At 41.5% G+C, this 72,089-nt stretch overlaps 1 protein-coding gene and 1 pseudogene across 6 annotated transcripts in view; one reads left to right on the top strand and one right to left on the bottom strand.

Annotated features, from left to right (window-relative positions):
- Positions 1-1,955: 1,955 nt before the first annotated feature.
- LOC112254226 lies at positions 1,956-48,069 on the bottom strand (annotated as a pseudogene).
- A 14,851-nt stretch (positions 48,070-62,920) lies between these two features.
- The window catches only part of LOC112254230 (RNA-binding protein 5-B-like), an 11,097-nt gene continuing 1,928 nt past the window's right edge, over positions 62,921-72,089 (top strand). Inside the window, exons 1-21 of one of the 6 annotated variants that reach the window (XM_024426583.2) lie at positions 62,921-63,079; positions 63,332-63,365; positions 66,048-66,219; positions 66,335-66,493; positions 66,666-66,735; positions 67,164-67,237; positions 68,088-68,171; positions 68,499-68,559; positions 69,044-69,106; positions 69,208-69,368; positions 69,581-69,678; positions 69,835-69,922; positions 70,007-70,078; positions 70,177-70,240; positions 70,340-70,422; positions 70,539-70,659; positions 70,820-70,911; positions 71,037-71,216; positions 71,403-71,543; positions 71,838-71,915; positions 72,038-72,089. The exon at positions 72,038-72,089 is cut by the window's right edge and continues 143 nt beyond it. In XM_024426583.2, coding sequence (XP_024282351.1) covers positions 63,349-63,365; positions 66,048-66,219; positions 66,335-66,493; positions 66,666-66,735; positions 67,164-67,237; positions 68,088-68,171; positions 68,499-68,559; positions 69,044-69,106; positions 69,208-69,368; positions 69,581-69,678; positions 69,835-69,922; positions 70,007-70,078; positions 70,177-70,240; positions 70,340-70,422; positions 70,539-70,659; positions 70,820-70,911; positions 71,037-71,216; positions 71,403-71,543; positions 71,838-71,915; positions 72,038-72,089 — 1,930 coding nt within the window. In that variant the 5' untranslated portion in view covers positions 62,921-63,079; positions 63,332-63,348. The remainder of the gene's footprint in view (positions 63,080-63,331; positions 63,366-66,047; positions 66,220-66,334; positions 66,494-66,665; positions 66,736-67,163; positions 67,238-68,087; positions 68,172-68,498; positions 68,560-69,043; positions 69,107-69,207; positions 69,369-69,580; positions 69,679-69,834; positions 69,923-70,006; positions 70,079-70,176; positions 70,241-70,339; positions 70,423-70,538; positions 70,660-70,819; positions 70,912-71,036; positions 71,217-71,402; positions 71,544-71,837; positions 71,916-72,037) is intronic. The other 5 variants (XM_024426585.2, XM_024426587.2, XM_024426586.2 and 2 more) reach the window with 5 other exon arrangements.

The following is a 72,089-nucleotide window of genomic DNA, read 5'->3' on the forward strand; positions in this document are numbered from 1 at the left end:
GAGGAATAGGCCAAAATACCAGCAACAGTGTGTGAAAACCTTGTGAAGACTTACAGAAAACGTTTGACCTCTGTCATTGCTAACAAAGAGTATATAAAAGTATTGAGATACATTTTATTGACCAAATACTTATTTTCCACCATAATTTGCAAATAAATTCATTAAAAATCCTACAATGTGATTTTCTGGATTGTTTCCCTCATTTTGTCTGTCATAGTTGAAGTGTACCTATGATGAAAATTACAGGCCTCTCTCATCTTTTTAAGTGGGAGAACTTGCACAATTGGTGGCTGACTAAATACTTTTTTGCCCCACTGTGTGTGTGTGTGTGTGTGTGTGTGTGTGTGTGTGTGTGTGTGTATATATATATATATATATATATACATACACAGTACCAGTCAAAAACTACTCATTCAAGGGTTTTGCTTTATTTTTACTATTTGGACTATGGAATCATGTAGCAACCAAAAAACTGTTAATCAAATCAAAATATTTTATATATGAGATTCTTCAAAGTAGCCACCCTTTGCGTTGATGACAGCTTTGCACACTTTTGGCATTCTCTCAACCAGCTTCATGAGGTAGTCACCTGGAAAGCATTTCAATTAACAGGTGTGCCATGTTAAAAGTTAATTTGTGGAATTTCTTTCCTTCCTAATGCATTTGAGCCAATCAGTTGTGTTGTAACAAGATCGGGGAGGTATACAGAATATAGCCATGTTTGGTAAAAGACCAAGTCCATATTATGGCAAGAACAGCTCAAATAAGCGAAGAGAAATGACAGTCCATCATTACTTTAAGACATGATTATCAGTCAATACAGAACATTTCAAGAACTTTGAACATTTCTTTAAGTGCAGTCGCAAAACCACCAAGCTCTATGATGAAACTGGCTCTCATGAGGACCGCCACAGGAAAGGAAGCCCCAGAGTTACCTCTGCTGCAGAGGATAAGTTAATTTGATTTAACTGCACCTCAGATTGCAGCCCAAATAAATGCTTCAGAGAGTTCAAGTAAAGACACATCACAACATCAACTGTTCTGAGGAGCCTGTGTGAATCAGGCGTTCATAGTGGAATTGCTGCAAAGAAACCACTACTAAAGGACACCAATAAGAATAGACTTGCTTGGGCCAAGAAACATGAGCAATGGACATTAGACCAGTGGAAATCTGTCCTTTGGTCTGATGAGTCCAAATGAGAGATTTTTGGTTCCAAACATCGCATCTTTGTGAGACACAGAATAGGTGAATGGATGATCTCTGCATGTGTGGTTCCCACCGTGAAGCATGGAGGAGGTGTGATGGTGCTTTGCTGGTGACACTGATTTATTTAGAATTCAAGTCACACTTAACCAGCATGGCTACCACAGCATTCTGCAGCGATACACCATCCCATCTGGTTTGCGCTTAGTGGAACTATCATTTGTTTTTCAACAGGACAATGACCCAAAAACACATCTTCAGACTGTGTATGGGCTATTTGACCAAGAAGGAGAGTGATGGAGTGCTGCATCAGATGACCTGGCCTCCACAGTCACCTGACCTCAACGCAATTGAGATGGTTTGAGATGAGTTGGACCGCAGAGTGAAGAAAAAGAAGCCAACAAGTGCTCAGCATATGTGAGAACTCCTTCAAGACTGTTGGAAGGTGAAGCTGGTTGAGAGAATGCTAAGAGTGTGCAAAGCTATCATCAAGGCAAAGTGTGGCTACTTTGAAGAATCTCAAATATAAAATATATTTTGATTTGTTTAACACTTTTTTGGTTACTACATGATTCCAGATGTGTTATTTCATAGTTGTGATGTCTTCACTATTATTCTACCCTTAAAGCCTTGAATGAGCAGGTGTATCCAAATGTTTGACTTGTACACACATATACATATATATATATATATATATATATGTATATATATACATGTATATATATATACAGAAATATCTATCTATATATATAGAAATATCTATATATATATATATATTTTTTAGCTTGGATTTTTTTGCACTGCATCAAGTTCACTGTTTGCATGAATTAATGCATTGTATGTTTTTGCCTTTCCTCCTCATTGATTCCAGAAGTAAAAGTCACGTGACAGTCTTGTGTCCAAGTCACACTCATGTTTCCATCCAGCCCCAGGCAGAGTATGCTCACAACCTGCCTCTTCATTCGTTACTTTCCTCCATCCTTTCAATTTGTCCATCGTTTCCTTCCCAGGGTCCTGCTTCGGCACGTATGCATATACTGGATCTCTCGAGAACTGTGACGTCGCCAGAGTAACTCACGCACGGCACTTTAGCTTTTCAAGGCTGAAAACAGTGGGACAAGGTGAAAGCGTGTGTCTGTGTGTGTTCTTGTCTCCGTGTGTGCCGGGGATATTTCCAAGTAGAAGAACAAATGGGAGACACTAAAAATTTGAGAGGGTTTCCGCACGTGTGTGTGTGAGCGCACGTGGTGTGTATGTTTGAGAGAGATCGAGAACGGGCCACGGATTGCAGTCCTGAGCACAGGTTCAAAGTGCAGTGAAGAGTTCCGCAGTTCTGGTTTGTTACTGGTATGGCACTGTGTTTAGGAGTCTGTTGTCACTTTCTTTATTTGAAACACAGTGTCCCAAGGAGAAGGTGTTTGTTTGTCAGAATGGAAGGAGAGGGTTGGTTGAGTGACGAGGGGACTAACTGGACAAGGATAGGCAGAACACCGGCAGTACACCGGGAGTCTCTCCTCCCACTCCCATCACAAGAGCTCGTATTGTCGTAAGTGCATCCTCTGAATGATGTCTCGGCAGTCGTTGAAGACGCGCCGGATGTTTTCAGTGTCCACTGCGCAGGTGAAATGGGGATAACAATAGTGCCTTCCGTCTCCACTGGCTGTGCTGATCCTCTGAAAAGGCCACAAAGAAGAGAAGGGATTCATAACCACATAGGGCTGTGTGCATATTGGTACACACAGTCTCAGACAAAAAAAGGTCAACAAAAAGGTGAATGGACATTAAAGGCATGTACCAGAAACTCATCACGTATGAAGTACTTTGCCCTTGTGACACGAGGATCCTCCCCTGGCTCTGGTGTTGCTGGTTGAGAAGGACAAATAGACCAAATCATTGATATAATTGATATAATAATATAATGTCTGATCACTGCATACTAGACATTTTCATTTCGATCAGTAACATAATCCATGCCAACAAGATTCATTCTTCACCAGAGAAGTGTTGTGCCCATCACGTCGCAAAACAAGTTCCAAAGGGTTCCAAGCAATATTATTACAATTGTTACGTTTACAGACTAACAAAAACAAAAAAAACTTGATCTTGACAGCCTTTAATAGTTCCAGTAGAGAGTTGATCAAGAACATTACTGTATTTGCCTTACCATCATCTGGCGTAGTGTAGCGTGCAAACTCTGGGAAATACTCTTCAATTTTAGATTTCCCTGCCAACACCTTCTCTGCTAGCAGGTCCTGTTTGTTCAGGAAGAGGATGACAGAAATGGTCCGTAGCCACCTGAGGAGAGAAACAACAACAAAGTGAGTTCAGGTAGACGTATTCAAGTCAATGACTCATCCATTTACACAAGCCCACCATGGTTCTACAAATCATAGACCTAGGCCAGAAATGACATTTAATTGTAGCGCATTGCATGTTAGATGAGCACAAAAGGGGAGGGGAAAAAAGTATATATCGGCAACTGCTGTGACTGGGATTAACACAACGATACAGTATGTCAAGAGCAGGAATGGGTTTGTGATGGGGAAGAGAGGGGGAGAGGCCTAAAAGGGGGGGGGAGGCCTGAAAGGGGTAGAGAGCCTGTCTTGCCTGTTGTTCCAGATGTTCTTGAAGAGGTTGAGGGCCTCCTGCAATCGGTTGGTCTGATTGTCTTCCCGGATCACCATGTTGTAGCTGCTGCTGGCCACCACGAATATAATGGCCGTCACGTCTGGAGGGACAGACAAAGAGAGAGAATCACCACTGGGTTAGACATGATACAGGAGATGTTCATGGATGTGAAGGTGGCTGCAACCCCATGCCATTTGCTACACACTTATTGGTGGGAAGAAATACAACAGTATTGGGTAGTACGGAGGCCTTACCATTAAAACACTGAATCCACTTTCGGCGTTCGTCCCTCTGACCTCCAACATCAAACATACTGGGAGAGGAGAAAAGACAGAGTTACTTACTGCCCGATAGATCAACTGATAACAAGTAACACACAGGGATCAACAGTTTACTGACGTTAATCTTGCATTTAAAATAAAAATGGCCAACACATCAAACTCACTGAAAATTGACTTTGTCCACTTGGAATCTTGTCTCGAAGATCCCTGAAGTCAGTACTCTGCATCTCAACAAGTCCTGATCAGTGGGAGTGTAGTCACTCTGCTTCACAATTTCAATCTTGTCTAAAAAGCTGTAAAAGGCGGAAGCAGGATAGATTACACACTTGACAGCTAAGGACAGAGTATAATGTGCAGAAAAATGAGCAGAAATTACTCATTTGCACGACATAACAATATAGCTCTTTCCTGAGCTACAGATGACCAAACTCCACACAGTACCCCAAATGACCAAGCATCAAAAATGGTCAAACCAGAACTGTTGTATAATACAAAAACACGTGTTATGGCTGTATTTGAGACATTACATTCCTGTTATCTGTCTGTGAACTCAGGGCTGAGTTCAGCCAGCTGCAGGGGAGACATGGAGGGGCAACAACAACCACACAATGTTTCACCATACATTTTTTTCTTTCCACCTTTATTGAACCAGGTCGGCCAGTTGAGAACAAGTTCTCATTTACAACTGCGACCTGGCCAATATTTTTTTTAAAGCAGTGCGACAAAAACAACAACAGAGTTGCACGTGGGATAAACAAACGTACAGTCAATAACACAATAGAAAAATCGATGTACAGTGTGTGCAAATGTAGAAGAGTAAGGAGTTAAGGCAATAAAAAGGCCTGTCAAACTGACCAGACCATACACATTCTCAAGATGACATTGGTGGGCATTCCACCTCTGGTAAATTCCATACCAGACAGACTAAGACTAGGCGAGGGAGGTCACAGTCCCCAACTAGTAAAGCAAAAAGATGGAGAACACTTCCACAAACGACCAGCAGAGGGAGTGTCAATTTTTCCTCCACATCAAGATCACAGAGGCTTGCAGTGTGAGTCACCAGCCGTTTGCTCTGTCAGACACTGTAGTCAATGGAGCTGCTGTAGTAGTAATAGTGAGGGGGAGGGGAAGACTTCAAATGTTAGATGCACACAGTTCAACCATGAAACATGTTTATGCTGAATTTAGAGAGCTAATGGTCTATAGACGACTGACTGATGTGACTTGTCGTTAGCCAGCAAAGGCCAATCGGATCCACCCCTCCATCCTAAGAGGAAGAGGCCCTCCCTTTTTTCTACATGTGGACCCTTGGTGTGGACTGTCATCATTGGTCCAGTCAATTGGGCAGAGGGTCTTGCTAGAATGGTGTGACAAGCCTAACCTCACACCATGGACATATGCTATACATCAGAGCGGCATTGTGTGTTGTGTCATCCCAATCAAACGCAATGAATGCTGTGTGAAATAAATGGAAAACAGCTCATTTCCACAGTGAAGTGCAGTGATTCAGGGCATTATTGAATATCTCCAGGGAGACTTGCTTTTTGGAATAGGGAGGCCTGGTAACCCGCCTCACATCCAGTACCCCACCATGGAGAATCAGTGTTCTGCCTGCCTGCCTCTCAGGCCAGAGGTACGTAACCCCCTCCCCCTGAGATATCCAAGAATGTGACACACTAGGGTGAAATATGACAAGAGGGTTGCAGGTCACACACAGAGAGAGAGAGAGGAAGGAGGAGGTTGTGCAGACAGACAGACAGACAGGCACACACACACACACACACACACACGCTCACACAGACACACACATCCCCACACGCATGCAGAACCAGCAAGCTACCACCTCCCTCTTGGGACTGAGTGGTGAGGCTGGTCTCATACCACAACTGCTCTGATGTGTCCACAGATCCAGTCCAAATACACATCTCAATTATAGAATTTCTCCGTATTAATAGAGCTAGTCCAATAATAACCCTCCCCAGTAGTCAGACTGAATAATAGCATTGCCCCAGTAACAGTTCAGCCCACACTGCTACATGTAGATACACTAACCTGGTGTAGTTATATTGGTGGCAGACGGACGTTTGTCTTGAATATTATTTGTATATTTTCTATAACTAGTTTGGTGATCGCAAAAGTATTTCAAAGATATCGTCTTTATACAGTGCATTCGGAAAGTATTCAGACCCCTCAACGTTTTCCACAGTTTGTTAGGTTACAGCCTTATTCTAAAAATGATGAAATAGTTATTTTTTTACTCAATCAAGCTACACACAACACCCCATAATGAGAAAGCAAACTCAACAATTTTTTCCCAAATGTATTTAAAAAAACTTATATCACATCTACATAAGTATTTGGACCATTTTCTCAGTACTTTGTTGAAGCACTTTTGGCAGCGATTACAGCATTGCGTCTTCTTGGGTATGACGCTACAAGCTTGGCACACCTGTATTTGGGGAGTTTATCCTATGCTTCTCTGCAGATCATCTCAAGCTCTGTCAGGTTGGATGGGGAACATCCCTGCACAGCTATTTTCAGGTCTCTCCAGAGATGTTCGATCGGGTTCAAGTCCAGGCTCTGGCTGGGCCACTCAAGAACATTCAGAGACTTGTCCCAAAGCCACTCCTGCATTATCTTGGCTGTGTGCTTTGTTGTCCTGTTGGAAGATGAACCTTTGCCCGAGTCTGAGGTCCTGAGTGCTCTGCAGCAGGTTATCATCAAGGATCTCTCTGTACTTTGCTCCATTCATCTTTGTCGTCTCGATCCTGACTAGTCTCCCAGTCCCTGCCGCTGAAAAACATCCCCACAGCATGATGCTGCCACCACCATGCTTCACCGTAGGGATGGTGCCAGGTTTCCTCCAGACGTGATGCTTGGCATTCAGGACAAAGATTTCAATCACCAGACCAGAGAATCTTGTTTCTCATGGTCTGAGAGTCTTTAGGTGCCTTTTGGCAAATTCCAAGTGGGCTGTCATGTACATTTTACTGAAGAGTGGCTGCCTCCTGGCCACTCTACAATAACAGGCCTGATTGGTAGAGTACTGCAGAGATGGTTGCCCTTCTGGAAGGCTCTCCCATCTCCACAGAGGAAGTCGGGAGCTCTGTCAGAGTGACCATTGGGTTCTTGGTCACCTCCCTGACCAAGGCCCTTCTCCCCCCGATTGCTCAGTTCCGGCTGGGCGGCAAGCTCTAGGAAGTCTTGGTGGTTCCAAACTTCTTCCATTTAAGAATGATGTAGGCCACTGTGTTCTTGGGGACCTTCAAATCTGCAGACATTTTTTGGTACCTTCCCCAGATTTGTGCCTTTGACACAATCCTGTCTCGGAGCTCTATGGGCAATTCCTTCGACATCATGGCTTGGTTTTTGCTCTGATATGCACTGTCAACTGTGGGACCTTTATATAGACAAGTGTGTGCCTTTCCAAATCATGTTCAATCAATTGAATTTACCACAGGTGGACTCTAATCAAGTTGAAGAAACATCAAGGATGATCAATGGAAACAGGATGCACCTTAGTTCAATTTTGAATCTCATAGCAAATTTTAAAACACTTATGTCAACCTCTTTTTTCACTTTGTCATTATGGAGTATTGTGTGTATATTGCAATGAAAAAATGGATATTTAGTCAATTTTAGAATAAGGCTGTAACCTAAGAACATTTGGGAATAGTCAATGGATAGTCTGAAGATAGATAGATAGATAGATAGATAGATAGATAGATAGATAGATAGATAGATAGATAGATAGATAGATAGATAGATAGATAGATAGATAGATAGATAGATAGATAGATAGATAGATAGATAGATAGATAGATAGATAGATAGATAGATAGATAGAATCAAAAGTTTGATAGATAGATAGATAGATAGATAGATAGATAGATAGATAGATAGATAGATCGATCGATCGATCGATCGATCGATCACACCTACTCATTCAAAGGTTTTTCATATAAAGGACAATATCCAAATGTAAAAGTGTATTATTATTATTATTAATATCATGAATTTGGTATCCTACTTATAGGGCTAATGGTAACTACTTCTAAACTTCAAAAGACCCAATCAACCATGGACGAATGATGGTATACCTATCTTCACATTGAAATGACGGTGTCCTTTGGGGCAAATCAGATGTCAATGTTATTTAGGTAGTCTACATAAATGAGTACGGAAGCTGATCAATGTCTAAATGTATTGACATGATAGCTCAGCTGAATCGAACGCAGCTTGTTTCCAAAGCTAAGCAGGGTACATTAGCAACAGTCACAGAAATTGTTAAAATCTTTTAAAAACAATTCTTATAAATGCAACAGTTGGTCAATGGATGAAGATTCTCCAAACTTTTATAATTTTTATAATACAACAGATATTGACTGAATTATAGCCCATAAAACAGTTTACTGGCACAGACAAAACATTTGGGGGATTTTGGTGGGAATTCAGGTATTCAATTTATTGTAAAATGTCACTTTTTTCTTTCTTAGATTGCACTCAAATATATATATTTTCTTACTATATCAGGTATTCACTTTAATAATTCGCATAAATACAATGGGTGTATTTGCATATGAATAGATTAACATAAAGGGGAGGACCAGAGCTGCAGCCACCAAACACCTGCTCTGTCTATCCTACCAGCAGTCATGTGCTCTGTCTACCCTACCAGCACAGCACTCACCTGCTCTGTCTACCCTACCAGCACTCACCTGCTCTGTCTACCCTACCAGCACTCACCTGCTCCGTCTACCCTACCAGAACTCACCTGCTCCGTCTACCCTACCAGCACTCACCTGCTCCGTCTACCCTACCAGCACTCACCTGCTCTGTCTACCCTACCAGCACTCACCTGCTCTGTCTACCCTACCAGCACTCACCTGCGCTGTCTAGACTGTCTCATTAATCACAGTTTTTGTCATGTTCTCTTGCATAAGTGTGTCAATAGCAGGATACAAAATTCAACACACTTATCTAAACATACTGTACATTGTTTGCGAGATCAGACATAATACCACTATAATTCAAGTGTTCATTTTCGTAAGTTGCTTTCATTTCAATGCATCTCATTTGTAAACATTTCAACTGTATTAAATTATTACTTTTTCAATTCACCCCCCAAAAACAAAACACCAAAATAAAGTTATTTTTCTTCTCTTTTTTTGTGAAGCAAGTGCCAAGACGGTGTGTTAAAACCCAGACTAAGCTTAAGCGTTCTTATAGATTCAACAGAAATCCAATGTCTCCCATTGAGCCCATTTCAGCCATTACCGGGGTGTGTTTGACAGGTCATTACAAACATGTTTGCAGTCTTAACGCTAAAGGGAAAAAACAACAGGCACAAGCAAGAGTATGAAAGAGTCGCAGGAGTAAAAAGAAAGCAATCAATCCAGTGATATTGAAGTGACAGGTGGATTTTGCACGACTCAAACGCAAGAAATAGATGGATGGAAAAGACAGATCCTCAGGTGGGCGGGGCATGCGTGTTGCTAGGGTACATAGAGGTAGGCATCTAGATGGTAGACTTGTTCTCACTGAAGTACATACCCCTCATTAACCAGTAGGAGTCACCGTTCAGGCAGGAATTGTTGGACTGCGGCGTCACATTATATTTCAACGTACCTCTCAAGATGGCATGACGTTGAAACAAAGACGTGGATTCAAAACAACCATTTTACGATCAACAATGAAACAATGTCAAATCAAATATGAAATTCTACTGAACTTCAATCACCCAATAGATGAATATAGGATGAAAACTATTTGCTAGGTTTCTACGTGGAATTTCATGTTGAAATTATATTGGATGTAACAACCTGTTAGTCAGGTTAAGTTGAAGTTTTTCCCTACAGATGTTAGATATTAACTACACCTAAACTGTAGCCTATCAAAACTAATTGCACATAATAGGCCTATAATATCAGATGTCAAAACAAGACGAAATTGAGAGTAGTGAGGTTGCTTACGGAATGGAACGCAATGGCATGTGAAAGCCCATGATTTTTAGATCTACAGTATATATTATCAAAAAAAGAGGACATCTGATGGTTTCTGGCAAACCTATGGTTACAAATGAACTGTCAATTGAGTTCAATTATGGACTGTGGTGGTCAAATGGTTAGGGCCATTGCCTTCAGCGCGCACATATAGGCCTTCAGTATCGGCCTGGGTTCGATTCCATCCCATTTGATTTCATCACACATTACAAATATGGACAATCCAGGGATATTTTACCCCCCAATATTTATAAGGAATGATCATACCAGACACTATGTACTTCTACCCCTTTTTTCTCCCCAATTTCGTAATATCCAACTGGTCTTGTCCCATCGCTGCAACTCCCCGACGGACTCGGGAGAGGCGAAGGTCGAGAACCATGCGTCCTCTGAAACACAACCCTGCCAAGCCGCACTGCTTCTTGACACACTGCTCGCTTAACCAGGAAGCCAGTTGCACCAATGTGTCGGAGGAAATACCGTCCGGCTGGCGACAGAAGTCAGCTTGCAGGCGCCCGGCCCACCACGAGGAGTCACTAGAGTGCGGTGGGACAAGGAAATCCCGACCAGGCAAACCCTCCTCTAACCCAGACGACGCTGGGCCAATTGTGCGCCGCCTTACGGGTCTCCCAGTCACGACCAGCTGTGACACAGTCTGGGATCGAACCCGGGTCTGTAGTGATGATGCAGTGCCTTTGACCGCTGCGCCACTCGGGAGGCCCAGACACTTGTCTTTTAAATACAGTTGTAATTAATGGATAACAAAATAGGAAACAAATCAAATAATAACAACAGTAGGCTACACCAATATTAGTTTCCATTCATACAAAGTGTTGAGTAAATTGCCACAGTAGATTTTTTTTTTAAACGGCCTAAGTCTGTTCAAAAAGGACTAAGTTGTTCCGATGATAATATCAACAAGAGGGCAAACATATCTTGAAAGACTTTGGTTGCAAGCAGGACTAAGGTAACACCGACATCATCTTTTAGGGAGTGGCAATGAGGTGACCAATAATGGTTGCAATTGAGATAAGCTGTGTGGGTGAATTTAGCGCGTATTGATGGTTTAACAAGACATCAGCTGGTGATAATCTAGCGCCATAGATGGAGGCCCCTTGTTATTGGATTACATTCCAATAGGCTACCCGTTAGCCTACACTAAAAGATGCGAAAACCAATAATAGGCTACTGTTTGTGTTTCCCTGGCTGAGTTGATGAGCTGATTTCAGCCATCAGTTAATTGACAGCTGATTGAACAGCTGATTTCACCACCCCCTCTCCTGCAATTTGCGCCAACCCTGTCTCTTTAATCATGCGACAATGATTTAGTCATTATCATTCAAGAATCTGGCACTTTTCTGCACCCATGTGTTAATGTTAAAAATCCTCCCACTGCTAAATGGCATATTATTAAGCATAGATCATTATACTGTATTATCATTATATTATACAAGCCCATTATTATTTCTTAAAGGTACTTTAAGGAGTGAGGCAGTCCCAATTTTGGAGCTTTTATTGAAGAGATCGAACAGTGGGGGGGGGGGGTCAAAGGGCAGTGGGCCGGATTTGATCCCATGTCGACTCTGGCATATTTGTGCCGGGTCAGCAGCTATAACCGCACAGGCACTGACACCACCAATAATGTATTCTGCCTATTGCTTGTTTTGAACATATGATAAAAACAATTGATAAATATATCTACCCCTTACAGATGTGTCACTTTATTATAATCCACATAAGAATTCACACGAGTGGACTCCCGAGTGGGCAGTGGTCTAAGGCACTGCATCGCAGTGCTAGCTGTGCCACTAGAGATTTTGGGTTCGAGTCCAGCTGGCCATGACCGGGAAGCCCAATGGGCAGCGCAAAATTGTCCCAGCGTGGTCTGGGTTAGGAGAGGGTTTGGCCAGCAGGGATGTCCTTGTCTCATCGCGCACTAGCGACTCCTGTGGCTGGCCAGGCGCAGTGCATGCTGACACTGTTACCAGGTGTACGGTGTTTCCTCCGACACATTGGTGTGGCTGGCTTCCGGGTTAAGTGTGCATTGTGTCAAGAAGCAATGCGGCTTGGTTGGGTTGCGTTTCAGAGGACACACGGCTCTCAACCTTCGCCTCTCCCGAGTCCGTACGGGAGTTGCAGCGAAGAGACAAGACTGTAACTACCAATTGGATACATAGAAAAAAGGGGGTAAAAAAAGGAATTCCCAAGAGACGTGATGTCACGATGCACGTAGTCTACATGAACTGACGCCCTGTGGACATGAGGGGTGTCCTATGATTGAAGAGTTAGCAAGGTAAATTTGGTCAACTCAGAGTTCAACTCGGGATAACCGGTACCACGAAAGTGTCTCACCTTTTAGCCAGGTTAATTTCTATGGCAAAGAATCCTTCAGAACTAACCTGCTCCTGGGAAGGCTAACTCGCGCCTACATCCACTATCCCTGAACGAAATGACTGAGCTTCAAGTTGAGGATCAATGAAATGAGATTCCCTCCCTCTTGAAAAGATTGCCTTATTTGAGGAAGAGGCTGATTAAATATATGATTAATCACATTTTCTTGTGTTAAAAATAGGTTACAATATATCACTTTACACATTTATTAATGAGCGAATGCATTTTAAACTTCACACACAGTAACACTTCTGTATGACTTCTGTATGAATTATTTTATTGATAGGAGTGGGGGAAAAAAGGTGCTTGTGGTTGTGCTTGTCGATAAGCACACAAAGACGACATTAACGGTAAGTAACAAAATAAAGAGGGCACTTCCAAAAGCCTATTTCACACCATAGCCTGTTGAATTTGCAAGATAACTTTTCTTTCATTTGGACCGTCTCAGTGATGGACGAGCAATATCCACCGTCCTATTACATACGAAGCCTGAGCTGGAATGTGACGCTAACTGAAGCTGGTTAGATCTAGCTTGCGTCGTAGGATAACACCCCCCCTGCAGTCCAAAAATAGCCCGCAAACACAACGAGACCGATGGAACAGATCAGAACGTTTAGCTTTTTTAAAATGTTGATCAACTACTATTTCTTCACATTATAAGCGCAGCAATGCGCAAATGGTAATACACGCAAAAATTCCAAAATGGAAGTAGAGGGAAAACACTGGTCTAACGCACCCAACACATGCCAGCAGTTTCATATGACAGATGGAAATACACATCTGTTAAAAATTCAGATGTAATGTTTGCGTTTTGTGTGTGTGTGTGTGTGTGTGTGTGTGTGTGTGTGTGTGTGTGTGTGTGTGTGTGTGTGTGTGTGTGTGTGTAGAGACGGTGAAAAAGACAGAGCTAAACATTTCTGAAAGTAAAAAATATATATATATGTTTTATTGTCACACATTGGATAGGTGCAGTGAAGTGTGTTGTTTTACTCTGTCAGCCTTTATAGTTCTGAGTAGCTGATAGCGGGACATGTCTCGCATCTGCTATGAGCACTGCTCACACTTGGCGATAATGTCCGGGAGCGAGCAACCGTAAATCGAGTATGTGTTTGCGCTTTACGGGCTGCGGCGTTACGTTTTGCTCCAGGTTGGCTCAGATTTCCTACGAATGCACCGGAAGCCTTTAGATCGGGCTAAAAACACGTAGTGTTCAACAGGCTTCAAAGTTTGGCTGTGATTGGTTACACTGCCTACTATGCCAATTTCTCTGTATATAATGGGTCTTCACTTTTAAACTAGCAGAGATCCCACTCTGGAACTTTGATATGCTCTCTGCGCATGACACGTTTCAATCTGGCTCTTGGAATTATTTGGGTTGTCAATTCATTTTGGCCTGCATCCAAACCGCCCACGACGTGCTGCACTACAAGTCACAGCAAGCACTTCCAACATGCTGCATGCCACTAAACGCCGAATTGAATATGTTATCAAATCCTTTGAAAATATTTGTTTGGTTTGTTAGACCTACAGAAGTCCTACAAATTCTAAATCAAATAGCTAAAAGATCCATGACCATCTTAAAAACATGGCCACATGTTAGTTTACTAGATATCGCAAACCAAGGGCTTTAGAGACTTGGTTTATAGTTTAGACTAGGTTTGTGATCGTCTGTTACAAATCAGTCTGACAGTACTTCAGGTACTTGTGGTTTGAAGTGACTGAAATGCATCAGAAAGGTATTGAGAGGTCTAGAAGATCATCAGACAATCATGTTGGATGATATGTGCAGACAAAAACCATCATCATTGATGGTGTTCAATTTCAATTTGTAGGAATTAAACAGATACCGCTCTGTTTATTACAACCAGATCTAGCGGCAACCAGAGCAACACCTAGTTTGGGAAACGCTGGCTTAGATTTACAGGGGTTTGAGGCTGGCAAAATTATTATTGTGATTATAATGATTCATTGAGAATGTACCGTTAAACCCCCCCAAAAAAAGATATGTATTTTCCACATCCGGAAAATGCGCATTTTCAACGTCTGAAAAATATGTATTTTCGATGTCCGGAAAATACGTATTTTTAGCTTTCATTCAGCACCTAAAATGCACCTGACGTCAACGTCTGGAAAAGTCTTTTCAACATAATTTAGCTTACTGGGTACGCTACAGTACACATCCAGAAGTCGCTCTAACACAGAATAGAGAGGGGGAGAAAAGAGAGAGAAGGCTGTGTCTGACATTACAGAGCTGCTCCAAAAATAGCTCCCTGGCGCCCTGGCCTCCAGCTTGGTTGTCATGGTGATAGAACCACCAGCGCTATAAATAGACTATCAGCTCCAAATCTTCTGTGACTGGAGTGGGGCCAGAGAGAGGGAGAGACAGACATAGAAAGAAAAGAGGAGGAGGAGGAGAGAGAGAGAGAGAGAGAGAGAGAGAGAGAGAGAAAGAAATGCAGGGAGAGAAGAGGGGGAGGGAAAGGTGGAGAGAGGCCAGCAAAGGGAGGGGGCGAGCCCTCCCCAAAAAGGGCTGTGAAGAACAGAATGCTGGAAGGAAAGGGGCAACACAGGCTCTAAACAGGAGAGCATTCCAGAAATCACAACAGACTGAGATCTCAACAATTTAGCTACCTACGCAGACTAGGAAAGTTGTGAGACGAACTACAGTGTTACAGCCATACAGCTGGAACCAACAACTGTTTACCTATTCTCATGCTGGAAATGCAGTCAGCTTGATAAATAACTTAAGGATGATTTGATATATGCTTTGTGCAGTGTGTGAACCCACATGAACACACAAAATCAGGGCTTTCAGTTTGAAAAGCGTTCCTACACTCTCCTCAAACCCTGTTTCCAGTGAAACCTTTCTCCCCCTCCCTGCCTCCCTGCCTCTCTCTCTCTCTCTCTCTCTCTCTCTCTCTCTCTCTCTCTCTCTCTCTCTCTCTCTCTCTCTCTCTCTCTCTCTCTCTCTCTCTCTCTCTCTCTCTCTCTCTCTCTCTCTCTCTCTCTCTCTCTCTCTCTCTCTCTCTCTCCCACCCCATGTGATGACTCAGTGACTCAGTCACAGCCATTTTCTGTCCCTGCAAAGACACTACTACAAACTGGAGATGGAGAGAATGGGAGAGAAGAGTTTACCAAGAGAAGTGTTTAGAGGAGTAAAGATAGTGTGGCTTTGAGGGAAAGCTACGCCACATTATAGTAGCGTCAAAAGTGGAGAGCATTGACAGACCAGACTTGAATGGTCTATAGCTCAGCTGATACATACGACAGCGGCTAGGCTGCTCCACACAGCTCCATTTCCTCAGCATTTCCACAGAAAGCTCTCCACAGCAGCCTGAGGGGAACAGCTCAACAACCTCTCTCTGCGGCATTGCAACTTCACCTCCCAGTCTCGTTCACCCAATTATCTAGCGAGTTTAGGTGCAAACCGTATCAGGAAAGCTGAGCTACAAGATGAGGCCTAGTTTATCAAGTTTGGTATGGAATACAGAATTAGGCCAAAGCGAACAATTGAAAATGCATTTTGAGAGATTAATTATCAGACAAGACTGCAAAACTCCTAATGGATAGAGACATTTTTTTTTATATTGACATTTATTTCAAACACCCTTTTTTTGTGACATTCATGTAGGACTGAGATTTATGCAGGTTTACCATGCTCTCAGTAGATCTAAACCACAGAGCAAAATTGCTTGACATTTTACTTTGGGTCTCTGTTTGGTTTCCTATCTGTATTACCATATCGTCTTCATGTTCATGTTGGAACTTTTCAAGGCACGCCCCAAATTGACCCACAATTCATAACGGGATCCGGTAAAAGTTCCCCTCTCAAGAATCTGCGACGTAGCATGTTTTATCACTATTGTTGATGGAATTAAAATGTGGTGCTCAGTTACAGGAATACACTATGACCCCATTTTGACAACACAAATAAGGAACACTTGTAACAGCCATTTCAATACTTCTAGACATGTGACTGACATAAGAGGAGGGTGATCATATATGTGGTATGAAATGATGCAGATACATGTGGCACGCGATGCAATCCCATGGGTGTTGTGAAATAAATACTGAGCGGAGTATATTTCAGAATATTTCAGTGTTTTCGGACAATCAAAATGTTGCACTGTAAACTAAGAATAATTCACTTTCTGGCATTGCTAAAATGATTAAGATACAAAACATCCAGAATTAAAAACAACACAGACAACCACATATATATGACAGAAAGAGCCAAGAAGACATCAAAACCTAGCAATCTGACGATAACAGAAAATAAGGTATTCCATGCGCCTGCCTCCATCTGACTGAGGCCGCATTGCCATTTCAACATCCTCAGCCGAGTTCTTATCACACCCACAGAGAGCGGGGAACACTACAGAGGGAGGGCCTTGACATTCCCTCACCAACTCGGACAGAGATTTTAATTTCATGCCAACACCTTCATCAATGATGCTAAAGTTGTCTCTCTTTCCCCAACACACGCTCATTCTTTCTCCTTCTGCAGCTAGCTTGAGTTAAAAATAGCTCTCCCTCTCTCGGCTGCTCCGTTTACATAAGCATACAGCGGGGGGAGGGGAGCACTTCCGGTCTGGCCACCCAGCCCAGCATCTGATCCACAACACAGGCCAGGCTGCTAAGCTTCTGGGTGTGGGAGACTGGAGGATAGGGCTGACATACCTACCCCGCAATTCAGGAAAGACCTCTCTCTGTACGTCTCCATTTAGCCTGCACGAAACTGTCTGTCTGCCAGCCTGTCTTTGACGGTCCAGGAGCGGGTCCCATCCCGGTGCACAGAATAACAAACCAGAATTAGGGCTGGGCGATATGACCTAAAAATCATATCTCAATTTTTTTAAACTTACGGGTGATTCACGATATACGGTGCATTTGGAAAGTATTCAGACCCTTGACGTTTTCTACATTTTGTTACGTTACAGCCTTATTCTAAAATTTATTAAATAAAACTATTTCCTCATCAATCTACACACAATACCCCATAATGACAAAGCGAAAATAGGTTAAGAAAAATGGCTTAAATTAAAAACAGAAATACCTTATTTACATAACTGATCAGACCCTTTGCTATGAGACTCGAAATTTAGCTCAGGCACACACCTGTCTGTATAAGATCCCACAGTTGACAGTGTATGTCAGAGCAAAAACCAAGCCATGAGGTCAAAGGAATTGTCTGTAGAGCTCCGAGACAGGATTGTGTCGAGGCACAGATCTGGCGAAGGGTACCAAAAATGAGCAATAGGGGGAGAAGGACCTTGGTCAGGTAGGTGACCAAAAACCTGATGGTCACAGAGCTCTAGAGTTCCTCTGTGGAGAAGGGAGAACCTTCCAGAAGGACAACCATCTCTGCAGCCCTCCACAATTTAGGCCTTTATGGTAGAGTGGCCAAACGGAAGCCCTCCTCGGTAAAAAGCACATAACAGCCCGCTTGGAGTTTGCCAAAAGGCACCTAAAGACTCTCAGGCCATGAGAAACAAGAATATGTGGTCTGATGAAACCAAGATTGAACTCTCGGGCCTGAATGCCAAGTGTCACGTCTGGAGGAAACCTGGCATCATCCATACAGTGAAGCATGCTGGTGGCAGTATCATGCTGTGGGGATGTTTTTCAGCGGCAGGGACTGGGAGACTAGTCAGGATCAAGGCAAAGATGAGTGGAGCAAAGTACAGATAGATCCTTTATGAAAACCTGATCCAGAGTGCTCAGAACCTCAGACAGGGACGAAGGTTCGCCTTCCAACAGGACAACGACCCTACGCACACAGCCAAAACAACGCAACAATTTCTACAAACCGGTTTTTGCTTCATCATTATGGGGTATTGTGTGTAGATTGATGATTGAAAAAAACCTATTTCATAACATTTTAGAATACGGCTGTAACCTAACAAAATTTAGAAAAAGTCAAGGGGTCTGAATACTTCCCGAAGGCACTGTATATCCCTAATTACATTATTTTATAAAAAATTGTTTAACCTGCTTTTTTTTGCAATAATCAATGATCTGGCTTTCAAGACCGTCTAAGAAAATAAAAAATGGTGTTACAAATGTAACCAGAACTGTGCCACAACGCACATCCACTAATAATGACTAACTTCTGGCAGCAGACATTATAGAACATTAACACAGGTCTCATAAACAATCTCTCAAGCACGAGCCCAAGGCTAGTGTGTAGGCAGGCTAATCTTTTCTATTGAAAGTCTAGTCAACTTGGAGCTAGTTGCTGGTTGACGAGGTAGAACAGTCGAAACGTTAATTAAGAATGCCCCCTCTCGACTGTCTCCAACTGATGGAACAACACGGCCTGTTCACTTTGTTTCGATGTTGAAATCAAGTGGCCTACCTGGACAAGATGATGCTTATTTCTCAGAATGAGAACGAGTTGCCAACTCCTGATATAAATACCTATTTTTATGCTATTTGCGCATTTATAAAACACAGACTCGACAGGTAGCACATAACAGTATGTGGCTACAACGCTGCTAGCAGTACCTGGTACTGCAATGCTGCGCGCGGCAGTAACTGCGCTGTTCCACATTTTGGGAGTTGAGACATAAAACGGGTATCGTTACAAAAGGTTAAGTTCTCCTCCATTAATGAAATAATGTCTCAGTGTGTTTCGTGTCGATATGACCGATTTAAGTTGGACCAAACCTCAAATGCAAGTCGCGAGTTGAAACGGCTTGCTGTCAGAGAGGAAGAAGTGATATTCTGTCTCTTTGTTGTTGTGAGTGGCAGGGTGGAGGGGCTTGGGGTCTGTGTGCGAGTGGGAAGTTGCACAAGTGCACATAGCACAGAAGAAGCGAAGGAGACGAGACCAAAAAAGACAAAACACTAATCAAATTTGGGGAAAAGTAAAAGCTTGATCCTTGCGATACAAGCATTTGGAACATTGTACTGAAACATACATTAGAAAGACTCAAATGAATTCGATATATTACCCGGCCCGAACCAGCATCACATCTTGCTGCAAAGCACCAAGAGCATCTGCCTTCCAAGAACTCTGGGTTCATGTGACCAGTGCATGACTTACAACAGAGGAAGGCCCGACGGAGATCAAAGGACGGATAAGAAAGAATTCCAGAAATGACAAGCTAGGAGCCGAGGAGGAAGGAAAGGGGAAACTCTACTGTAAAAAGCTCTCCCAACACAGCAGCAATGAACCTGTACTGTAAGTGCGCAAATCAACAGCTACACCTATAAATTCCATACTGTAAGACACAATCTCAACAACAGCCATACTGTGCATTGGGGTTGCCATTGTCAGCTGGACAAATACAATAAGTTTGCAAATGGGAAAAAAAACATGAAAAAAAAAAACGTGCATACTAAAACAGTACTCGAGTTCGAGTCTTGAATTGATGATATGAATTCCGAGTAAGCGTCGAAGAATGTGTTACACAGCACGTTACGCAGAGGGACAACGGCTGGGTACTTACTACTGTGCACAGTCGATCAGCTGGTACTCATTGGATCTCTCGAAGCAGGCCTTCACCCCCTCGTCTTGCCATAGGTTCTTTGCATGCTCATAGAACTCCTGTAGAACAACACAACACAGAGAACTGGATCAGGACAGTCCATGGCTAGAGAAGAGAACCGGTTGCTCAGATTAGAGAAGTCCTTTTTTAGCTCCCATATTCATTGCATTCAGGCATTCAATAGCCAAAATGTACACCTAGGCCCTGCCCCCTAGGCACTCATCGAGATCTGAAATTGTTATTGTTGAGCAATACGGTGAACATTTCACCTAGCCTATCAGAAGAAAATATTTGTCAATGATTTCTTAAATCTAACCTATCCAGGCTTTTGCTCTAGTCCTATTATAGCACGCCTCGCCAGCTAATCCTGAGGACGAGATCATTAGTGTGAACATATGTGTTTAACTTAGACTGAAACAAAATCATACAGGAGCTGCCCAGGAGGGTTGGCCATCCCTGGGCTAGCATGGAGGCTAGGAGTCGATTTGGAATTCAACTTTATTTCAACCAATCAGAACGCTTTTTTTTTTAGTCTGTAAAATAACATATTTGGGCCAGGCATTGCATGTGTATTCCTTTTAGTGGTCTCATTGAACCTACAGCTGTACCCATCCCTTCGGGAAGATGCTGCCATGTTGACATTGGTGAGTGGAGGACAGAGTGGGCGCAGGACACGAGACCAAACATTCTTCAAATCAAGAAGCCTACACAGGAACAATGAGGGACAGCAACACGATAACAAAACATAACTTTTCCTTCTCAACTGATAAGGATTCTCAACTAGGCTTCCTCATAAGGTTCTACAGCTGCACCATCAAGAGCATCCTGACAGGTTGCATCACTGCCTGGTATGGCAACTGCTCGGCCTCCGACTGCAAGGCACTACAGAGGGTAGTGCGAACACCCAGTAAATCACTGGGGCCAAGCTTCCTGCCTTCTAGGACCTCTATACCAGGCGGTGTCAGAGGAAGGCCCTAAAAATTGTCAAGGACTCCAGCCACCCTAGTCATAGACTGTTTTCTCTGCTACCGCACGGCAAGCGGTGCCGGAGCACCAAGTCTTCTAAACAGCTTCTACCCCCAAGCCATAAGACTCCTGAACACCTAATCAAATGGCTACTCAGACTATTTGCATTTGCCCCCCCCCCCTTTACACCGCTTCTACTCTCTGTTGTTATCACCTATGCATAGTCACTTTAATAACTCTACCTACATGTACATATTACCTCAACTAACCGGTGCCCTGCACATTGACTCTGTACCGGTACCCCCATGTATATAGTCTCGCTATTGTTATTTTACTGCTGCCATTTATTTCTTATTCTTATCCATATTTTTTTTAAACTGCATTGTTGGTTAAGGGCTCGTAAGTAAGCATGTCACTGTAAGCTCTACACCTGTTGTATTCGGCACATGTGACAAATACAATTTGATTTGACAATAGTAAGACAAAGGCCTACATGACAATTGATATAACTACCAACATGCAAACAAAACAGAAATGTTACTATCTGTCAGTCTCACTCTGAACACACTGCAATCCTGACATTCAGTTTTGTAGTAAATCAACGAGCATTTGAATGCTAGTGATTCAGTAGCAGGGCCAGGTGTTTCACCTAACCACATTGCCTAACCAGGTAGGCTAAAACTCCTGTCCCTATTCACAAGGTATCCCATCAGCTACACAGCTGAGGACAGACAGCGAGGAGAGGAGACATCTGAGGAAAATTAACATAGAGTTTCAGCAAATTCACTGAGACACGGACAGAATTTTACTGAGACGCAAGGCCGTTACATAGAATAAGCCAAACTCTTTAAGGGTTGGTGGCTGTACAATGGTAAGGAAAACACCAGATAAAGTATATTCAGGACATCAGCGAAGCTCAGCAGCCCTCTCCTTCTCTACAGGGTTTCCTCCCCCCGTCAGTCTCCCTGTTCCCTGTCAGAAGCCCAAGCAGAGCGGAGCGGCAGGCAGAGCGAACCAGTCAGACTGGTTCCTGGTAGGCCCTAGCCTAGGGCCAGGAGATGGGAGGGAGGGGGAGAGGGAGAGGGAGGGAGGAGGCAGAGGCCTATCAGATAGTCCTTCTCTGCCCAAAACACACACAAACCCACATTAATGTAATGCATTAGACGCTTCAGAGTAGTCAATAGCCACAGACATTCCAATCCCCCATATTGACATAGATTCCCTTGGCACAGCAACAGACCATATAAAATATCTCCAAATCTATAGAAAGCATCAGGGCAAACTCTAACCTAATGTTGTAACTAGGGCTGTGATGGTCATGGAATTCTGGATGATGGTAATTGGCCAACCGAATGACCGTGGTCTCTGTCATAACCCTTCTCCTTTCCTCCACTCCTGACTATGTGCTGCCGTAGAAATCAATGATGGCATTCAAGTCGATGATGGCCTAATGGGGTGGATTGGCGGCCATTGCGAATGTAGGCTAACCGTAGGAGCAAAGCAGGAAGTAAAAGCAGGAAGTAAAAGCAGGAAGTAAAAGCAGGAAGTAAAAGCAGGAAGTAAAAGCAGGAAGTAAAAGCAGGAAGTAAAAGCAGGAAGTAAAAGCAGGAAGTAAAAGCAGGAAGTAAAAGCAGGAAGTAAAAGCAGGAAGTAAAAGCAGGAAGTAAAAGCAGGAAGTAAAAGCAGGAAGTAAAAGCAGGAAGTAAAAGCAGGAAGTAAAAGCAGGAAGTAAAAGCAGGAATGGCACGCACCAATATCTGCTGTGATTTGTTGATTCAACTCAGCGGACATTACAAAAACTACATTGCGTGGCATGAGCCACATCAGTCGACATCATTTGAATGAACATTCTATATTACCGTGGGAAATGATTGCATCACCGTACCAGGCAGCCATTGCGAGTGTACCCATAGATGCGTTAAAGGAGTCAATGGAACGCAGACGTTCCATTGACCAGATTGGCGCACCTTCAACAAATCTGATCCAACAAAGTGGATATTCGTCAAATCCGTCAAGATTTTGTTTTATTGTAACAGGCCAACAATATCCTTACTTAAGTCCGATTTGGATATATTTGGCCGTTTTCGCTGCATAACATGTAGTAGTCGTCCCTTTTCAGGTGTAGAAGAAGTGACTGCTAAACGCTAACTCTCGTTCGTATACGCTGGCTGGCATAGGTAGAGTACAGAAATTGGTGATGACAGTCAGTCTTTTTAAAAAATTTTTACTGTAAAGCAGTTGATTGGTAACGATGACATGAACATCTGCTTGTGTTGGGGTTGACATCCGTACAAGCATTATACACATATAAACAACAGCCTAAATGTAGACTTATTATTGCTGGGGGGACAATGAGGAGACTCATTATCTTTCCCCCACGGCCGTACCCCACGTGTTTCCATTGCAATTTCATTGTTTTGGTCGAGTTCGATTGACCTCTTTACCGCTTCTATGAGTTTAACATTTTTTTTTTAAAGTTGACCTTTCAAATTGCCAGGGTTAGAGGTTCTAAGCCCATTCTATTCATTGTTTGCTTTAACACCTTGCTTATTTCAGCAAGAGGCAACAAAGTTTATTCACGTTGTTAAGAGTCCATGTTATCGCGGAAACTGCCTCAACCCCATGAATGCCCGGCCATCCCATCTTCAGTCAGCTGTTGTCTCCCCCAAAAATAATATATATATCATCGGGGCATGGACTCTCCTGCGTTCCACGCGGATATTGGCCCATGTTGACTCAAATGCTTCCCATAGTTGTGTCAAGTTGGCTGGATGTCCTTTGGGTGGTGAACCATTCTTGATACACACGGGACAAAGTTGAGCGTTAACAACCCAGCAGCGTTGCAGTTCTTGACACACTCAAACCGCTGTGTCTGGCACCTATTAACATACCACATTCAAAGGCACTTAAATATTTTATCTTGCCCATTCACCCTCTGAATGGCACACATACACATTCCATTTCTCAATTGGCTCAAGGCTTAAAAATCCTTCTTTAACCTGTTTCCTCCCCTTCATCTACACTGATTGAAGTGGATTTAACAAGTGACATCCATAAGGAATCATAGCTTTCACTTGGTCAGTCTATGTCATGGAAAGAGCAGCTGTTCCTAATGTTTTGTACACTGAGTATATATATATTTTTAAACAGTTATGACAGTTATTTTACTTCATCCATAACCATTTGTGCCTGCCCTAGTTATATCTTCTGATTCATAATCAGAAAACGTTATTACATATTGGTCATACATCACTTTAGAAATTACATTTCATCTGGATTGGAATTTCTGGCTTACTTGCATTGAACATCTTTACATGCCTTGCTTGCTTACCTGGCTGCCTGCCTGCCTGCATGCCTACCCTGCCTGTCTGCCTGCCTACCCTGCCGGTCTGCACGCATGTCTACCCTGGGAACATACAGTTTGGAGTGAATCCCTGAGGGTCCTGGTGTTTCAGAGGGGAACTCCCATCAGACCCATTTAGTGTTGTTAAACACAATCAGTGTTAACAGGCACCGGCCATGCATCTCTCAGGTGAGAGCCTCATTCAATTGTGAGCATCCCAAGGGGAGGACACCTGCTAATTACTGAACCACAAAACAGACAGACAGACAGACACCATACTGTCGTAGCTACCATGACTGATGTCATGTTCCACTAGGAAGTTATTGGCCCAAGTTTCAAGTTTTATAAATAACATGTACGGAATATGCATGGCATACATCGTCCAACGACATGCTTACTTGCAGGTTCCTTCTCAACAATGCAACAACAATAAGAAATATAAGAATAGGAACATGAAGCAAATGGCTCAGTAGAATATAATAAACATTTTAGTGTAAGTATAACACAGGAAGACACAATTTATAATCCAGTATTTTCACATATTTACCCATTCCTCCATTCACTGACTGGGCCTAATCCATCCTGCCTCATCTTAAGAGTTCTTCCTTTTGAAATTCAAAAACGTAGACCTATATCAACTTAGCAGCCAGTTTGACTAATATTCATAGTTTCAACAGTTTGAAAACTTTGAGATGGAGATGATCCTTTGGGACATGAACTCTGATTAAGACAACAGTATCCAATTAGTTCAAACCAGACTGTTTTAGCCCACTGAGCTAAAGACACAAATCTACAGGTTCCAGTCAAAGCTACTCATCAAGTGAGTGTGGTCCATTGGACCACCTCTTTTACTGCAGCCTCCAGAAGGTGGCTACCTGACGTGCACCGTCAGAGAAAAACCCTGAAACATGCCCACATGACAGGGATAGTGTGCGATTTTCTTTTATTCGAAAAGTACTTACCAATGTAAACTCAAAATCCTTCTGATTTACTAGGTTCAGGATGTATTCGATTCGGAACTGGTGTGCTGGGTTGGCTAACCGGACTGGGGGTGTGAGTGTATTCATGGCTGTCACTATAGTCTGAAATGAAGGAAAAATAGAAAGACATAGCTTTTTAAAAAAAACAATACTGAGAAAAACTTAAATATTATTTTCAAAATTGATACATCAAAACATTTGAAAAATGTCCTCTATTGGGCTACTAGTACTGACTACTCATATAAGAGGGAGGAAAACAGCAGAAAACAGTACCAATTACTTACCTCAATAGCTTCCTTTATATTATTTTTTATGTCTTGAATTTTCTGTTTTTTCTCCCTGAGAAGCATGAAAATTAGGAAGTCAGTAACCAAATATAATCAAAATCAACATAAAGGCGTAGTAACACCCTGAAAAGTAGAATGGCAGATTGGCAATCTTTACTCATGGCTGAAGTCAGCAACCCCCCCAAAAAGGGCCCAACCACACAAATTTCATATCCATCAAAAATTGAGCCAATGGTTTTGCTATGGGGCTCATGTGTTGATGGATGACGGAGAGACAACGTAATTTGGATAGACGGACAGATACATAGTGCATTCTTCATGCATTTCATCAGTCTCTGTGTAGCTGGGTTGAAGGAATTTAGGAGTTGCCGTGAGCAAGTAAGAGCAGTGTACTGTATGACTGAGAAGAGACTCCACCACATTCCTCATGCGAAGACCCCGAAAACAATCGTTAAAAAATAAATAATAACTGCCATACCAATCTCTTCTCACCTCTGCCATATCACTCTTCTCCTCTATCTGCTCCTCCATTCTTATCCCCTCTCCCTATTATTCTGTCACGCCCTACCGCCATCTCCTTCCGTCCTCCTCATCCTGCTCTCCAGGACCTAGCACTGACTGGCACTACCCGTCCCCCTTTCAGTAGGTAGGAAAAACATTCTGGTCTGAAGGGCAAAGCAGAGGCAACAACCCTGAACCGAAGCAAGTATTTATCAATCGGCTACACCGGGGTGTACGGCTGTGGAACACTAAACACACAACATCTGTCCTGAATTGACCATCAAGACAATCTGTATAAAGGTCCCTGCTATAGACTGACTGATCTGTGTGTGCACAAGTGATTGTCTGCAAGTGTGTCGGTGTGTAATGTTTACCTACTAAGGTATATGTTTTGAAATTGTGCTTTGTATTAGGTGATCTGTATTATATGGCATGCATTTAACGTGTGAGCAGTGGTGTGTGTACGTACATACACGAGACAAATTTCTCCTTAGGACAATGAAGTTGATCTGATCTTATTTAGCCATATGTGGAAGCCAATAGGGCTGTGAATTCCCAGGGACCTCACGATACGATGTTAATCACTATTCTTAGGTGCCGATGCGATGTATCGCGGTTCTATATGTGTTGCGATTAGACACTGTGATTGTATTGCGATTCGATCTTCCAAACATATTGCTTATCATATGCCTGCTGCAGCGGGACAAGAGAGAGCCATGAGAACAAGTTTTGATCTGTCATGGAAATAAAAGTGCTGGGGGAAAAATATGTCTACCTATTTAAAAAGAAGATGAGAACAAGCTATGAAGGACAAATACTGGAGTTTTGGTGCAGGTACAGGTAACTTGCAAAAATAATACTGCGATAGTCAAAACAATACGACATATTGTCAAAAATATTAATACTTTTTTCCATCATCAGTAAGAGCCAAGGCCTTTTGACTTATGTGTTTCCTCTGGAGAAGAAAATTGTAACAGTAGGGGAAGAAATAGAAAATGTAGTAGAAAGGACTGAGAAACTCACTTCTGGTGACTTTTTAAAAAAGGACATTCTACTCCAAAATTAATTCAAATAAAATGATGCTGACGCCATCTAAAATATAATTTCCACCTCCAGAAATGAGCCCAATAACATACGGGTAAAATGACTTGTTTAAATGATTCTAACATATTGGACCATGCATATTGACTATGTATGGTCCATATTATCAGGTATGCTATTAGCAATAAGCATTATCAACTAGGGTTGGGCAATATTAGGATAGTATTGGATATCGAAGATGATTGACAGCCATCGTCGATGGTGACGACATTGTGATGTGACAGACGATGTACAGCCTACAGTGCCTTCAGAAAGTATTCATATACCTTGACTTATTCCACATTTTGCTGTATTATTGTCTGAATTCAAAATTGATTAAATCGATACACCAATACCCCATAAGGACAAAGTGAAAACATGTTTTTAGAAAATGACATACAGAAATATTATTTACATAAGTATTCACACCCCTGTGTCAATACATGTTAGAATCACCTTTGGAAGTGATTACGGCCCTGAGTCTTTCTGGGTAGGTCTCTAAGAGCTTTGTACACCTGGATTGAACAATATTTGCACATTATAATTTTTTTAATTCTTCAAGCTCTGTCAAGTTGGTTGTTGACCATTGCTACACAGCCATTTTCAACTCTTGCCATTTCAAGTCTTGCCATAGATTTTCAAGACAATTTAAGTCAAAATTATAACCAGGCCACTTAGGAACATTCAATGTCGTCTTGGTAAGCACATATTTGGTTATTTTCCTGCTGAAAGGTGAACTTGTCTCCCAGTGTCTGTTGCACACTGCTTTTCCTCTAAGATTATGCTTAGCTCTATTCGATTTATTTTTATCCTAAAAAAAATCCCTAGTCCTTGCCAATGACAACATACCCATAACATGATGCAGCCACCACCATGCTTGAAAATATGAAGACTGGTACACAGTGATGTATTATGTTGGATTTTCCCAAAACATACAGTTAATTTCTTTGCCATATTTATTGCAGTATTACTAAAGTGCCTTGTTGCAATAAGGATGCATGTTTTGGAATATTTGTATTCTGTACAGGCTTCCTTCTTTTCACTGTCATTTAGGTTATTATTGTGGAGTAATTACAATGTTGATCCATCCTCAGTTTTCTCCTATCACAGCCATTAAACTCTGTAACTGTTTTAAATTCACCATTGGCCTTATGGTGAAATCCCTGAGTGGTTTTCTTCCTCTCTGGCAACTGAGTTAGGAAGGCCCCCTGTATCTTTGTAGTGACTGGGTGTATTGATACACCATCCAAAGTGTAATTAATAACTTTACCATGCTCAAAGGGATATTCAGTGTCTGTTTTTTTTAAACTTTTCTTTTAACTACCAATAGGTGCCCTTCTTTGCAAGGCATTAGAACACCTCCCTGGTCTTTGTGGTTGAATCTGTGTCTGTAATTCACTGCTCGACTGAGGGACCTTACAGATACAGTAATTGTATGGGTGTTGTACAGAGATGAGGTAGTCATTCAAAATCCATGCAACTTATTATGTGACGTGTTAAGCACATTTTTACTCCTGCACCTATTAATAAGGCTTGGATAACAACGCGGTTGAATATTTATTGACTCAAGACATTTCAAGTTGACATTTTTTATTAAATTTGCAAAAATGTCTAAAAACATCATTCCATTTAGACATGATGGGGTATTGTATGTAGGCCAGTGACATTAAAATCGCAATTTAATCCATTTTCAATTCAGGTTGTAACACAACAAAATAGTGGAAAAAGTCAAGTGGTGTTAATACTTTCTGAAGGCACTGTTTTTCAACTTGACTGGCACCACACGCATTAAACCGCTGACCAGGCAGCCCACAGCAGGGCCTATTCCTTTGCTATAGCCTGCATAACCTAGTTAAATAAATATGTTATAAACAATAAACAGAATGCAAGAGAACAATGTGGACAGAGCTAAGATATTCACCAAAGTGGCGCAAAAATGTCCTGTCAGATAATATTGGTTTTCCCTCTCTCTCAATGCCGGACGATCTGGGCCATATAGCCGAAGCCTATTTCATTTTTTATTTTACAGCGGTCACTCCGGTGTGTAATTATTTGAAAAGACTAATTTTGTATTTTCTCTCCATTTGATAAGAATATGACTTAAGTTTTTAAACATTCTGGCTTTCTCCCACCGCCTCTCGCTGTGCTACTTCATGATCAAACAATGGATTCATCTAACGGAGTTCTCCGAAAGTTAAGTTGTTTTTGAATAACCTAAAAACATGATAGGCCAAAGGTAATAAATGAGAGAAGTAGAACAAAGAATAGCAAGATAGAAAAATCAAACGAGTCGTTTGAACAAGCCTTACAGTTGAGCAAAGCTTAAGTCTATTATAAAAGGAAGGATGCATGTGTCCCTCCTCCTTGCTGTTGAGAACCAAACGGACAAAAGCCAAATCCTACTCATTAAAATAGCCTATCAAAAGCATTAAGACAAGTTAAAGTTATGAATAGTATTTTCCAAATAGGCTACTCTAATAAAGTGTGTAATTGGAACAATTTTGAAAGTCAGAGTCTATAGTCAAGTCTCTATCACAGCAAAGCTTATGAGAAAAACGATGTGTAGAGTAGCCCTATTTCCATAGCCTATTATTAGCAATGTATAGAAGCCTAGGCTTAATAAGAATCATTGAATAATTATCCAGTTCTGGGGACAGCAGAGTAGCCTGCTCTGCAGCCGGGTCCTGAGTGATTTACAACCCATCACACGACGCACAGCCCAATGAGGCCGTCTTTCGCGTAGGCACACACAGAGATACATCTCCAATCGGCTACTAAAAGAAAGGAAAGCAAAAGGGGGATACCTACTCAGTTGTACAACTGAATGCATTCAACTGAAATGTGTCTTTCGCATTTAACCCAACCCCTCTGAATCAGAGAAGTGCTGAGGGCTGCCTTAATCGACATCAGGAATAGGCTACTAAAAAAGATTTGGCTCCAAAATAGAATGATTCCTCTCGTCCTTCCCATAAGCATGTGAGCTCATGCTAGTGGTCCTTTTTAGCTGTCTTTATTTTAATTGTATTTTTTTTTTGGGGGGGGCAGGGTGCGATACCATTGTATATCACAATGTTTTATAGGTACTTAATCACGATAGGACAAAGGTTGACATCGCCCAACCCTAAGCCCAACTGATAGCAGTATAGTGGCTATAAATAAATAGGCTGGAACATTGGGTTGCTTATCTGCATTTACCTTATTGAGCTAATCATTAGCTAGATACCAAATGTGATCTTTTAACTAGTTAGCATTATATTGATGAATTTTATGTCCTAAAAAACCTGCATAAACACAGTGAATATAATATTAGGGTAACTTGGGAAAAAACACCACCCGGGGTTACACTACATGTCTCCTGCCTGTATTTCTCACCAAAACCACCTTATGTCACCATTTTTTCCTTTTTTCACGGTCCATATTTTTGGGAGTGGCGGCAATGATTTTGCTGTGGCCCAGCGCCACAGATAAATGACTGCAGCAGAAACACTGTTGATTATTGTAGTGAGAATCCACAGAAATTAAGCCTGCATGAACTCATATTGTTGGGGGAAACAAAAGCCTGAGGCAAATGACAGTTTTTCTTAGTTTTTCAGTGCCTAAAGTTCAGTTTTTCTGAAGGTTCTACAGTATTGATGTTGGCGTACTATAGCACATGCTATAGTGACTATGAAAAGAAATGAGAGAAACCAAAAACTTCAGAATTTGCTATAAAAGACACAATAGCACGAACAGAGGAGGAGTAAGCTGTGCATGTGATTTTAAACTACTCAAAAACAACTTCAAGGACCTGTTGTCCTTTTGGAGCTTACCAACCACTTGCTGTTTAAAAACGGTTTATAAAATATGCCATTCTTAGACCCATAAACGTTGTAAATATGATCAATTAACTCGAGCAGAGTTTCACCTACAGGCATAACTAACACCTAATCTCTCTGGCGACAAACATTCATATAGTTCCTGGGATGGGACGCAATTGTGGGTTTGGGTTATCTTTGTATGTATTTCTTTGATTGCTTTTGTACCTGTAAACCCAAAAATAAAAAGTAAGTCAAAAAACGAAATGCATTTGTAGCCCGGAGCGAATAGTCAACCTGAGAATCCTAGGACATTGGTTACCAGTTTAGAGTTCAAACCTGTGTAATATAAATGGAGTAAGACCCCTATGGCTTTCAAGTGGCTCCGACTAAATAATATGTGCTTGACACGGTTCTGCAAAGATTTATGGAATTGGGAAAAACAATACTTACTCTGCATTGAAGCCATTCACATGCAATATTCGCATCTGTTTGACTATCGTGCTCTTCCCAGATTCACCAGCACCTGCAAACAGAGAAAAGAGGAAGATGTAGGTTTAAAAAACACCTCACTTGACAGTGGTCTCTTTAGAGCAATATCAATTCTATTGAGGTCAATTCTAGGCATGTAAATCACACATCACTTCAGTCTCCAACCATGTTACAACCTACAACTAAGGGTCCAGAGTTGTTCCTGGCCAGACCACATGGTCAGGAGAAACTCCTGGCCCTAGTGATGACTGTCCACTAACCACGGGGCATGGAATGCTGGGAATATTCGGGAACAGTCATACAGTCGCCACCCATAATGGAACAGAGAGAACAAACGCTGCTCCTTTGTGCTAACAACATGCTACTTGCTAAATGAAAGGAAAACAGACCACATCCTAACTTGGGCCTGAGCCCCTTTTTACAGATTTTTTTGGTCTTATTTTTTTGGTCCCTATTACTGTGCAGCAAAGAAAAGTGTATTTGAATAAGTATGCTGCTTTGAAATTGTATTTTTGTTTCATACGGTGAACAATGTTTTGTTGAGTTCATGTGTCCAAAAGTTAATTATTGCAGTGCATGAATAATGTTGTTTTTGATTGGTTAAAAAAAAATGTTGTTCCTAGTCATTGTCACTTCAGACAGGAATCAAGGTTTACATTGTTATTAGGCCTAATAAGGTCGTAGAACACGATTCCATTTTTTTCTGTATGCCAATGATGATGAGGGCTCTGCCAAATCAACCCAATTAAAGAAAAACTGTTCGTTTGGAGGTCATATTTTGGTATTACATGATTGATCAAGTTTTCTAGAGTTATAAGTCAAGAAAACACTCATCATCTGTCTATGTGAAATAACACAGCATTGTAGCTGTCACTTCCAGACATTATAACCCACACAATACAGTTATACTGAACTTGTGTAATAAGAACAAACTCCATTACTATACAATTATAAAGCAATTACTATGCACTGTAACATGATAATACAATGTGTTACTTGAGTTATTACAGTGTTTTTACATTTTACATGTTTTTACATGGGTAGGAGCAACTTGATGCAATGCGCCACCCTAGGCCTTGTCAACTAAGTCAGTGCTGGTATTCGCAACAATTACGATTAAAAGCAATTCAAGGAGAACATAGTGTATGATGATGAAAACGGCACACTCCTGAGGCCTATTATTTGTAGGTTAATCTCTTCAGAAATCAGTCCTAGAGACACACATTGCTAGGCCTCCACCACAAGCAATAATTCCCCTAGTCGGGTAGAATCGTATGCAACAATTTTGCTCTGGAAAAATAAACACTGTTGCAAATAGGGGTGCAATGGTGTTGTTGGCTTTTCGTGTCCAGCTGTGCAGAGTGCTTAAAATGACACAAGTGTTGACAGTGGTAGGCCTTTTACAAGAACAAACTCCTATCGAAAATGTCAGCACAACCAAAGGTAAAACCCACTCCAATAAAACAAATGTAATGGTCTTTGTGCAATGGCCTACCTAGGAGGAATATAGGCCTACATAATATAAAATAAAATGTAAATGGTCATTTACAATGTTAGACGTTTGCCACCCTCAAATGCCACAATAACAAAGGATGGAAACAATTTATCAATAACTTGAACATGTCAGAAACATACCTAATAGTAGTAGCCGGTGAGTTGCTCGGTATATCTGTTTGTCTTTTTGAAGCTGTTTCTCTATCTTTTTGTTTGCTTCCCTCTGTGCTTTCTCCTCATTATGTTGGTCTTCGGTCTTACTATTGCCCAAACAACCCATCTTCCCAAAAACCCAGCAAAAAGGTTGGGGGAAGGGGGAGGGAGGGGGAATTAATATAATAGAACAATTCTAGATTCCTAAATTGGCCCAGGAGAAGAGCACCTTGCTCAAAATGGGTGACATTTATATTGCCAGTTGCAGAATAAAACCACTGTAACCTGTAGACGATCAAGGCCTCCACAGACGTAGCCTATATCACATATTATTGTTCATTATCTATCGGCTACAATAGATCATTCAGGGAGAACGGAGTAGTGGTGCTAATGAAGATACCCGGACCGCCCTCTCAGACGGTTGATTCCTATAAGGTTTTCACTGTCAATCCACAATGAAGACATCAATATTAATTCCAATGTGAATATGATTCTTCAGCGCTACAATGTACATAAATGGTCTCTCGAGTCGGGATTCCCACGACGTCTTGCAGTGGAGCTGAAATCCACACTGAATCCTAGCAAATGTCTCCTCTTGAACCCATCATCGGTTTCACTGGTAGAATTCTGACTACTGACATTCAAAACATTTGCTGTTCCATCAAAGCGTATTTCCCTTTTTATTTTGCAATCCGTCCTCAACACCAGCGACACGGGCCGAGCAGATAGGGGGATAAAAAAAAGACTAAATTAATATTTCCACTAAAATGACGGCATGTGGATCACTACGCCGACCCTTCCTTCTTCATCCAAATGTCTTTTAAATCCAGGACAAAACGTAACCGTGTCAACTATATCCTGTTTTAGTCAATGATATTAATGTATTTTCCCTCCTCGTCACAGATGTTGGTTGCTTTTGGGGTTTGTCCAGATCAAAAGGGCCTTTCTCTCGGTCTTTTTCTTTGCCGCTGTAAATTGTATTTCTCCTCACATCGGTAAGCTTTTCTGGGCAAACAATGACTCCAACAGGGCTTCTTTTATGCAATAAATACAATTTTCCAGAGTCAGGTATATTTATGAAAATCCTCCGTTATGTTCCAGTTTCTCGCGGGTAGAGCATGCTGTCAGTCTAAGCTTTATATCCCTTTTGAATTCGTATGGTAGATGGGCTGGCTGGCCATATGTGTATAATATGAACATACTGCAATATATAGCCTAATCATTTATAGAACGGTGACAGTTCTTTCTTTTTTTTTAATGTAAAGACCAGATCTGCTCTTGAATAAATGTGAATAGATTCGTTTCTTTTAAGTATTTTGTAGTATTATTATTTTAATTTTTTTACATTTTCTCTGAGAATTGTACATTGAGATATATCGCGTTGAGGAGATGGGGTGGGGCAAGCAGCTCTCACTGAACCCTGGGAACGACCAGAGTGTAATCACATGATTGCCCAAAACGTCATGAAGTTGCGATTCCCGAAGAGAAAAAGGCGCCCTCTGAAGAAATGATCATCCATACCCTGGTTCTGATGTCTATGGACCATACGGAGTAAGTTAGAATACTGTAGCACAACAGATACATTGTAATCGTTGTAAAAATTGATACAATGTATAAATACTTCCTGGATCTTTCTATTCACTCTAGACTTATTTATTCCCTCTCTAAAAATCGGAATATTTTGGTGGCTATGGAATTATGATAGATCTATCATAAAAATAATTAGAAAAACTAACTCTTTACAAATCCTTTTTGTATTAACTATTCACTTAAATAGTGGTTTAAACATCTGTAATAAACAGTTATAAAACTGGTTGAAACGTCTCACTACTCTGCAAGCACCAAATACATGCACAATCTCAACCAATGTGTTACAAATGTTTATTCAATTATTATAAACCATCTTTAAATTAATAATAACCTACTTATAAACCCCTTTATAAATAATGAATGTATATCTTGATATAAATTAATTTATGGATTAATATGTAGATGAGTGATAAACACAAATTAAACACATTTGCATTTCTAGACAGATTTAGGCTTACTAATTTATTGCTTCACTGGGTTTTGCAATTTTCCCAATATGTGAAATATTATCAGCCCGGCCATCATACATACCAGTCTTCCATAATGTGCTTGCAAAAATGTGGATTTCCTACTGCATTTAACAACAGATGTATCTACACTTGACCACAGCACAGACTGTATGAGTAGGCCTACGTGGTGTAAAGATGGGGTCTGTTTCTGAATCACAATATAAAGTCTATGCAAGTCCTCTAACATGAAGGCCTAACCTAACAATTACTTGGTCTTTGGTGAATTGATTTATGCCCAATTATCATTTGTGTAACGTATTGTCATGTGTGTTGTCAAAAATGATGACAGACTAATATTAGAGCTCAAATTATTCCGGAAGTGTTTTTGACATACTTCTTTTTTTAAACTGGGCACTCCTTCTGCTAATATGGTCAGATGACTATCCCACTGTTTTGAGAGTAAATTAAAACATATAGGCCGATATATTTCCTTTAAAACCTCTCAAGGATCCAACCCTTTTTTAAATTTGCGCCTAAAATGACATCCTCAAATCTAACTGCCTATAGCTCAGGACCTGAAAGGAAACACTTTGAAGTTGGTGGACATGTGAAATTAATGTCGGAGAATATAACACATTAGATCTGGTAAAAATAATACCATCATCTTTGAAATGCAAGAGAAAGGCTATAATGTATTTTTCCAGCCCAGGCGCAATTTAGATTTTGGCCACTAGATGGGAGCAGTGTATGTGCAAAGTTTTAAACTGATCCATTGCATATCTGTTCAAAATGTTGTATCTTGACTGCCCAAATGTGCCTAATTGGTGTGTTAATACATTTTTAAGTTCATAATTGTGCACTCTCCTCAAACAATAGCATGGTATTCTTTCACTGTAATAGCTACTGTAAATTGGACAGTGCAGTTAGATTGACAACAATCTAAGCTTTCTGCCCATATCAAATATGTGGGGCAACAATCCCGTAGAGGTTAGCCGTGTCATCATTATAGACTGGTATATTTCCTTCAACCATCCCATCCTCATCTCTATTTCACAGGGCTGGCCCTAGCTTTTTAGGGGCCCTTAAGCAAGATTTGGTTTGGGGCCAACCCCACCTCGCGGGTAAAACATTTTAGTGGTCGCTCTCTTGACAGTGGAAAAATAAAAAATGCCGTTTCAAAGTTAATTTACTGGAATTTGATGCATTTTGCCATGGGGCAAAGAGAAGATGTGCTGGTTTTAAAGCACATTTTCTACAATTCTACACATTTTGCGGCCGGGGGCCCTAAGCGACTGCTTATGTCGCTTATGCCCTGCTATTTCACGAAGGTGAAATTTGGGAAATATTGTTACACAAGCTAGGTTTCCATCCAATTGGTGACAAATTTTCATGCAAATTTTTTCAAATCAACATAAAGAAAATATGCAAATGACTGCACCCAAAATGTACTTCTTTGCTTAAGTTTTCATCTACTGAATAAAAAATTGAGAGTTCAAACTGTTTCCATCACATTTTCAACTCTACCAATAGTTTTGTCACAAAAACTGTTTTGTTAAATAGCAAATGTGCCTACTCTGGTCTTGGAACATGCACTCTAGCCAACAGCTCACAGATACAGTGCAGGTAGGCTAGTCTACATGATGAGATTATTATACATAGGAGCGAGAATATTTTTATTTGTCAAACGGCAGTCAAGCATCGATCATCATGTCACCAGAATAAGAACCTTAATATTTATTGGAAAGGAGAATCAAGCACATCACTGTGCACTTTCATCACCCTGTGAAGTTTATCGTAACTTATTTAATCTTTACACTAACAAATTGCTGTAAATTCACAGCAATACTTTTACAGTAAGCTATTGTAACTCTATGCATCATGGGGTCTCAATGGCAAATTACAGCATTTGTACAGCTGTATATTTACAACAGTATACTGTGAATTATGGTGCATTGTGGGGAAATGTGGGCAGAGAAAGAATCTCTGTCTCATTAACATATTTAGAGGTATGCCTTGTAAGAGGCTATATTCGTTGCACACATCAGTGAGAATTCCCGTGCTGTTTGTAATTCCTGTGTGCCTTCCTTGTTCCCCCTGTTCCTCTAATGGAATTTCCCTTATAATAAGGAGCAATTTGTGTATTGTGTACAAATGATTTGTGTTCAGGGTGATAGTTTGGTGCCAGATACCTGCCAAAAGGGCGTTTTAGAGGGGTTTTCTATATTTTACTATTTTCTACATTGCATAATAATAGTGAAGGTATCAAAAGATGAAATAACACATAGGGAATAATGTAGTAACCAAAAAAGTAACCACCCTTTGCCTTGATGAGAGCTTTGCACACTCTTGGCATTCTCTCAACCAGCTTTACCTGGAATGCTTTTCCAACAGTCTTGAGATCAGTAAAGCAGTATGTAAACATTATTAAAGTGGCCAGTGATTCCATGTCTATGTATATAGGGCAGCAGCCTCTAAGGTGATGGGTTGAGTCACTGGGTGGTAGCCGGCTAGTGATGGCTATTTAACAGTCTGATGGCCTTAAGATAGAAGCTGTTTTTCAGTCTCTCTGTCCCAGCTATGATGCACCTGTACTGACCTCCCCTTCAAATCAAATCAAATTTTATTTGTCACATACACATGGTTAGCAGATGTTAATGCGAGTGTAGCGAAATGCTTGTTCTTCTAGTTCCAACAATGCAGTAATAACCAACAAGTAATCTAGCTAACAATTCCAAAACTACTACCTTATAGACACAAGTGTAAGGGGATAAAGAATATGTACATAAAGATATATGAATGAGTGATGGTACAGAGCGGCATAGGCAAGATACAGTAGATGGTATTGAGTACAGTATATACATATGAGATGAGTATGTAAACAAAGTGGCATAGTTAAAGTGGCTAGTGATACATGTATTACATAAAGATGCAGTAGATGATATAGAGTACAGTATATACGTATACATATGAGATGAATAATGTAGGGTATGTAAACATTATATTAGGTAGCATTGTTTAAAGTGGCTAGTGATATATTTTATATCATTTCCCATCAATTCCCATTATTAAAGTGGCTGGAGTTGAGTCAGTGTGTTGGCAGCAGCCACTCAATGTTAGTGGTGGCTGTTTAACAGTCTGATGGCCTTGAGATAGAAGCTGTTTTTCAGTCTCTCGGTCCCAGCTTTGATGCACCTGTACTGACCTCGCCTTCTGGATGATAGCGGGGTGAACAGGCCGTGGCTCGGGTGGTTGATGTCCTTGATGATCTTTTTGGCTGTCCTGTGACATCAGGTGCTGTAGGTGCCCTGGAGGGCAGGCAGTGTGCCCCCGGTAATGCGTTGGGCAGACCTTACCACCCTCTGGAGAGCCCTGCGGTTGCGGGTGGTGCAGTTGCAGTACCAGCCTGTGATAACGCCCATTAGAATGCTCTCAATTGTGCATCTGTAAAAGTTTCTGAGGGTATTAGGGGCCAAGCCAAATTTCTTCAGTCTTCTGAGGTGGAAGAGGCGTTGTTGCTCCTTCTTCACCACACTGTCTGTGTGGGTGGACCAATTCAGATTGTCAGTGATGTGTACGCCGAGGAACTTGAAGCTTTCCACCTCCTCCACTGTGGTCCTGTCAATGTGGATAGGGGCGTGCTCCCTCTGCTGTTTCCTGAAGTTCACAATCATCTCCTTTGTTTTGTTGACATTGAGAGAGAGGTTATTTTCCTGGCACCACTCCACCAGGGCCCTCACCTCCTCCCTGTAGGCTGTCTCGTCATTGTTGGTAATCAGGCCTACTACAGGTGCTTCTACACCTGCATTGCTTGCTGTTTGGGGTTTTAGGCTGGGTTTCTGTACAGCACTTTGAGATATCAGCTGATGCACGAAGGGCTATATAAATTAATTTGATTTGATACTACTGTTGTGTCATCTGCAAACATAATGATTGAGTTGGAGGAGGGCGTGGCCACGCAGTCATGGGTAAACAGTGAGTACAGGAGGGGGCTGAGCATGCACCCTTGTGGGCCCTCTGTGTTGAGGATCAGTGAAGTGGTGTTGTTTCCTACCTTCACCACCTGGGGGCTAGCCCATCAGGAAGTCCAGGACCCAGTTGCATGGGCAAGGTTCAGACCCAGGGCCCCGAGCTTAATAATGAGCTTGGAGGCTACTATGGTGTTGAAGGCTGAGCTATAGTCAATGAACAGCAATCTGACGAAGGTATTCCTCGAGGTGATTTGATCCTTAACTAGCCTCAAAGCACTTCATGATGACAGAAGTGAGTGCTACGGGGCGATAGTCATTTAGTTCAGTTAACTTTGTTTCTTGGGTAAAGGAACAATGGTGGACTGCAGAATGGGATAGGGAGAGATTTAGTATGTCCGTAAACACTCCAGCCAGCTGGTCTGCGAATGTTCGGAGGACGCGGCTAGGGATGCCGTCTGGGCCGTCAGCCTTGTGTCAGCCACGGAGAACGAGAGCCCACAGTCCTTGAGAGTGGGCCACATTGGTGGCACTGTGTTATCCTCAAAGCGGGCAAAGAAGGTGTTTAGCTTGTCTGGGAGCAAGACATCGGTGTCTGCGATGTGGCTGGTTTTCCCTTTGTAATCTGATTGTCTGTAGACCCTGCCACATACATCTCACATCTGAGCTGTTGAATTGTGACTCCACTTTGTCTCTGTACTGACGTTTTGCCTATTTGTATGGTTAAATGTGGTGGTTCACGCATTCAGTTTTACACAAATGCTGCCATCTATCCACGGTTCATGGTTTGGGTAGGTTTTAAAAGTCACTGTGGGAACATCATCCCCAAAACACTTCCTGATGAACTCAGTCACTGTTTTTCTGTGTAAGCGTCAATGTTATTCTCAGAGGCTACCTGGATCATATCCCAGTTCGCGTGATTAAAAACAATCTTCAAGCATGGATCCCGATTGGTCAGAGCAGCGTTGAATAGACCTTAGCACGGGTACCTCCTGTTGGAGTCTTCTGCTTATAGGAAGGGAGGAGAAAAATGGAGCCATGATCTGATTTCCCGAAGGGATGGCGGGGGAGGGCTTTGTAGGCATTTCGAAAAGGTGAAAAGCAATGATCTAGTGTTTTTCCTAATCTTGTGTTTTCCCTAAATTACAGTCAATGTGTTGATATAACTTCTGTAGCGTATTCCTCAAATTTGCTTTGTTAAAATCGCCAGCTACAATAAATGCGGCTTCAGGTTGTGGTTTCCAGTTTGCATAAAGTCCAGTGTAATTCCTTGAGGGCTGTCATTGGCTTGAGTGGGTATATACACGGCTGTGACTATGACAGAAGAAAATTCTCTTGGGAGCGAATACCGTCGGCATTTGATTATGAGGTATTCTTGGTTGGATGAACAAAAGGAGTTGAGTTTCTGTATTTTATTACAATCACATCATGAGTAGTTAATCATGAAGGAGTTCCCACATATGCTGAGCACTTGTTGGCTGCTTTTCCTTCACTCTGCAGTCCAACTGATTCCAAACCATCTCAATTGGGTTGAAGTTGGGTGCTTGTGGAGGCCATGTCATCTGATGCAGCACTCCATCACTCTCCTTCTTGGTAAATAGCCCTTACACAGCCTGGAGGTGTGTTGTGTCATTTTCCTGTTGAAAAACAAATGATAGTCCCACTTAGCGCAAACCAGATGGGATGGCGTATCGCTGCAGAATGCTGTGGTAGCCATGCTGGTTAAGTGTGTCTTGAATTCTAAATAAATCACTGACAGTGTCACCAGCAAAGCACCCCCACACCTCCTCCATGCCTGACGGTGGGAAACTCACATGCAGAGATCATCTGTTCACCTACTCTGCATCTCACAAAGACAGCGGTTGGAACCAAAAATCGCAAATTTGGACTCATCAGACCAAAGGACAGATTTCCACCGGTCTAATGTCAATTGCTCGTGTTTCTTGGCCCAAGCAAGTCTCTTCTTATTATTGGTGTCCTTTAGTAGTGGTTTCTTTGCAGCAATTCAACCACGAAGGCCTGATTCACGCAGTCTCCTCTGAACAGTTGATGTTGATGTGTCTGTTACTTGAACTCTGTGAAGCATTTATTTGGGCTGCAATTTCTGAGGTGCAGTTATTCTAATAAACGTATCCTCTGCAGCAGAGGGAACTCTGGGTCTTTCTTTCCTGTGGCAGTCCTCATGAGAGCCATGATGCTTGATGGTTTTTGCGACTGCACTTGAAGAAACTTACAAAGTTCTTAACATTTTCCAGATTGACTGGCCTTCATATCTTAAAGTAACGATGGACTGTCGTTTCTCTTTGCTTATTAGAGCTGTTCTTGCCATAATATGGACTTGGTCTTTCGACAAATAGGGCTATCTTCTGCATACCAACCATACCTTGTCACAACACAACTGATTGGCTCAAACACATTAAGGAAATAAATTCCACAAATTAACTTTTAACAAAGCACACCTGTTAATTGAAATGCATTCCAGGTGACTATCTCATGAAGCTGGTTGAGAGAATGCCAAGATTGTGCAAAGCTGTCATCAATATTGATTTGTTTAACACTTTTTTGGTTACTAAATGATTCCATATGTGTTATTTCATAGTTTTGATGTCTTTACTATTATTCTACAATGTAGAAAATTGTTAAAAAATATATAATAAAATAAAAAGTAAAAATCTGGAATGAGTAGGTGTGTCCAAACTTTTGACTGGTACTGTACATATCATTAGGATCGTAAGAAAATCCATGCGTAAATTATTAGGATCGTAAGAAAAGCCATTAGTGAAACATGAAACGTAAACGTTAAATAGATCTGTAAACTATGTTAGGACTATGAATTAACATTTACACGTTAAATTCTTACTTACCGTCTCCCTTTACTCAGTTACAGATCTTTTTTTTATGCATCCATGCATTTGTCAGTAATGTGGCATCTGCAAAGGACATGAACAAAACGTAGCTAGTCGAAGTTAGGTAGTCAATCAAGAAACTCTAGCCCAGACATTAGAATTGCTTTGCAGCTTCCGGTTTAATTTTCAAAGTAAAAGTCTAGAGCTTGTTTTAGAAGTGCATTCAATAATGACGTTATACCAGTAGATGACAGTGTAGGCTTGGGCTTTCAGCAAATGACGTGTGAGAATGATAAAGACACACAATAGCCTTGTTTAGAATAACCACCTGACCTGCAAAATAGACAGTAAATAGGATTTAGGCTAGGCCCATGCTGTTGTGTGTTATTTCATGGCCATATAATTGCAGAATTTATTTTATAGCTGCGTGGGGCTATTGTGGTGATCATGTAACCTAATGAATCACACTTTTTTCCAGTATTTGGGAGCATGGGACTGTAGGCCTTATATTAGGCATTTTGACTGTTGTATTAGTGAATTCCACTCTGTACGTGGGCTTGTTATATCCATTTGCATTGCATAACCCCATCACGCAGAGGTTATAACCAGATCAATAAATGAGACAAAACAAAATATTGATTTAAGTCTTGGCTATAACCTGTCCAGAGGGAAATTGCCAACGGGTCCCAAATGGTCAAGACTATCTATAGCCTATTCTTATTGCCAGATCTGTTTTCCCTATCAGCCACTGCACGTGCTTAAACTATTTTGTTTAAAATATATATTTATAGGGATGTGAGCTAGGGTCTCTTTTTAAGGGGAGCCCTATAATGAAAACAAATAGAGTTCTAAAATGATTCCACAAGACACCAGTACCCCAAATGATAGCCTACAAGTTGAAGGCCTATTTTGTTGTTTGTTGGATAGGCCAAAATTAAAACATTGAATTATTAAAGTGATAGGCCAAAGACCTTTGGAGAATTTAGATAATTTTGAATACACACATGGATTTCAATGAACAAATGGATACGACTGTTCTATTCTCTTTGATTTAGTTCCTATTGCAACTCAGACAAATGACTGAATGGATGACATACTGACTGACTGAACTGAATGAAGGATGAATTAAATGTTCAAATATGTTGGAATGACGGGTTGCATGCATCACGCATGCTCTGCACTTCATTTGGCTGGTAGGCAAATAGTCCTACATTAGGGTATAATGACTTTATGACTACATGACTCCAGAAGGACATCTTCTGAGGCTGAGGGGTGCTTTTCTGAAGGTGCATGGTGCTGTGGTGCTGCATGGAGATCACAAGCTCTCCAACTGGGCAGCAGTTTGGAGTAGCCTATACGGAGACTACCTAAAAACCCACTGACACAGAGTTATTGTAAAGTGTAGGCATAATCTTATGCCAGACTTAGCCTACGTTTAACCTCTCCCTTGTTCATTTCAGATTGAATGATTAAATAAATATAAACATATTCTATAAAAAATATTTTGAATGGCAAAGACTCCAGTGGTCATACATAATTCATAGATTCACCAAACATCTAGTATTATTCTGTTTCATTATTCTTGGTGGATACTACTGGCTATGATTCATTATTCCTGGTAGATACTACTGGTTATGATAGCAGGCAGAGCTCAGAGAATGGGATGGTTCAATATTGAATGAGTCATATTTTGATAAGGTGCATGCATAAGGATGTCCACGTCACCCAGAGATATGCCCATGTTGTACAGTTACACCTAGCAGACTGAAACGTCACTGTTGTAGGCATAATACAGCTAGTGCTATCTAGACTTGCTCTGGCAAACAAATCCATGACATTAGCTACCTAAATGTGAAGTAAACTCAACTGAGGAGTAATAGAAAATTGAGACTTTTAACTTGAAATCATGCATTATACCTCTTTCCAGTTTCCCTGACTTCCATTTTTATTTTATATTGTGTTATGCATGTTCGGGTAGCACTCCTCACAGGCCATTTGGTGTACTTTTTTGGTTTGTTGGCGAGATGAAACTGCCAAAACTCTGAAAGGAATTATTGTACGTCAGAATTGCAACACAAGACTTGTTCAAGCCTTAAATGTTAGTCTGTATTCGTAACATGGTGTTTGTATGTTCACAGATGCCCTTTCACGTTTACATTCATGTTTCACACATGGCTTTTCTTACGATCCGAACCATTTACGTTTGGATTTTCTTACGATCCTAACAATACGTACGTTCAATCTTTTGGCAGGTATCTGTCTCCATATGATAGTCACGACAATAAGAAAATTACTAATCCCTTGAACATGTACACAATTATTTTGCAGCAGAACTTATAAAATAGTCGAATAGGATGAACTGAGTGTGAAAGTGGTACAACAATATTTATTAAATGGATGACATTTTTTCAGTAGCCTAGATTCAAATGCCATGCCCATCTCCTGCCAGTACAGGGCAGAATTTAGATACAATCACACTGGATTTGAGCCCCCCCCCCAAAAAAACGAGTCTGTCTAAAAATAAAGATGAAAATGTGGAACTGTTAACATGAAAAGTGTTCTGTTACTAAATTGGTCACTGGACCTATAAAATGGACGATACTTATTATAGTACAGTGCCTTCGGAAACTATTCACACCCCTTTACTTTTTCCACATTTTGTTGTGTTACAGCCTGAATTTAAAATTGACACAATTTCGATTTTGTGTCACAGATCTAAACACAATACCCCATAATGTCAAAGTGGAATTTTGTTTGTAGACATTTTTTTTTAAATGAATATAACATGAGTAAAAATGTGCTTAACAAATCGCATAATAAGTTGCATGGACTCATGTGTATAATATTCGTGGTTACCATGATTTTTCAATGACTACCCCATTTCTGTAACCCACACATACAATTATCTGTAAGGTCCACTCAATTGAGTAGTAAAATTTCAAACACAGATTCAACCACAAAGACCAGGGAGGTTTTCAAATGCCTCGCAAAGAAGGGCACCGATTGGTAGTTGTGTAAAAATAAAACAAGCAGACACTGAATAACCCTTTCAGCATGGTGAAGTTATTAATTATGGTGTATCATTACACTACAAAGGTACAGGCATCCTTCCTAACTCAGTTGCTGGAGAGGAAGGAAACTGTTCAGGGATTTGACCATGAGGCCAATGGTGATTTTAAAACAGTTACAGAGTTTAATGGTTGTAATATGAGAAAACGGAGGATGGATCAATAACATTGCAGTTACTCCACAATAATAACCTAAATTACAGAGTGAAAAGAACGATGCCTGTACAGAATAAAAAAATATTCCAAAACATGCATCCCAAGGCACTTAAGTAATACTGCAACAAAAAAAGTCAAAGAAATGAACTTTTTGTCCTGAATACAAAGTGTTATGTTTGGGGCAAATCCAACACTACACATCACTGAGGACCATTCTTCATATTTTCAAGCATGGTCGTGGCTGCATCATGTTATGGGTATGCTTGTCATCAGCAAGGATTAGAGAGTTTCTTAGGATAAAAATAAACATAATACAGCTATAAGCACAGGCCTTAATCCTAGAGGAAAACCTGTTTCAGTCTGCTTTCCAACAGACACTGGGAGACGAATTCACCTTTCAGCAGGACAATAACCTAAAACACAAGGCCAAATCTACACTGAAGTTGCTTACCAAGATGACATTGAATGTTCCTGAGTGGCCTAGTTACAGTTTTGACTGAAAACGGCTTGAAATCTATGGCAAGACTTGGCTGTCAAGCAATGAGCAACAATCAACTTGACAGAGCTTGAAGAATTAAAAAAATTATAAATGGGCAAATATTGTACGATCCAGGTGTGCAAAGCTTTTAGAAAGTTACCAAGAAAGACTCACAGCTGTAATACTCGCCAAATGTGCTTCTACAAAATTTTCTAAATACATGTTTTCACTGTCATTATGGGGTATTATTGTGTGTAGATCTATTAATGTAAAAATCTATGAATCAATTTTGAATTCAGGCTGTAACGCAACAAAATGTGGAATTAGTCAAGGGGTATGAATACTTTTTGAAGGTACTGTAATTATGATGTGTTTACATGAGGACTGATTTAAACCTAACACAGAATTGTAATTTAGCTCTAACAACTCTTATACAATGTGAAAGCTCCAGAACAGTCCTGATAATCATCATACTCCTATTTTGTTTTCTACAAATTAGCATTTTTCCACACAATCATACCTGTACTTTGTTTTTAACACATTTCAAACTCCAAAAGAGGTCCCCTAAGGACACATAAGAGAGGCTTAGCTAACAGGATGGAGAATATCACGAGTACAATGAGGAGAATGCAATGAATACCCTATAACCAACTCACACCTGGCTGGATTACTAGAGCATCGTTCACAAGCATACTTATCATCTCGTTCTGCTCGTGTCCAGTCTGTTTTTAAACCTACAGCCCACATGACTAGTGTATTTTGGTCACAGAGCCCACACAGTTCTTCCATTTGTTTCTGCAAACTGCCCTCCTTTCCTTGTGTAACTTAGAAAAAAGGGGCAGCTTCTATAAAGGCAACAGAGCTAAGGACCTCCGTGTGATACAGTTTATAACTAGGCTATATCAAGGGCTTACTTTGCAAACACTCTTTCAATTTAAGGGTTTAAAATAAATTAAAACCTGTTCTCCTTCACTTGATCAAAGCAAATAACCCCTTCCACAGGAAAAAAACTGAAGTGGAGATGAAAAAAATGGGCTTCTCCTGAGGGGAAAAACGCAATACTTACATAAGCAGTTATAAGAAGACATAAGCAGTGATTACTTGTTCTTATGGATTCTTATGGATATAGCCAAATACAGTCTGGAGGATTGCACAGTGAATTAGGTTAACTTATCCAATAGCAGAACCCTTGCCTCCATGTCATGGAAAATGTTTTGTTAATTTGTGCGTGTGTGTGTGTGTGTGTGTGTGTGTGTGTGTGTGTGTGTGGTCAAAATTGATGTGGTTTTGTTCTCGTTGCTGAAATAGCAAGCATTTGAGAATCAGCCTGTTCTCATTTACCCTCAAGGCAGCATGTCTTCTTTTTTCATCCACCAAATAAACTATAGGCTACAAATAAGTAATGTGTTTGTAATAACAAGCAATGAATAGGGCTGTAGATGTCACTTTCTAATACACACTGTCCCTCAAAATAATGTGTAGTTTGGACATCAATAACACCCACACTGGTGTGTAGAATAGGCAACTTGTTAAATAAAGGTTAAATCAAATGTATCAATGTAGACAGTCAGTTTGATATCCAAGGGAATTAAAAAAGTACTTGTCTTGATAAATAGGTCAAATAACATATAGGCTAGGGTACCTTGATATTACATTACAGAGGACCCCCCCCCCACTGAAACAGAACTAGTTTATGCAGTCATAGTTGATAGGTTCCTTGTCCTGTTGGCAAATGATCACCAAGCTGAGACCCTTATGGATATATGGCCAAATATAGCCTACAGTGCAGAGGACAAGGCTGTAAATTAGGTTAACTTACCCAATAGCAGAAGCCTATGGGTCTGCTTGTATTCTCTCTTCTCTGCTTTCAGGCTCTTGTCTATGTTCCGACTTCTCTTTATCTCCGCTTTGATGCGTGCTTTCTCCTCCACTCTGCGTTGATCCCGAAGCCCCAGGTCGGAACAATTGTCCTGCTGCCCAGGCTCGCCATCTAGCCCAGCATTAGCAACCGTTCGCCCGCTGTAGGTTATCGACGAGTGGGGTCCTATAATCCTAGATCTAAAACTATGACACATCCCCATAACGAGCTGCCACGTTTATAATTCAACTAGCTAACACTTGACCGTGCGTGGAAACCCCATAATTATGATAACAGTCTCGCTGTCTATTGTCACATCCCGTTAGCGGACACCGGGTCCATGCAATGACCAAAGGTGTCCACTTCTCGCAATTCAATGTATTTTTTTCTTCTGAAAACGTAAAAGCCACTCACAGTAGGCCCAGCCGACGAATATGAATCTGACCGGCACACAGTTCCCGGTGCTCCTTATTGTGATGTATAGCTTATAGAGATGGCTTGTTGATTTTGCCCTATTTTGCTCTCGAAGTCCTTCCACATCCTTCCTCTTTCCTGTTACAATTTGCAGGAGCAACAGGAGGGAGGCAGAAGAGAAGCCACGCGTCTGAGTCACGTGATCTGCGTCGTTCATCGCCCACCTCAGCACACCTGTTTCGTTCTCAAATCAACCGTTCTCACAAGATGTATATTAGCCGAGATGTCTTTTCAGTGGCAGACTACTTAAAGCATCAAAAAGAAGAATATGCCTTTAGATAGACACAGAATTGCAGTCAATTAGCTATCTGAACATTGTAATATCTTACTCTGAGGAGGGGACAAACAGTGTCTCTGTTTATATGGAGATGGATTATATTCACACTAACTGTTAACGGTTAACTGTCTATGTTTGTATCGTGTGTGTGTGTGTTTGTGTGTGTGTGTGTGTGTGTATATATGTTATAGATTTTTACAGATTGGGCCATAGAAATTTGATTAGGGTTCTTTGTGATTGGATAGAATTCATCCAGCGCCAGGGGGAAAAGAAACCTCTCTGACATTGCCACTAGATGACAGCAAATCTAACTCACGTAGACTAGTTCGGTGTGAGACAGCTTCATAACATGCCGACCAAAACGCCAGCGTTGCGGCGCGCTGAAGCGTTGCCGCTCAAGCGTTGCAAAAATAAATGTACACAGTGTATTAGGGGGTAACTAGCCCCCCTAAGAACAATGTCTAATTGCTGACACACAAAAAAATCGATGTTTGGAAAATAATTGGTGTGTGGATGAAGGACATGATTAGGCTAATAAACTATGAATGGAAATAAATGGCGACAGTTGAAACTTTTTTAGTTATTTTATGAAATTATGTTTTTAGAAAAGGGGCGTTTTTTTAAAGTTCCGGGGTAACTGGCTCTTGGGGTAACTGGCCCCCAGGGGGTAGAAGATTATGGCATAGGTGTGTTAAAATCCATTTAATCAGTTTTATTTAGAAAGTCTTTAGTAAATAATACTTCGCTTTTAAGTCTAGTTGTCTTAGTTTAATTATTTAAATAAAATATGGGGGGAAAATGGTGTTACATATGTCACTATTAATATCTGCACTATGTGGAGATTTGATGTCCCTCTTTTTAACTCACCTGCACATACATTTTCTTTAATCTCTCGATGTTGTTCCTTTTCCTTACAATCCATTATGTACAATTGCACTAAATATTATAGGAATAATGCAATAATTTGTATCTCTGCAGTCTTTAAAATGACATTCAGGGGCAAAAGGTTTTCAATAGTTGTTTTTAATTCATTCAAAAAAATATATTCATTTGAATACAATATTGGAATGGAATATAACTAATAACATGAAATAACATTGGAATAACTCACGAGCCCACCTCCTGCACTGCTCACACCTAATCCAGTCCCACCTGTGGCTGAAAACAGCTCCTCACAGAAAATACACTCTGCATCCCCTTTGGTGACTGATGTGGCTTATTGTGTTGCAACAATCTTCTTTGAGGCAACCTTTCTTTGAAGAACTTGATTCGTTTTCCTACTCTCTCTCTCTTTCTTTCTTCTTTTTGAGGCCTTTTCCTCCAGCAACCTTTTGTAAGGTGAGGCTATCAGCATAGCCGCAGACTCTGCCTTCCTCTTCCTCGGCCTCGCCTACTGGAGCCTTGGCACAACTCCAATAGAACTGCCACAGCTGTTGGTTGTTGGTTTAAGCAAAAACAAACATACAAACAAACAAAAACACATGAGTATTGGTACAATAAACACTTCTAATCACTATATGCAAATATGTGTTCCCTAAAATGAGTGCTGATTATTTTATTACTAACATTTGGAGCAAGAGTAGGCTGCAGGGTGGAGGTTGTGGCGGAGGTAGATGTGGTGGAAGTAGAGGTTTTGGAGTTAAAGCTGGTGGCGGTGGAGGTAGAGCTAGAGATGGCGATGGTAGAGCTGGGGGCCAGATCGGTAGAGGTGGCAATAGAGCACTGCGGCTGAATGGATTCTTTGCATTGAAAATAAAACGACAAAAGCAGTACATCGGTGTTAGTACAATAAACACTTTCTACCAAGTACATGCGGCTTCTGCTACCTTAGATGACTTTTTCTTCCCAGCAATAGGTTCAGGCTCCTAGAAAACCTCAGCAGCCACGAAAACCACCTCTATGAAGATGTACTTCTCCAAAGGCCACAGCCCACTTGCCCGGAAGCCCTCCACTCCTCTCTCCACACTGGCCACCTTGTTATAGGCCTTTGTGATGAGGCCAGCCATTTGCTATATACCTATCCTTTCCCCAGGAAGCGTCATCATCAATTGATGTCGGTACGGTCTAACAGCTGCATCTTGTGGCTGCAGTGGGGTGGCAGAACAGCCTCCAGGGTCTTATGGAAGTGGTGCCCATCGAGGATGAGCATATGGGGTTCCTCAGGGGTGCAACCAACACTGTGAGCAAAGCGGTGGAGCCAGTCGACAAAGATGGCACTGTCGACCCAGCCTGAGTCACTCCTTCCAACGGACCCTGGAGGTGCTCCAACCAGCAGTTGTTCATTCATCCTCTTCCGGGAGGAAGATGAAGAGGGGCGGTACGTATTGCCTCTCTGCACTGATAGCATAAATTATTGTGACTATGAAGCCCCTCTCTGCACTGTTCACCCATGCAACCTGTTTTGCTCCCTTGGTGGCCACCACAGGCAACGGTTTCTGGACGTTTTGTATTCCCATCTCATCATTGTACCAAATCTTCGTTGGCCTGACGTTCCTGACGCTGTTTAAAACGTCCTCGTAGGCCTTAAAAAAACTGGTCAACCTTAAGCTTATTAAAGCCCATGGCCCTCACAAGACTGGTTGCTTGCGATACTCTTACTGACAGTTGAGGGTTGTGCTTCATGAAGCCACTGAACCAATCCACCTCTGCATACCCCTTTCCTTTGTTGAGCCTGTGCTTAATTCCCATCCTCTCTGCCAGATCAAAGGCAAGTCTTCTCAAGTCCCATGATGTTAGGCCAAATAGGGCTCTTTCCATTTGTTGAATGTGATTGATAAGGTCACTTTCAGACGTGGAAGAGAAGACTGCCCCCCCCCATTTAATGTCTGTCAATGTTTTATTGCCTTTAGGGCAATAGAAAATTGCCCTGAAGAGCCATAGCTTCCACGGTCTGTTTTCTTCGTATCTTCTCATTGCTCTCAGAGCCATAGCTTCCACTGTCTGTTTTCTTCATATCTTCTCATCTGAAAATAAAAACATGAAATTATAATAGGAACAGATGGCCCTTACCCAAAACAGATGACCCTTACCCAAAACCCTCCCTAACCCTAACCCCTAATTTAACAGATGACCCCTTACCCTAACTACCCAACACAGGACTGTGTACCTTAAGACAAGCCAGTTTCTTTCAAACCACCTGACTCAAAGTATTATTATTAACCTGCAGGGGGGAGAGGTGCCAATTTAAAAGCTCTCTCTTAAAAACGTAGCTAGATACCCTACATGTCATTCAATGATTTCATCCAAACTGCCTGCACCCGTCAACGAGCTTCTGTGTAGCCAGGCGCTAAAATAGAACTTGGTTCCGCCTCTCCCAAGTCCCGCCTTTCCCATTTAATCATTGGTTTTTAGGAGTATATACCCACGTGGGTGATTGAAAGACGAATGAGGTCTACACTCCAGTCCAGTTGGCTGCACTAATGCACATTAAAGTTGGTTGCCAAACGCCATGAAAATTCCACAGAAGAAGAAGAATAGTGAATGAGGGATTAATCAAAGAAAATGAACAACAAAACAAACTAGGTTTCCCTTTTCATCTGTGGATTAATTGTCAGAGTAGAGAACACATGATTTTGTGTGACTCAAAATCAATATAAATTCTACAAAGATCCAGCAAAAAAAGGACCGTATGCGTTTCAGGTAAAATAACCCAATGTTTCTCTCCCAGGACAAATGACCTAGCAACGGCAAGCTAGCTAAATGTCCATGAATGTTTAATGTGTTTCGACCTCTCCCCAAATGAATATAGTTGGTCCACAGTTGATTTTGGCATTTTAACCTGTGTGTCATGAACGCATCTGGTGGTGATAGACAAAATCAACATGTGCATGAGGGCGCACACAGGAACCCGTTTGGTCATCATGTAATGTAATGTATTCCATTCGCAGTATTCTGAACAGGGGCTCTTGTTTCTGGGGGTGCCCAGGAACCGGTTTGGCCATCAGGTAGGCATTTACTTCATTTTTCTTTAAAAGGTCTTGAACAGTCAGTCATTCTAATTCCCATATAAAATAGCCTTTTGAGTGACTGAAATATCACCCATAATATTTTTTGAGGATAGAAATGATTTTTCTGTCATGGCTAACTACCAGGAAGTTTGAAAAGACAGGCTGAGTGGGCAGGGAGCTTATATTCATATATTCAGCTCTGACAGCTCTTTGAAACACCTACAAGAAACTTGTGTTGCAGTAAAATCATCTCAAGCTAATTTGGTGATACACAAAGCAATTCAAGTAACATTGAAATTTCATCATTGATGTCAATCTTTTTAATACATCACCTGTTTGGCAAATGCGGTTCACAGCAGCACTGACGGATGAAGACATGACAACTGCATCAGTTTTGAACGACCCCCCTTTTTGTTCCATGCTAGCTGAAGACCTAGCTAGCCAGTAACTAGCTAACACCAGACACAGATGAAAGGGGAAACATAAGTATCTTTGCAAGAGATGAAGAGTATAAACTTGTAATTATATTTGCTGACACCCTACAGTGACATTTTGGCACCAGTAGAGAAGCTATTTCGTTATGTAAACCCCGCCCCTCCGCAAACACACCATCTCCGATGTTGATTACGAGGAGATACTTATTCAAATTAGATAAGAGATTATCATGTTACCATTGGTATATTCAAATTAGAGTTAGGGTAATGTCACCCTATCCCCTTAATAATCCCGCCTCTCAATCCAAGGATTTGACATGGGGGAGGCAACCAGTAACTTTATGATCAAACTTTATCAATGTAGAGGCAAAAGTCATTGTTCATACTTTGGTGATCATACTTTTATCTGGTTTCATACATATGTCACTCAATTTCATGAAAACATGATTTTGTCTGTTCATGACCTTTAAGAAATTAGATTTAAACATTGCAGACCATTCTTTCTTTCCATATTTGAAATGTAGTGGTCAAGTCATGGTCACCTATCAGACAGAGTTCAAAGGTAATTTGGCCAAGTTGTTGCAACATTGTAGATTGGAAACGCATTCCATGGTGATAAACACTGTTGTTAAACTCTATATGTGTGATACTTTTGGGACTCATTTAACACAAAATGTTGTTTTTCTGGTCTTGCTATCATTCTTCAATTAAGATAATTGCTTAAACTGATGGATTATTTAATGATTTGGATTGTCTAAACAGGAGAATTGTAAGAATGATGAGATCCTTACGTTCCTGAAGTATATAGGCCCAGGAAATGGCTTTGAGCCAAAATTCCCACTGATGGGGAGGATGCCCGCGCCTTGTTTGTGTAGCTCAAGGAGAAGTTGACATTTCCCAGTGGTGACTCCATGGCCTTCATGGGCGACCCAAAATTCATCATGTGGAGCCTTGCCTGCAGGAATGACATCTCCTGGAACTTTGAGAAGTTCCTGGTCGGTCCTGGTGGGGAACATTACAAGTGATATTGAGGATATATTAAGGAGCTCCTCAAGGTGAAATACATTCAGGCAGAGCTCTTACAGTGTTGGTGTTGATAAGGATGGAGAGAGCCTGACCACAGGGATAACACACAGTGTCTTCACTCCCCAGTCACACATCTGCAGTCACACATTTGCTTCATATTTTATTACAATATCCCCTCTCCGGTACTAACTGCTTTTGCTATTAGCCTCTGCCTCCTAAGGAATATGCCTGCTGCATTTGTTTCAATTGGCTTTGCTCTCCTTCGCAGGACACTACTGTTGTTTAGACTCTACTGAATGAACACATTCCTTAAAGCCTTTTTTGTAAAGGGTTTTTAATAACGTTGTAAAGGCCTGAATCTAACAGTAGTGTATTACTCATGTATAGCAAAGACCACACTGTTTTAAAAAATCCTGTAATTTTTTACAGTAAATTCCTAGTAGCATAGTAGATTACTGTAAATTTACAGTAAATTACTGGCAGCACAGAAGCTAGTAAATTACTGCAGATTTACAGAACCTTTACTGCAACACAAATGTACAGCATATTACTGGAATACCTGACTACAGCAACATTCTGTATTTCCATCACGGTTGACAACTCAAAGGTGTGCCCCTCTTAGAATACAAAGAACCTTGGTTTGACCCTTCCACTCCTACGGGAGGGCAGCTCCTGCTCAGCCCAGTCCAAGCTCTTCTCTGTCCTGGCACCCCAATGGTGGAACCAGCTTCCCCCTGAAGCTAGGATAGCAGAGTCCCTGCCCATCTTCCGAAAACATTTGAAACTACCTTTTCAAAGAGAATCTTAAATACCCCTCCCCCCCGTACCACATCTCCCCCAAAATAAATAAATTAAAAGCTTTTGTGAACTAACACTGATACTTTACCCCCCCCTTACTAGCTCTGACCTTGCTGATAGCTACTTATTGAGGAAAAATGTACTTACTATAACTGTGATATATGGTTGTCCCAGCTAGCTGTCTTAAGATGAATTCACTAACTGTAAGTCACTCTGGATAAGAGTGTCTGCTAGATCAGTGGTTCCCAAACGTTTTCACTCGGGCCCCACTTTCAGCATTGGGGAACATCCCGTACCGCCCCTGCAGGCGCGCACACGCACCATGTCTATTTCTATGGGCACAAGCACTGTTCATGACACAAACTGTTCACACCCCTTTTGTTGGTGGATAGAATTTTGCAGTTTTTAAGCTTATTTCCCGCAATTCTACACACTTGTCATGGGGTGGAAACAACATTTTGCAGTTTTAAAGCAAATTTTCTTGCAATTCTATATATTTTGCCATGTCTAATGTGTATTCATGTGATATGTGATATTTGAGTGACAAAAAAATGACAACTATCTATGGGCTAAAAAACAATACCTAAAAATTATTAACTGACATGGTCTAGTTGATCTGGACATTTCTGACAAGTAATAAATACCTTTCTAAGGTACGCAATGACTAACATGATAAGAGGAACTGATGATGCACTAATTCCGATTTCGAAATTGTACATTCACTGTGCCACTGTGCTAAATGACTAAAATGTAAATGTAGAATTTACTGTACATTACTGGAAGCACAGTGGCAAACGGTTGCAGATTTACAGTGCCAATGACAGGCAGTATTTCTGTTACATGTATTTGATATGTACTTCTATACGTTCAATACCTATTTTGTCATTTGTATTTCACTGGCCTGAACTACAATTCACTTAGCCTATTTTGTAACTGAATTAGAATACATGTATTTTGTATTTACTAATACAATTATATACTTAAGTAGCCCACTTAACTAAAGCATTCTCAGTAATGGTAACAATATTTTTTACTTGCTATGACTGGTATGTTATTGTTTACCTTAGTTTAATACACTGACTGTAAGTCACTCTGGATAAGAGTTCCTACTAAATGACCAAAATGTAAAAATGATTACTTGCAATGCACTCTCCTGGGTATTATTCTAAACCAGGCCAAATTTGATCAAAATACAAATAGTTTGAGGGATTATAGCCAGCAGTGTGCTATGCAAATTGTAATTTGTTCATATTTACATTTTGGTCATTTAGCACAGGGGTTCCCAAACTTTTTACACTCAGGCCCCCCTTCCAGCATTGTGGAAATTCCAACACTTACTTCCTGCAATTCTACACATTTTGTCATATGGTGCAGAGAACATTGTGCGGTTTTAAAGGTCATTTTATTGCAATTCTATACATTTTTGCCATGTCTAATAGGTATTCATGTAATATTTGAGTGACTCAAACATTACAACAAATTATTCTAATATGTGTTCATGTAATATTTGAGTGACTCAAACATTACAACATTCTATGGGCCAAAAAAACCTAGCCAAAAAAACATTATCTGACATGGGTTCATTGATCTGGACATTTCTGACAAGTTATACAGTGCATTCAGAAAGTATTCAGACCCCTTGACTTTTTCCACATTTTGTTACAGCCTTATTCTAAAATGGATTTTTTTAAAAATGTTCCTTCATCAATCTACACACAATATGCCATAATGACTGAAATATCACATTTATATAGGTATCCAGACCTTTTACTCAGTACTTTGTTGAAGCACCTTTAGCAGCGATCATAGGTTAGAGTCTTCTTGGGTATGACGCAACAAGCTTAGCCCACCTGTATTTGGAGAGTTTCTCCCATTCCTCTCTGCCGATCCTCTCAAACTCTCAGGTTGGATGGGGAGCGTCGCTGCACAGCTATTTTCAGGTCTCTCCAGAGATGTTCGATCGATCTGGTTCAAGTCTGGACTCTGACTGTGCCACTAAAGGACATTCAGAGACTTGTCCCCTAGCCAGGCCTGCGTTGTCTTGGATGTGTGCTTAGGATCATAGTCCTGTTGGAAGGTAAACCTTTGCCCCAGTCTGAGGTCATGAGCAGTATGGAGCAGGTTTTCATCAAGAATCTCTGTACTTTGCTCCGTTCATTTTTCCCTCAATCCTGACTAGTCTCCCAGTCCCTGCCGCTGAAAAACATCCCCAGAGCATGATGCTGCCACCACCATGCTTCACCGCAGGGATGGTTTAAAGTTTCCTCCAGACATGACGCTTGGCATTGTCACGACTTCCACCGAAGCCGGCTCCTCTCCTTGTTCGGGCGGCGTTCGGCGGTTGACGTCACCGGCTGTCTAGCCATCGCCGCTCCATTTTTCATGTATCCATTTGTTTTGTCTTGTTTCCCTGCACACCTGGTTTTCATTCCCCAATCAATCTATATGTATTTATTCCTCTGTTCCCCATCATGTCTTTGTGTAAGATTGTTTGTTTTACTTGTGTATTGTTGACGCGCCAGACTGGCTTCTTTTTTCTGTGTTATTTTTCACCAAGATGTTTACTGTTAAACATAATTCTTGTGACTGTTTTGCACGTTTTGCACTTTTGCCTAAATAAAGTGTGCGCCTGTTCACAAATCTCTGCTCTCCTGCACCTGACTTCGCTACCAGTACGCACACATCTGACAGGCATTCAGGCTAAATAGTTCAATCTTGGTTTCATCAGACCAGAGAATCTTGTTTCTCATGGTCAGAGGCCTTTAGGTGTGCTTTTTTACTGAGGATGTGCTTCTGCCTGGCCACTCTACCATAAAGGCCTGATTGGTGGAGTGTTGCAGAGATGGTTGTCCTTCTGGAAGGTTCTCCCATCTCCACATAAGAACTCTGGAGCTCTGTCAGAGAGACCATAAGGTTCTTGGTCACCTCCCTGACCAAGACTCTTCTCCCCCGATTGCTCAGTTCCGGCCGGGCGGCCAGCTCTAGGAAGAGTCTTGGTGGTTCCAAACTTCTTCCGTTTAAGAATGATGGAGGCCACTGTGCACTTGGGGACCTTCAATGCTGCAAACATTTTTCGGTACCCTTTGCCAGATCTGTGCCTTCGACACAATCCTGTCTCGGTGCTCTAGGGACAATTCCTTCAGCCTCATGGCTTGATTTTTACTCTGACATGCGTTGTCAACTGTGGGACCTTATATAGACAGGTGTGTGCGCCTTTCCAAATCCTGTCCAATCAATTGGATTTACCACAGGTGAACACCAATCAAGTTGTAGAAACATCTCGAGGATGATCAATGGAAACAGGATGCACCTGAGCTCAATTTCTAGGTCTGGATACTTGTGTAAATAAGGTATCGTTTTTTTATTTTTACTAAAATGTACAAAAATGTCTAAAAACCTGATTTAGCTTTTATCATTATGGCGTATTGTGTGTATATTTATGAGGGGAAAACGAATTTGAATACTTTCAGAAGGCTCTCTAAGATGAAAACTGATGATGCACTACCCAATTTGGAAATGACACCTTGTGCATTCTGTTATTACAACTTTCAAGAGTAAGTTGAAAGCCAGAGTTTCTTTAATCCTGAAAAAAAGAAAAACTGTCTAGTTTTTGTATTACATTCATGTAATACCACCAGCCTCCTGTAAGTTACTGGAAAATGCAGAGCAACGACCTTACAATACTGTAAAATTAGCCTGCTACACTGTAAGAAAGTAAATGCTACTGTAATCATGTTGGTATTTTACTGTAATTATATGAGATCTGTGCAAGCAGGTTGGATGCTCGGTATTTGTATAATTACAGCATATTTATAAATATTTGGTGTTTTATATCACTTGCAATTTTAGAGGCCTAAACAAAAGCTTCCAAACTGGGTGTGATTACAAGGAAAAAACAGATCAAAGGGCATGGCTTAATATTCAGCCATTCAAGGTCAATTTGGTTATTCCAAAATTCATTACATGTCTAATCTGATTTAATTAAAAACTTCAAAATAATAACCATTTCAAACAATAAATAATCAATCCAACTTAAGTTATTCAAATCAAAATCACCCCCCCCCCAAAAAAAGAAATGCATTCAATCAAATAACATTTAACAATTATCCATCCTTTAATTTATTAGTAGGTCAGTCATGGGCCTGATTGACAGTGTATTAAAAGGTTTAAGACCAACTTACACTCTGATCTGTCCCCTATTTACATTAACTTGTTATGGCACAACTACCACATATCAGTTACATTGGTACAGCATTCTCAGTAATGGGTGCAACAAATATAGCCACTTACAAAGGCACACATCGAGATATGTTAATGAGCCTGCGATTCTTTCCCCTCAAAGTCAATTTTTCCTGAATTTACAGAATGCCGGGGGTAAATATACAGCTAAACAGTACTTTAACATTAAATTGTATTTTAATTTAAAAATAAATTATAACAGTGAATATGTGTCACGTTCGCCGTATGAATTGGACCAAGGCGCAGCGTGGTATGCGTACATTCTTTATTATTAAAAGAATGAACACGGAACAAACTAACCAAAATAACACACCGACACATGACGCTATACAAATGAGTGCTGACAGGCAACTACACATAGACAAGAACCCACAAACACCAAAGGGAAATGGCTACCTAAATATGATCCCCAATCAGAGACAATGATAAACAGTTGCCTCTGATTGGGAACCATATCAGGCCACCATAAACATACAAAACCCTAGACATACAAAAACCATAGACATACAAAAACCCTAGACATACAAAAACCCTAGACAATGCATAACCCCTAGACAATACAAAAACAAGAGTATCCACCCTAGTTACACCCTGACCTAACCAAAATATAAAGAAAAGAGAGATATCTCAGGTCAGGGCGTGACAATATGTAATTATAATTTACAGCATAGCAATTCATATTTGGCGTTTTATATCACTCGCACTTGTAGAGGCCTCAACAAAGTCTTCTAAACTGGCAGAGACTGCAGGGAGAAACGGATCAAACGGACATTGCTAAACACTGAACCATTAAAGGTTTGAGACTTGCTGCCACCGATCTGTCCTCTGTATGCATTTAGTTGTTAGGAAACTACTACCACATATCACTTAAATTGGTACAGCACTCTCACTAATGGGTGCAACAAGTATAGCCTCTTACAAGGCATTCCTCAATTTGTTAATAAGCCACAACAATACCATGCACCCAGAAAAGACTGTTGGCGCTCCAAAATTACAGTATGGTACTGTATTCTGTGGGGTGGTATTGAATTACAGTAAATTACTGGCAGCATAGCAGACAGAAAATTACTGCAGATTTACAGGAAAAGGTTTTTAGATTCCAAAAATACAGTATGGTACTGTATTCTGGTACTGAACTACAGTAAATTACAGGCAGCACAATAGACAGTAAATGATTGTAGATTTATTATGTGGGGTATAGCATTCTCACTAACGGGCGAAACAAATAGATCCTCTTACAAAGCACACCTTGAAATATGCTAATGCTGTACTGTAATATAGAGTTACAGTAGCTAACTAAACGTTTTGCTGTAAGTGTACAGCAATGTGTTGCAATGAGCAGAAAAATAAATATTATATTATGGAATTGTTTATTGGTTTGCTTTTCCTTTATTTTTAATGCAACTCTACAGAAATGAGTTCATTTGGGAGTAATTAAGCTTGCCAGTTGACAGGTTGAATATTGATGTACAATCAAATATCAGTTTTTGCAACAGAGCAAAGTTTTATAGTACAATCAAAATAGTTTTAATATTAGTTATAAATTATATATAGGCCCACTGAATTTGTGATGCATACATGTCCCTTGACAAAGAAACATGATATTTTATATTGCCTTGTTTTCAGTCACCAAACAATTCACTACAAGTGGCTTGTTTTACGTTCTGAGCACAGTTTGAGTCTTTCCTGAGGAGTTATTCAGCTGTGACTGAATAAGGGACCTCTCATTGACGAAATAAGTCTTTGTAATGAACAGAAAGATCATACTCCCGCTATATTTCTAACACAATCTCTAACATGTAGTTATCCTCTTATGAACTGGACTCAAGTATTATAGGTGCATGTATTATAGGTGCATGTATTATAGGGGCATGTATTATAGGTGCATGTATTATAGGGACATGTATTATAGGGACATGTATTATAGGGGCATGCCGCCACCTACTGTATTGACTGTGTATCAGTCTACTATTCTGTAGTATGAATTCATTACACTTTGTGAAAAATTGTCTTACCAACTAACACTGCACACATTAAAACCTCACCACTATTCTGGCCTTATCTGATCCTACTCCAGGCCAGCAGCCTGGGAGGACAAGACATTATCGTTCAAAACATCTTGTAACTCTTCTGTAGTAAAATCTTGTACACCCAAGTACTTTCTTCGCAGCTGCCACCACATCTATCCTCTGTGACTTTAGGGGATGGAACTTTGGATTTGCTTGACAGTGCAAAATCCTTTTTATGCCTTTTTACTCCTCTTGCCTTTTGAATGACGTTTCAAATGAACTCAACATAACCTTGTTATAGGTTAGTAATTAAGGTTCTTTGCACTCTGGAAGGAGAGCAGGCAGACCTTCCCTGGGAGGATGAGCAGGGCCATCTTCACTATCACAATTCCAATGGGTCAGAAGTGTCACGAACGTCGTCAGGGAAATGACCGGACCAAGGTGCAGTGTGGTGAGCTTAGTGATGACATTGTAGGGTACTATGGTGTTGAAGGCTGAGCTCTAGTAGACGTCGCTGGCTTGACCTTCTTAATCCATGTTTGTCTGGAGTCCCTGCCACATATGTACATCTTGTGTCTGAGCCATTGAATCCACTTTGTCCCTGTAGTGTCATTTTTCCTCTTTGGTTGCCTTATGAAGGTTGCATCGGGTCTGTTTGTTCATGTCCATCTTCTCAGTCACCTTGCCATGGTTAAATGCGGTGGTTTGCGCTTTCAGTTTTGCACAAATGCTGCCGTCTATTCACATTTTTGGTTTGGTTAAGTTCTAATCTTCAGTGGGAACAACATCCTCTATGCATTTCCTGATGAGCCCGTCACCGAGTCAGTGTATACAGTTGTGGCCAAAAGTTTTGAGAATGACACAAATATTAATTTTCACAAAGTCTGCTGCCTCAGTGTCTTTAGATGTGTTTGTCAGATCTTACTATGGAATACTGAAGTATAATTGCAAGCATTTCACAAGTGTCGAAGGATTTTTTTGACAATTACATGAAGTTGATGCAAAGAGTCAATATTTGCTGTGTTGACCCTTCTTTTTCAAGACCTGGCATGCTGTCAGTTAACTTCTGGGCCACATCCTGACTGATGGCAGCCCATTCTTGCATAATCACTCCATACTCAATCAGAGGAGTATGGAGTGCAGTGATGTGTCCTATAAGGAGCATTGGTGGCAAATCTGATGGCCGAATGGTAAAGAACATCTAGCCACTAGAGAGCACCCTTACCTGCCGATCTATAAAGTACATCTGCGTAATCTAGCATGGGTAGGATGGTCATCTGAATCAGGGTTAGTTTTGGCAGCTGGGGTGAAAGAGGAGCGATTATGATAGAGGAAACCAAGTCTATATTTATGGATGGCAGCCTGTTCAGAATGTCGCTCAACAGTTGAGGGATACTGATACATTGATTGTAAATGACGTGGATTTTGTGGTGTTTATTACGCTGCTCAAACAAACAAGAAGTTGTAGAGGGGACATAATTGTAGGTGCGGCTGAAAGGTTGTTGGGTCTGCAGGAATTAACAGCTGAAGCATTGCAGAGAAAACTGAATGAAGATGTTTCCCCCACATAAAAAAAACATCCCCCTGTCAGTGTATATTTTTATTTATTTGTTCAACTTTGTTTGATATTATTTACTACCCATAACAGTAGGTGGCTTATTGCACGTAAAATGTGTGTCAACGTCATTAAACTATAGAATAAGAGAACATTGTCAAAGTGTTTTATTTATTTTTATAACCCAAGATAAACCACAACCTGTCATTTACAATGGGCGCAAATGAATCATACTGGGCAAAACAATCAAGGAGGCGGGCAGAGCCATGCACGACCTAGCGACATCTTATTGGCGCGATCTTATTGGCGCATATATTTGCATTTGCCATTAGGGAACGCCTATTTTAAAGTGAACGCCTATTTTAAAGTGAACTCAATTTGCCTTTGCACTCCTAAACGGCGTCATTTTTTAAAACAATTTTGGCAAAGGGTAAAGTCTACAAAACTTTGTCCACTGTTCATAACATATTTTAGTTTTGGGAAGAGAAACTCTATTGAGCTCAAATGTGTCATCGATGAGAAAATGTGCAGAATGTTGGCCAAAATCCATCTCGATCTATCTTCTCCCACTGGGCTTCCTCATCCCCATTTGTGGTTGTGAGTGGAAATACCAACCGGATGCTTCAGATTTATACATCCTGTGAAGCATCTGGCTCATTGATTTTGTTTACCACGTACCCGCCGCTAAGCATCTTGGGAAGAAGAAGGTGCTGAAGACCAACAACCATTTTTCATGTGAAATGTGCAAGTACTCGAATTGTTTGCAAAACCTATTTAGCAAACAGATTATCATCGGGAATCTCCTACATCTTTTTTAAATTGTGAGTTAATATGCTTCTGTACAGTTGTGTTACTGTTTGTTCTTGAGCTAACTAGATGGTTCGTTTTAAATCGAAACGTTAGGTCATTCGCTAGCTAGCTAACGTTAGCCATAACGTAACTTTAGCAATGATAGAGTACTGTCTTATGAGTCACCATATAGCTTCTGCTTCTAGCAGACATGCCAAATAGCTAGTTAAGTTCGCTGACGTGAAAGTAATAAAAATGTTCTCTTCCCCCCCAATCTTTGATAGTCGTGACGACCATTGAAATGGGAGCTGATAAGCGGTGAGTAACAAATTGACATAACAATATAACGTTAGTGAACTGCACTGAGTTCGGAACACAAGCGTTACATTATAGGAAAAATCCACCCAAAACCACGCATTCCTATTTACAGTGTTATATAACACTGAATATATATATATATATATATATATATATATATATATATTTTTTTTTTTTTTTTTTTCGTTTTTTTCATTTATAATAAGGTTGGTAACAACATGTGGTTGAGAGCTTTGGGCCATTAATTGAAAGGTCGCTGGTTCGAATCCCTGGGCTAACTAGGTGAAACCTCTGTAGTACCCTTGAGCAAGGCACTTAAAAGCGACTTAAGCTTTTGAACCTTAACAAGGCGACACTCCATCTTTAACCCCCTCCTCCACATTTACTGGATTGGTTGAGCAGTGCAGAGGAGAATCTACCCTGACAGTTTTTTTTTCCTGTCAAGACCAATATGTGGGGGGATCTAGGTTCAGGTTTTCCTTTGACGCCTACTTTGTTTGGTTAGTGTAAAAAAGCGTTTTGGTAGGGTCTGTATCTTCTGGCAAGTAGCTCGCTAACTAGCTATAACATTTATAACACCAGGTATTGCTTACATTACCATTCCACCTTTACTCGCACTACAGAGTAAACAACTCTCCCTCCTTAAAAATGCAATGAAAGACATCTGGTAGGGATGTGCATCTTTCCCTTTCAACATGAATTGATACATATCTAGATAGCCGCTCCGATACACTATGTTTTTGTTTAAAAGGATTCAGTGCGTTTGTTTGATTAGAGAAATAAATCGATGCAATTTGGTGCGATATGATTTGGTGCCCCAACATTTGTTGCATAAACACATTCATTTTCCATTCTAAATTCAAATCTGATGCTGATGGAGTTCATGAGTTGAGCCTCTGAGCTGACTTCTGTGCATGTGTGTAAATGATATGTCTTATCAGTGGTGTAAAATAATTCAGTAAAAATACTTTAAAGTACTACTTAAGCTGTTTTTTGGGGGTATCTGTACTATACTATTTATATTTGACTACTTTTACTTCACTACATTCCTAAAGAAAATAATGAACTTTTTACTCCATACATTTCCCTGACACCCAAAAGTACTTGTTACACTTTGAATGCTTAGCAGGACAGGAAAATGCTCCTATTCACGCACTTGTCGAACATCCTTGGTATCTCTAATGCCTCTATACTGCCGGACTCACTAAACACACATGCTTCATTTGTAAATTAGTGTTGGAGTGTGCCCCAGGCTCTGTGAAAATGGTGGCATCTGGTTTGCTTAATATAAGGAATTTTCAATTATTTATACATTTACTTTCAATACTTAAGTATCTTTAAAACCAAATACTTTTAGACATTCAAGTAGTATTTTACTGGGTGACTTTCACTTGAGTATTTCTTTTAAAATTATTAAGCTATCTTTTAACCAAGTATGACAACTGGGTTGTTTTTCCACCACTGACATCTATGGTGTATGTAGGCACCTGAGCTGAGCGATAAGATAAACTGGGCATCTACCCCACCCTCCCCCCGCACACACACTTTTCATCTGAAATCACCATCACCCACTAATACATTTTTTTTTTTCAGATTAATAGTGTTAGTAATGTATCAATATTTATCTTTAAAAAATAGCTATGACATTGCCAATGAATATGTAGCATGACTTTGGATTTCACTCCGGTCTCATAATTGAATTGTTTCGACCGTTTGGATGTTTTGCGTGTAGCAACAGTGATTTCAGTCCTCTTTATGAAATGATCAACTTTACCCTATCTAAAAAAGGACCATATATACTGATTGTTTAAAGCAAAATTATTGCTCATGGTGGTCCTCCAATAATCGGTATCGGTGTTGAAAAATCATAATCGGTCGATATCTAATCCTAACATTGTGCAAGCAGCCATTTGACAAACATTTGAATGCAAGAATAGGCCTACCTCCCCTTGGCTAGTGCGCACAGTGCGCAGTTTGACTAGGCTGATATAGCCTGGGTTTGTTCGGCATCCAAAATGACTTGTAGATCAACGATTGTCAACATAATGACATGCTCAGTTCAACACTGAAGATGAGGTGTTTTCGGAAGGTAGAAAGTAAGTCATTTTTGGAGAATGAAAAAAATGCTAGTGAACTGGCGATTCGTAACATTTTTAATTGATTTTCTGACCGATGCCTGCTACATTTGGATCTGTTTTGGGTCCTGCGGACTGATGCACTCATTTCTTAATCATTTGAACCGGGGACCAATGCATATCGGTGACTCTTTACATCCCTAGCATCTGGCAGAAGTAAATTCATCCATAAAAACGAATGAATTTGATGTAATGGTCAAGCCCATTCAAAACACCAGGGACATGAACACTGAAGTATGATGTAGGAATGTGTGACTTGCACAGGATATAAACTGGTTAGGGCGTTAGGCAGAGTTTCAGTGGCATTCACAGTATAAAGAAGCAGAGTGGCTTGCAAGATAACAGACTAAATCCCACACAACAATGCAATAGTAGATTTGTTTCTGCTTGAAAAAAACATAATTGTAAGGGTTATGTTAAAATTGTAAATCATAGTACTTGGAGGTTATCTTGAGCCATGTAATTACATTGGAAACCATTTTGTTATTCCTTGAGTGTGTCAAAATTAGATCTGCTTTTGACTGTGTCTATGCCTGTGTGCGCACAGGGTGAGTCGCACAGAGCGTAGCGGCAGATACGGCGGCAACAATCAGGGCCGGGGTGAGAGGCGAGAGCGAGGAGACCAGGAACGAGAGCACGTCACGCGACGCTGGGGTGAAGAGAGACGCATCGAACGCTACGATGGAGGGGAACACCGGGGGAACAGAGCCAGTCCAGAGGTATGTGCTCTGAGTCACTGGGCGTCTGACATGACTTGGCAAGGGAGTGCAGCCAAAACCAATCTTGTTGACGACTAGGAGAATACACTGATCCACGCTGTTTTATCCGCGCCAGCAGAGAGACAGGAAGCGGCGGAACAACGATGGAGCTGAAGAAGGCTACCACTCTGATGGAGACTACCCGGAGCAGGACTACAGGGGGGAGCCAGGGGAGGAGAAGGAGAGTAAAACCATCATGCTCCGGGGCCTGTCTCTTCACGTCACAGAGGGAGACGTAAGTTTCTCTCTCTCTGCTTTAGACCCACCACCGGGTCAGTAATGTGGTTTGTGCAAAGAAGAGTAGACTATACAGTGAAACTGAAGGAGACGTTAGCAACTGTATAATGTCAACTGAAGCGTGTTGCGGAACTGAGGGCAACGGATTTAAATGTTCTTGTGCCTTCCAGGTCCGAGCTGCCCTGGACCAGCTGGAGGGACCCCAGCCAATAGATGTCCGGTTGATGAAGAAGAGGACAGGTGAGACCCAGGCGTTCCTCGGAGTCCCTCCTTTCCCCCGCCATCTTTGACCACAGGGCCAATCTGCTTCAATTGGCTTCAGTTTTGCCATAGCAACATTAAAAAAAAATCTGAAATCGTTATGAATTAATGTCAAAAGCGAAGAAACAATCTTTTACGTTCTGTTTAGATGTGGAGTGAAAAGGTAAGTAAGAGCATCAGCCAGTCAAGCGCTGTTTCAAATGAAAGAATAAAATAATGCATATAGGCACACTGAGGGTGCACGTTCCAGTGTCATCCTGCAGGATTTCTTGCTATGGCAAAACCCAAAATGAAGGGCCCACTGTTTGCCATATTGGGTCCTGAAGCAGTTTGTGACAGAGTTTGAATGTTGTGCCCATGGACTCTGACTAACACTCCTCCCGTCTATATTTGAATGCTGTCTCTAGGTATAAGCAGAGGTTTCGCCTTCGTGGAGTTTTATCACTTGCAAGATGCTACCCGATGGATGGAGACCAATCAGGTTGCTTCACAATCGCCAAGTCTAGTTTTTACCTTGGAGATCTGGGAGAGAAAAAAAAAGAGAACCAAATGGCAACCAAAGTGAACTGAATAAGAACAAAAAATGATTTGAAGGAAATGTGGATTTAAGTTGTAATTTAGTTGGAGAATACTATATTGTAATCTTAATATGGTATCCATAAAGACTGCATGGTTTTAGGGGTTTAATTAACCTTTCACTGATAATTCTTTAATCTCACCGCCCCTCCCCCCATATTTTCAGGGTGTAAGACTAAGGTTTTAAGACGTTCGACGTCAATAGAATTGAGCCATGTAGCCTAATTTAACGGAAACTTACCTTAAAACACTTTGAGATTATAGTACCATGCAATCCGACTGGTAAGATAACTCAGGAAGACATTTTTCTGATAAAAGATAGTCATAGGCCATCGGGGAAAATAAGGAATTCTGGCTCCTAGCCTACTGTCCTCCAAATTTGAGCACTTACTTGTCAGTTGATGTTTTTTTTTCTTTTTAGTGATTGATTCATGCTGTACTTCTTAGCAAATTTAATTTGTCTGTTGGAAGCACATCCCTGGTTCTAGGGAAGCCGATCAAAGTATCTCTATCATGTTAGCATACACTCTGCTCCGGCTCAGTCTGGACACTCGGGTCCCAAACACCTTAAGAACCCTCTGTACACAAGCTCACATACACATCCTTCCGTCTGTCTTTGACACAAGCGCCAACCGGGGGTCCCTTTCCCCCTTCCCTCCTTGCCAACACTGCTTGTATTTTGGGTGCAGCTAGAGTGAGACCTGCACCAGCCAAGAAACCTTGAAATGACCAACATTTTGTCCCCCCTCTTACAGAAACTCCTGGTCATCCAAGGCAAGAGTGTGGCCATGCACTACAGCAACCCCCGGCACAAGTTTGAAGACTGGCTCTGCAACACTGTAAGTTTCTGCTGTGGCTTGACTCCATATCCCACATCCATATCCCCTGCCTACACTGTTTCCCCCTTCCACTTCTATCTGAAAGCTGTAGTGACAATGTTAGGCAATCAATTGTTATCTTATAGTCCAGAATGAGCTCCTGCCAAATGACTTTGAGCACATTGTTAGGTGTAGGAATGCCTGATTGCATTAGTTGCCAGTGTGAGCGTTTGGCTCAGGTAAGCACCCGATGCTGCACTGCTTTTAGTTTGCTATTCATCTGAGGCAGCGGTGTCCTGGACCTAAGTAGCTGTATTTTCAATAAAAAATGTGACCGGTTGCTTGCAGTGCGGCCTGTACAATTTCCGGAGGAGGCTGAAGTGCTTCAGGTGCGGAGCATCCAAAGCTGGTAAGTAGTTCCTGAATCAGGAAGCCACTGCTTGCACCCATCTGGATGGCCTGAGACAATGCCATGGGACTACGCGCAGGCGCAATAGAGAATACAGATACAGGGCTCTACAGTGCGACCATCCTACTCTCATATGTGCCAAAATATTTTGATGTGTGACCTGGAATAAAAAAATATATATTTGTCATTGTGCTACTAAATTTCTTTGCGTGCGCCTACATTTTTAAACTTAGAGCACATGTGCTCCTTGTTAAAAAAAATAAAACATGTCCACGTAGAGCCCTGACTAATCATATTTCTTAGTATTGTGAACAAACCAGATTTAGCTGAAAACGTACGTGAGAATTGACAGGTGGAATAGCGAGGATGTCAAATCCCTGTGGAGCAGAAACATTTTCTAACTCATGTCCTGGCATTTGTCATGGGTACTGAGGGCGAGGTGACGCTAATGCCCTCCTCTCATTCTTCCTGCTTTTCCCAACAGAGTGTGAAACCAACACCACTGGAGTCCGAGAGACCCAGCAGAGCGGAGACTACTACGGCGACAGTGAGTACCCCTCCGCCGTCATGAAAATAAGTCCTGTCAGATGACCTGGGGGGGTCTGAGCCAATGGGATCATTTATACTGAATGTGTGTGTCCTCTCCAGCGATCATCCTTAGGAACATCGCCCCCCTTACCACTGTGGAGGCCATCATGACTGCCCTGGCCCCCTACGCCAACCTGTCAACCAGCAACATCCGTCTCATCAAGGACAAACAGACGGGCCAGAACAGAGGCTTCACCTTCGTACAGCTTTCCTCCCCTCTGGTATGACAGTCTTCCAGCAGAGCTCTCTCTCAAAAAAAAGTTTCTTTACAGAGCGACCTCTGTCTCTTCAGTGACGTTCGTCTTTTTCGATTGTTAATGGTCAACTGGTGCTTCTCATCCTTGGCTTGATTTAGTGGAGTCTGTATGAACTTATCTCTGTCAGTGAAATGCGTGTGTTTAGTCTTAAGTACTTTGTTGTTTCTGCATCACAGGAGGCTTCTCAGCTCCTAACTATCTTACAAGGACTGCAGCCCCCTCTCAAGCTGGATGGGAAGACCATCGGTGTGGACTATGCCAAGAGTGCCAGGAAGTGAGTGTCCCGTCACAGCGGTGTCCGTGGTTAGGTTTAAGAGGTGTCAATGGTTAGGGTTATAGTGTTCTCAGCATAATTCCAGTGGAGGATGTCCTCAAGAGGGCATAGGGATGGAGATGTCTCCCTAATCTCTACTCTCCTTGGTCTCTTCAGGGATCTCTTGCTCCCAGACTGTAACCGGATCAGTGCCTTCTCTGTGGCCAGCACAGCCATCGCTGCTGCCCAGTGGTCCTCCAGCCAGGTAACGCACACAAACACACATCTCCTCAGTCACCGGTGACGTTTTCCCGATGCAACTTCTAACCGTCAGTGTGTTCCTTCCAAGCCACAGCAGGGTGCTGAAGGACAGCTGTCGGAGTACAGCTACCTAGAGGAGGGCTACGTTCCCTACACACAGGTACGGTGATGGTTACCCCAGTCTGTAAATACCTGGGATGCATTGCAGACGCTGCCGCTTCAATGTGTGTGACTGACTGTGCCCTGCTGTGTCGATAGGACTACCAGGCCTACTACCAGCAGGCAGCAGGAGACCTCTCCCAGGGGAACGGAATACTGGGAGGTGAGAGGCAACGTTTGCATTCAGTGTCCATGCCTTTTTTTTAACAGCCTTCTGGTTTGAGGAGAACAGGTGTAATTAAGCCTGGGTGTCTTTTCACAGCGGCCCCAGCTGCTACAGGAGTGGTGATCTCACAGGTTGCACAGGTCTACCAACCCCGACTTATCAGTCACACTGCCACACAGGTGAGTCTCTGTCTTTTAACCGATGGGGCTGGCAATACACACACCGTTGCCTTTACTGCACCACGGACAGTATGCTTGCCCTAAAGATTCCCCACAATGGCCAATTGTCTCTGCAGGCACTGCAATTGGCCCAACAACTGGAAGCAAAACAGACCGGAGTTCACTCTGCAGCTGCAACCATTACAGCGCCGGTTTCCACAGCAACAGCGACACTCTCTGGACTGGCCACAGACACTGGTAGGAGCCTCCCTCTCCTGACTTAACTGTCTCTGCAAGTTCCAGTGCAGAATGAAACATAAAAACTTAGTGGAATGCTTTCAGATGTAAAATGATCTACTCTATTCAAGCCAGGTTTTTGATTGTTTGTAATCTTCCATGCTCTTGTCTTCATCCCCAGCTGTTCCCGACACCTCCACCTACCAGTATGACGAGTCCTCTGGCTACTACTTCGACCCTGAAACTGGCCTCTACTACGACCCAAATACCCATGTAAGTACCCAGACACCGCTCAATGTTTTCTGTTGCCATTTTGAATGGTTCCACCATACCTCATGAGTTGATTGAAAGGGGTATGTGGGTGTATGTGTTTTTGACAGTTATCTTCTCTCCTCCAGTACTACTATAATTCCCAAACACAGCAGTACCTGTACTGGGACAGCGAGAAGCAGACTTACGTCCCTGCCTCAGCCGCCGACCAAACTGAGCAGACGGCAAACGCAGCAGCAGCTAGCAAAGAGGCTAAGGAATCCAAGGAGAGGAAACAAGAGAAGCCCAAGAGCAAGACGGCTCAACAGGTACGCAGAGGAGACTGGGATCGCTTCAGATGTCAAGGCGGTACAGCTGTATATGAGAAAACGAGAGGGGGGTGTTGCCGTCTACATTCTGTTGGTATCAGGACAATGTCATGAAACCCTTGTTGCTGTCAAGGGGTGTTGTATTAAAGTGTGTGTAGTTTGACTGAGTTGTCATGCTCTTTCCAGATTGCTAAGGACATGGAGCGCTGGGCGAAGAGTCTGAACAAGCAGAAGGAGAACTTCAAAAGCAGCTTCCAGCCCGTCAGCCAGGAGGAGAGGAAAGAGGCCGCGGCCGCCGACGCAGGCTTCACACTCTTCGAGAAGAAGGTAGCCATTTTATGTCTATCCATGATGGCTAGAATCCTATAGAGCAGGGTTTCCCAAACTCTGTCCTCGGGACCCCAAGGGGTGCACGTTTTTGCCCTAGCATTGCACTGCTGATTCACATCATCAAGCTGTGTAGTGATAGGGCAAAAACCAAAAACGTGCACCCCTTGGGGTCCCAAGGACTGAGTTCAGGGAAATGCTGCTTTAGAGGACTCATCCAGTGCCACTTTTGACTTGATGGTGTCAGATTGATGAGGTGACTTGATGGCAGTGACTAGTGTTGTGACTTTGTAGCAGGCTGGAAGCTTGGAAATGCTCATGTCAGAAGCAGTGCAGCGCCCAGAGGAGCAGGCCCCAACCAACTCAGCCAAGGTAAGCTATTGATACTAGACTCAAATGTAAGCTCTGAAATGACAGATCATACATTTTTATCTTCCAGTCTTGTATGGTACCTACTTGGTTGGATGGTAAACTCTGGTTGTGTCCTTCCCCAGGTTGGTCTGGTGGCAGCCTACAGTGGGGACAGTGACCCAGAGGAGGGGGGTG

The sequence above is a fragment of the Oncorhynchus tshawytscha genome, linkage group LG07 (genome assembly GCF_018296145.1).
Source record: "Oncorhynchus tshawytscha isolate Ot180627B linkage group LG07, Otsh_v2.0, whole genome shotgun sequence".
Taxonomy (NCBI): domain Eukaryota; kingdom Metazoa; phylum Chordata; class Actinopteri; order Salmoniformes; family Salmonidae; genus Oncorhynchus; species Oncorhynchus tshawytscha.